Source organism: Prosopis cineraria, unplaced genomic scaffold (assembly GCF_029017545.1).
Source record: "Prosopis cineraria cultivar Desert tree isolate PC_DT_omini unplaced genomic scaffold, ASM2901754v1 PC13, whole genome shotgun sequence".
Classification (NCBI taxonomy): Eukaryota; Viridiplantae; Streptophyta; class Magnoliopsida; order Fabales; family Fabaceae; genus Prosopis; species Prosopis cineraria.
In genome coordinates, this window is record NW_026555344.1 from 10,045,466 (window position 1) to 10,115,176 (window position 69,711).

The 69,711-nt window shown below is 31.0% G+C and overlaps 3 protein-coding genes across 12 annotated transcripts; all 3 read left to right on the top strand.

Annotated features, from left to right (window-relative positions):
• Positions 1 to 3,263: 3,263 nt before the first annotated feature.
• On the top strand, positions 3,264 to 11,976 carry LOC129291495 (cell division control protein 2 homolog C). Of its 7 annotated transcripts, XM_054928876.1 has the most exons (7): positions 3,265 to 3,417; positions 5,546 to 5,623; positions 7,231 to 7,331; positions 9,508 to 10,172; positions 10,293 to 10,362; positions 10,604 to 10,742; positions 11,581 to 11,976. In XM_054928876.1, exons 4-7 carry the CDS (start codon positions 9,530 to 9,532, stop codon positions 11,671 to 11,673), a joined length of 945 nt encoding a protein of 314 aa, XP_054784851.1. In that variant the 5' UTR covers positions 3,265 to 3,417; positions 5,546 to 5,623; positions 7,231 to 7,331; positions 9,508 to 9,529; the 3' UTR covers positions 11,674 to 11,976. The 7 variants fall into 7 exon arrangements, with proteins under 7 accessions (XP_054784849.1, XP_054784851.1, XP_054784848.1 ...); XM_054928873.1 differs by lacking the exon at positions 7,231 to 7,331; XM_054928874.1 differs by lacking the exons at positions 5,546 to 5,623; positions 7,231 to 7,331 and having other exon boundaries at positions 3,264 to 3,417.
• A 6,359-nt stretch (positions 11,977 to 18,335) lies between these two features.
• LOC129290379 (serine/threonine-protein kinase BLUS1-like) lies at positions 18,336 to 27,852 on the top strand. 2 transcript variants are annotated; one of them, XM_054927133.1, is made up of 22 exons: positions 18,336 to 18,554; positions 18,662 to 18,975; positions 20,070 to 20,324; positions 20,771 to 20,895; positions 21,168 to 21,212; positions 21,311 to 21,392; positions 21,471 to 21,539; positions 21,658 to 21,828; positions 21,908 to 21,973; positions 22,046 to 22,114; positions 22,199 to 22,321; positions 22,460 to 22,530; positions 23,496 to 23,726; positions 24,871 to 24,941; positions 25,145 to 25,242; positions 25,314 to 25,355; positions 26,070 to 26,210; positions 26,298 to 26,346; positions 26,440 to 26,489; positions 27,158 to 27,219; positions 27,429 to 27,480; positions 27,576 to 27,852. In XM_054927133.1, exons 2-22 carry the CDS (start codon positions 18,808 to 18,810, stop codon positions 27,579 to 27,581), a joined length of 2,046 nt encoding a protein of 681 aa, XP_054783108.1. In that variant the 5' UTR covers positions 18,336 to 18,554; positions 18,662 to 18,807; the 3' UTR covers positions 27,582 to 27,852. The 2 variants fall into 2 exon arrangements, with proteins under 2 accessions (XP_054783108.1, XP_054783110.1); XM_054927135.1 differs by having other exon boundaries at positions 25,148 to 25,242.
• Positions 27,853 to 35,625: 7,773 nt separating this feature from the next.
• LOC129290542 (putative glucose-6-phosphate 1-epimerase) lies at positions 35,626 to 41,414 on the top strand. Of its 3 annotated transcripts, none has more exons than XM_054927334.1 (9): positions 35,626 to 35,811; positions 36,887 to 36,961; positions 37,418 to 37,474; positions 37,552 to 37,712; positions 38,007 to 38,147; positions 38,515 to 38,617; positions 38,724 to 38,823; positions 39,066 to 39,318; positions 40,914 to 41,414. In XM_054927334.1, exons 1-8 carry the CDS (start codon positions 35,692 to 35,694, stop codon positions 39,290 to 39,292), a joined length of 984 nt encoding a protein of 327 aa, XP_054783309.1. In that variant the 5' UTR covers positions 35,626 to 35,691; the 3' UTR covers positions 39,293 to 39,318; positions 40,914 to 41,414. The 3 variants fall into 3 exon arrangements, with proteins under 3 accessions (XP_054783309.1, XP_054783311.1, XP_054783310.1); XM_054927336.1 differs by having other exon boundaries at positions 35,654 to 35,811; positions 37,593 to 37,712; XM_054927335.1 differs by having other exon boundaries at positions 35,654 to 35,811; positions 37,418 to 37,451.
• The last annotated feature ends 28,297 nt before the right edge of the window (positions 41,415 to 69,711 follow it).

The window sequence follows — 69,711 nt, forward strand, 5'->3', positions numbered from 1 at the left end:
GAAAATCGACCTGGTGTATCCCTACTCCGGCTACTCTCTGTGTCTCGACCTCGACGAGCGACAATCCTCAGACGATTACACATCTCATCATATGTCGCCTCGCCTAACAAAGATAGCTGCTGGCGGTATTTGGCCTCATCTTTTCTAATAACCTCTTTGCTTTCCACTTGCTATCATTAGAAGCCTTCAGATATGTTGAGAACTTAGACAGCTGATTGAATTTTCTCATAAAAGTCTCCTCGTCTAAGTCCCCCTGCTGAAATGCATGAAACTCTGCCTCTTTCTCATCTCTGAAAGCTGGCGGAAAGTGAAAATCATAAAATCTTTCTTTAAATTCATCCCAAGACATAGATCTTCCATCTGTGGGCTTAACAGAATCCTACCAATGCTTGGCTTCACCAACAAGCTGCATCGTAGCCAAGATAACTCTTTGCTCAGATGTACACCTCACAACAGTAAATAACTGCTCCATCCGATCCAACCACTCCTCAGCTTTCCCATCAAGCATACTACCATCATATGTGGTCGGATTAGAGCGAGAGAATTCCTTCCAAGGTTCGGATATGTCATCCTCTCGATTATTAACAACTGGTGCATGAGCTCCCATAGTACTAGAAGATTCCTGCCCAGCACTTAGGTCAACATGCTTATCTGGAACAGTATGACTTCTAAGATTTGCTGTATATCCACCATAACTTCAAGTAGCCTAGCCATGACTGCATCTGTCCCCTGTGGTGGTGGTGGAGGTGGAGGTGGAGGTGGAGGTGGAGGCGGAGGAGGTAAAGGTGGTGGTCGTTCCTCATTCCTCGATCTACCCCTTCCCCTTCGAGCCATATTAGAACTGAAAGGTGTACGGCCACAAGCGTACGGACCTTTCTCCCCTCCTAAAGGAACAAACCAGAGAAAGAAAAACAATATTAGTCCAGGTTAGTGGTAGAAGGGAAAGAGCAAAAAAGTAATGTATTTAAGGTGCCAAGTAGGAAAAAGGAATCATAAACCTAAAACTGATACCAAATCATAGTCAAGTTGACTCAATGGTACCAGGTTCAGCCTCAACTTTGCTATGTAGGAGAGGTTGGAGGATCGAACCTGGGAAGGCTCCCTTAGCGCAGTAGGTGCGGGGAATAACTCCTAAACTACCAGGAGGAAAGCCGGCTTGGTTGCCGTGAGGTGGCACGGCCTAGTCCACCACTTACAGCAGTGGGCTCGGGGGGGTGTGACTGTTACAGTGCTTTTCCCCGAATCTGATTCGATGAGCTAGGTCCTAAAATATTGAGAATTAAGAGATGAGTATAACCACTTAATAATCAAGTTTTATCTAATCTATACAGTTGTATATTAATTGTAAATAGATGCAAACAGGCAAGCACACAAATAACACATATAAGGAACTTAATCATGGTTCACAAAACTAATAATCATGTGACTGAACCTAAAAACACATATATTCATTTTTAAATCACAATGCACAATATAGGGTCGCAATACTACCAACCATGTGCCCCTAACACATGCCAACTACAATACAAACAACTATGTGGTTGGATTTATATGTATGATTAAATGATAACCTTATACCCTCCTGTTACCTCTGACATGAAACTGGGGGCTATCACGTGGCTACATCCGTCACAGACTAACTCAGCCTTCTACTTGTGAGAAGCTATCAGACTAAAGTTAACTTACTCACTTATATAATTTAGTTTCCCCTAATACTAACAATCATAAGTTGTCGTACTCATAATCTAGCCTCCTCATGAACTGATGAAGACTAGTTAGGTTTGAGTCTCTTGTAGAACAAGTAGGACAGTCTTGAATCAACCATAGGATAAGGGCTATCTCTTGATTTTAACCATTGGTGCCAAGGTAAGTTTCCAATTCTAACAGTTACTGCTAATACCATGTAGATTTAAATCAATCTACTCCTTTCCCTAGGCGAATTCCCGCCAATAATCATACTATACACATTTCTCAAATAATATGCATTTCGAATAATCAATTCATGACACATAAACTCACACACTCAAATATTCCACATACTTAACACATTACACATCATAATTCTTAGTGATAATTAGGGTCCACTTTAATGATTTTCCATAAAAGTATCCTAATTTTGTTTCAGTGATAGTTACCCTTGATTTTTTAGGGTGGGAAATTTATAGGAGTATTTATTATTTTAAAGAGAACTTGTTATAGTTATTTTTGTATGATAGTGACTATTTAGAATTTCAACTAACATATATAGCTTATATATCTGACTTGAGAGGACTTAAAGGAGTTGATAATGAGAAGTTTTGAATTATAGGCTTTCTATATTCTCTTTTGTCCTATAAAAATAGGACCAAGATCTCGCTGAACCTAGTTGAATGTCTTATCCAATGTGCATGGACGATGCCATTGTGTCCATGACCTAGCTTCTTTTCTACTTTCTATTAGGTCATTGATCTGAACATGAGGTTCATTGTTGAAAACTTTGTTTGAGCTTGGTTGTTGTGACTAGTGTAGATTGTTAAATATTAATAGGGAGTATTGATTGTTTAGGATAGGGAAGATGGTCGATGCATTAAATCTGTGAAAAAAGAACTTTCTTAAAAAAGATGAAGATAAATATAAAAAAAATGAGGTAGAAACACAAAATAAATTTTGAACTGAAGGCTTGGGAAGAGTTGCTGGAAGCTAAAAAAGGCCAAATATGTTGAGAAGGTGAGGGAATAAAAAGCGGATAGAAATGTTGAAAAAAATAAATATAAAGTTTTTTTTCACACGAGATGCTTGTGAGGCAATTAATAGAACTTGTAGAGTTTGTGAAAATTAATGAGAACTTAAGAATGAGGGTAGAAAACATAAGGTTTGAAATGTTGTTTGATATCTGATGGAAAGCAGTCCCTCAAAACCTCTATTTTCAATTAACGTCTTTATATGATTCATCTATCCATCAATTTCACATTAATTTCAGATTAAAAATTCAGGATGTTACATTTTTTAAATTTTAATATAGTTAAAAAATAAATAAATTTATTTTTCAGTTAAAATTTAAAACACAGTTTTAAATTTATCATAATGAAATTATAAAATTAAAAATTAAATTTATAAATTTTTTGAATTTCACACTTAAAATTTAAGTTGAATTTAAATACCTAAGTAAGCCCTGAGCCTTGACTGCCATTTCCTAGTCCCTCGTTGAGCTGTCCCTTGTATGAGCAGAGCGGGAGACACGCTCGTACGCGTGAGTGTGACGTGGAAAATTTGAAATCCCTGGGCGCGTCCATGGCCCGTTGAAACTTGAATTTTTATAGGCTTTCACCATTTCTCTCTTCTTCCTCACTGGTAAATCCTCCACTGCACATTCAGAGGCTCTCTCCTATCGGATTTATTACCCGGCGTTCTATTCTTCATTCCTTCCTGTTTCCACCGGTGAGCAACATCGACTATTTCTTATTTTAATTTTGTTCATTTATTGCTTGCTCGTCGTTTTTTCAGTACATCGGTGTTTCTCCTGACTTCGCCTGGTACGTCTCCTTCGATTAGTGTACTTAATACTTGATTTTAATTATTACTGAGAAACAGAATTACTGCGAATAAAAAGAGGGCATAATCTTTGCTAAATGGAATGGGTGAACAAGGGAACCGCCCTGTGATCCCTGGGGCACGAATTTTCGAACGATTGAACCAAAACCAAAACGAGATTCTAACAGCAATGGTGAATCCAATTTTTCAGTGAGCCTTTATCTAAAATGCAGTCATATAGTTTGATGTTGCACATAGATTTGCTCCGGCAAATCCTTCTATTATCATGCCTGTTGATTAAGGTAATTTTTCCGCGTTAAAATCTACAGCTTAAGAATGCCCTATTGTTATTCCCCAAGGATCTGGGCTTTGCTGATATTGGTATGTTAGCCTACTTCAAGAGACAAAAGCCCCTAGCATATATGCACATTTTCTTTACTAATTTAACCTTTATCTTGGATGGTTGAAAAGATGGATAACTTACTTGTGTTGTCATGATATGAATGTATATATACGCTGCATAATTCAGGTTGCTTTTGGTTTTAGGTCAGGTTTTCATATTCAAGCTCAACTGTGGGGATTCAAAAGTGACTTTTGTGTTTCTTTCTTTATTTTCAATAATATTTTTGGGCGTGGTTATTGATTATCATTGTCCTTTGAACCAAATTGTGCATTTAAACTGTGCTTTAACAAGAAGAATAGTTTTATGCTAACAGACTCACAGACATTTGAGATAGAATCAAGGATATGAACCTGTGAATAAACCAAAAACAATTGAAAAATAAACCCAAAAAAAAAAAAAGAATATGAACCTGTGGATTATCTCAATTGCTTCTTTTGGAGTTTAGACTTAAACGAGGCGGATGGAAGAATTGACTGTGATAGAGTGGGAATGAAGTCCAATCCCTCATTGGACGAGGCAGAAGAGAGGAGATAATACCATAGAAGAGTTTCTGAATTCTGAGGAAGTGAGGAGGGCTTACACAAAAAGAGATGAGAAAACATTAAGGATCGCATGCTCAAATAAAAATTAGGCATACATTTATTTCCTCAATTAATGCTTCCACATCCATTTGCGTTTCAATTGCCAAATTCACTTTTCATTGTTTTTCAATGTACTTTTAAAAAGTCAAATTGATATATTTATAAAATATTCAAACAATATTTAACATTTGAAAAGTAAAAAAACACTTTCCAAATGCTAAAATGCTAAATCCAAATGGCCTATTTTAGTATTTGGAAAGTGCTTTCCCTTGTCTTTTCTCGAGAATTCGAAAAGCACCAAATCTAAGAGGCTCGTTTGGATTTGGCACTTTTAGCAAAATGTGAGATTTTGTTTGGATACTTTGAAAATATGCAAGTTGATTTTTTAAAAGTATATTGAAAAAATAATGGGAAATGGATTTAGGCAACAAGCTTGAGGGGTACTTTTTGAGATGTAAATGAAATGTTCGAACATCTATCAAGAGAATAAATATATATTTAATTTTTATTTGACCATGCTACTCTCATTTCTCTCATCTCTCTTTGTGCAAATCCCCTCTTCACTTCTTCATAAATTCTCTACGGTGTCTCGTCTCGTGTCTCCCTCTCTTCTTTCTTGTCGGGTGACATATCGGATTTCATTCCTACTCCATCACAATTAGTTTTTCCATTTGCCTCTTCTTGAAGGTCTTTGTCTATTTTCTTTTTCAACTTCATAATTTTATCTCCCACCACTTTTTAGTCATATTCAAAAAAGTTGTCTCAACAATAAAACAGTCTTGCCAAATGACTGATGCTTATTTATTATTTTATTCACATGTCTTAAACCTTTTTTTTTTTTAAATTTTGTTTGAGAAGGTTCCCTACACAATAGTGGTAATTCCTATGTCAATTGATGTCTCGATATTTTAATTGAAAGATAAACATTTTTGTAATGAAGTTTTGTAAGATTTTGCACAAGTTCATTAGTGGTGAAATGTTAAAACCACTGCAACTATATAAATGAGAACTTACGTTTCAGAAATACTGACAATACTTTCTATCCCTTTAGGTCTTTCCACGTGCTGCTGTCGATGAGCAACTTGTTAACTAATTTAATAATTTAGCAAGACCATATTTTGAGGATCATGTAAGTACTCATTTCACCGATCATTAAATTGACATAATTATGTCATTGTGAGTAATGTGCATCTGAAAGAGCTGTAGAAGCGCCACACCTGAGTCCTGAATGCTAATGCTTTTACCAATGTTCTCACAAACACGCACTTGTTAGATTACTCAAGCCTGATTTGTTACATTATTCAAGCTTCCGATGTCTATATTTAGAAACTCATCTCAGTGAACAACACGGGGGGAAAAAGGCGAACTCTTGAATTGAAGTTGCATAAGCTTTCGTAAAAGTCGACATACTTGATTGGTTTATCAAGTATAAGTTATAATTATATTTACATTTAAGTATTGTAAGATTTTAATTTGTGAGGGGAGCCGCTAGGGGAAAAATTATATGTAAATTTTACAACTTTACATTCTTTACTTTTGATATTTTACATTTCTAGGATTGGATAAAAGTATTTAAACTTAAAAGCTTATTAAATATGTAATATTTTAATGATTGAGATAATATATAAAAAATATGTTTACATAAAAAGCCATATCAACTATTTAATATAATTTTCTAAAAAAAATAATGATCATTCAATTTATGTTAAAGTATATTTTTAATCTTTTAATTTTACATGATGTTTCATTTTAATTCTTTAATTTTATAAAGTGTTTATTAGTCCTTTAATGCTAATGTAGTTAGTTTTATAAAAAAAATTTACATTAAAATTTTAAATATTGATAAAGTATCCTTATAATTTTTTTTAAAAATAACCATTATTGAGAAAAATAATCATTTAAAACTAATGTTATTAGGATTAGAGGATTCAAAATATATTTTATAAAATTAAGTGATTAAATTAAAATTTTATATAAAATTTAAAAAATTAAAAATATAATTTAGCCTTTTATTTATGTTATTATGATTTTAATCTTACTGATAGAATTATTATTTTTAATTATTAAATTATTATTTTTTAAAAAATTATTTTTTATATTTAATTATTATATAATTGATTTTACTTAGTTAGATAATAGTCCAATTTTTAAAAGATTAAATTAATTCGTCGACAAAATTTTTTAATAAATAAGTTAAAAATATTGATTAAAAATTATTATAAATCTAATACTTTTAATTATAAATAAATATTTAAGTATTAAATATAAATTTTAATTATAATATAAATTTTTATTTATAATTATTTAAATTAATATTTATAATTTATTTTATAAAATTTTTTATCAGTAACCAAACTATCATTAATTTATTTATTTGGAACCACACTGTTATTCTTCCTTATTCATGGTCTGACGTGTCTAAGAAAGCTCTTTTTTTTTTTTTTTTCCCTTCGTTTTAAATAATGTGTGCGGGCTGTAAGCAGCGTAATTGCCACTTGTTATATAATATAAAAAAATATTCAAAAAATTTGAAATCACTGAAGGCGCGGCAAAACGGACCTAAATCAACCTTTTCCCGTTGGCTAACAACTTTTCTCTCTCCATTTTTTGTTGCCCTTTATTTTGTCCTAATCTCTCAGATCGATGTCATTTTTCTGATCAATCAAAAGCAAAACGAAATCGCATCCCAATTTACTTACCATTCTTCCATCTCGGGTGACTTGCATTCTCTTCTAGAACCTGTATCACTTCTTTCTTCGTTCTTCCTTCTCATTGCCGGTGTTTGAGTACGCGCGGGTGACCTTTCCTCCGTCGTTGCTGCTGATCGTCTGGGGCTCGTGAGTTCTTCTTCTTCTTCTTCTTCTTCTTCTTCTTCTTCCTGTTCTGCAGTCGCTGCTGCGTGTGTTGTAGGTACGGTTTCGCTTATTTCTTTTCCTTCTCGTTGCTACTCACCCACTGCTGTTGTAAGAGAGCGGAAACGAACCTTCTCTTCTTCGTTGCTGTGAGAGATTTTTTGGTTCAGTAGCTTGCTATTGTTTCTTCCTCCATGTTAGGTATGCCCAAATTCTTTTCTTTCCCTTGTGGTTGCTGCTGGTTGGGAAAAAAATGAAACGAGCTAGAGTGTGATCTGATGGGAATTATTAGACTGAGAAATTTACTCATACGACAGAGGAGAAGTCAAGGTTCTGTTTTGCTTCTTTTTTTTTTTTTCAAAAAAACCTTGTTAAGAAAATTGAACATGAAAACTTTGAAAAGATTGTTTTGATGCTTGGAAAGATATTTTTGGTAGTTTGTGAATTGAGATGTTCATTTTATGATTCAATTTTTGAATGCATACAAGATGTTTGATGCAATGTGTAAGGAAGAAAATTTATTGAATTGAGCATTCAAGTGTGATTATTGTGCTAATGATTAAAAACGAAGCTAATTAATTGATTTATTTGAAATCTAGGAGACTTGAAGTTGTTTAAAATTGAATATGAAATTATAGGAGGCAAACAGTATAAAGTTTGGAAATGGAATAGGGAGTTATTGGAAAGGCATTTGGTTGTTAATTCAACGACTATATTTGTTTTCATGTTAGCTTTTGAGATGTATCAAGTTTTTGACAAAATGTTTGAGAAAATAAGTTTTTAGAATCAAAATTAGTGGCTAACCAGCATGGTTTCGTTACAACCTTGGTCTTATTTTGCATTGAGTATTATTTAACCTCCGTATTGGTTTATAAGTATTGGATATGTTCCTAAAGTTTCATTAAGGTCTTGGTAAAAGGTTATGTTATTTAGATTATATTGTTAAATATTGGTCATCTTGGTTAGGTATTCGTTCTCTTAAAATTTCCTTGTGAATAGACCTTGTGAATATCAAAAGATGTTTCTAAGTTGTTGATGTTGCTCTTGTGATGGCCATCTCTTGACTGACTCCTGCCATGTCTGAATCTTAATTCATGTTATGGTATTGTGCGAAAATCAAGTCCATCGGGAAATTTGCTGTACAATTATTTTCAAATTGAATGTAGTGCTTCCTTTCACACATTTTGTAATTGTAATGAGTATGTTTTTACTGGTGTTCATGTTTGCCTATCCTTCCTTGAGAGACTGTAATTTTAGGGGCGATAGTGTTTCCTTTCTTATAGGTCTTTATAGTGACGATCGTGATTGGAATAAATTCAACGGTGTGACTATTTGACGTTGCATTTGCATGAGAAAATTGTCTCTGTTTTAAAATATTGGTGCTGATTTATGCCCCTAAAATTGATTATATTTTCATGCTCTTTCATATGAAATTAAAATGCGGCACACTTGTCTTTGGTTTTGAGCATCTTGAGTTGTCATATATCATGGATTTCCATGCCAAAAAACTTGGTTTATCGTGCTGCATGATCTGTATTGGTTTGACCTTGACAAATTGAGTGTTGAGATAGGTTAGTAGAAAATTTATGTATAGAGGAGGATTTGCTTTGATTGAAATATCATTATAGATAGTGTTTAATTTATATCACCGTATTATTACTTGTAAACTAGGTTGATTACTTATTTTTATTTCTAAAACATGAATCTCTGTTGCTTAAAAGCACCTCAGACTAAAAGAAGCTTTAGCAACTATTTGGAAATAGATTTGAAAGTGAGATTTAGCAAATATTTGGCTATATTTGAAATCGAGTTATTTGGTAAGTATTTTAAAACACTGCGCTGGTAACTGTGAGCCAAAAGTCACGCTTGTTTTTGTGGCTTTAAGCCGCGTCAGATTTGTTACATACTCTTGTGGATTATGCATCTATGTTGGTTATTTGTGGCCTACTTGTTGCTGGCACTAACATTGTTTTAGTCTCTTGTTAATTTCGTTGTTTTCTTTTTAATTTGATTTTGGGAATTTGGTGGGATGGTAATGAGATATTGTGCAATGTAGAGCTTGGAATTAGAATCTAGGAGAATTCTTTACATCAGAAGGGGTTGGATTTCTTGTCAAAGATTTGATTCAATGAATCTTGATTGATGTTTTGTTGGTAAATAGTAGGAGAAGCTGATTTCTTTCAATGGAGAAATACGAGAAGTTGGAGAAGGTCGGGGAAGGGACATATGGGAAGGTTTACAAGGCAAAGGAGAAGGCCAGCGGGCAGCTGGTGGCTCTGAAGAAGACGCGGCTGGAAATGGACGAGGAGGGAATTCCTCCTACTGCTCTTCGAGAAATCTCCCTCCTTCAGATGCTCTCACAGTCCCTCTACATTGTCCGCCTGCTCTGTGTCGAGCATGTTGACAAGGCCTCGAAGACTGTGGCTGCTGGTTGCCAGCCTAGTACCAAGCCCCTCCTCTACTTGGTCTTCGAGTACCTGGACACTGACCTAAAGAAATACATAGATTCTCACCGCAAGGGCCCGAACCCCAGGCCTCTTGCTCCTTCCCTTATTCAGAGCTTCCTTTTCCAGCTGTGCAAGGGTGTTGCTCACTGCCATAGCCACGGGGTCCTCCACCGTGACCTCAAACCCCAGAATCTTCTTCTCGACCAGCAGAAGGGGATCCTCAAGATTGCTGACCTTGGTCTTGGACGAGCCTTCACTGTTCCTCTTAAGAGCTACACGCATGAGATTGTCACCCTTTGGTATAGAGCACCTGAGGTTCTGCTGGGATCCACTCACTACTCCACTGGGGTTGACATGTGGTCCGTTGGATGCATTTTTGGTGCGTGCATTGCATACACATCTCCTTTTACTTGATCTCCTCCAACAAATGTTTATGTTGCCAATTATCGTCAATTTGTTACTTTATATAGCTTTCACCTAACTGAATTTGGTTTTGTAGCTGAAATGGTGAGAAGGCAAGCCTTGTTTCCCGGGGATTCTGAGTTCCAACAACTCCTTAATATATTCAGGTTGAATATCACTCGATATACTGACGCTGTAATTTTCAGACCAAGACCACGTGGCATGCTTATTTTTCAAGCAAAAATTTTGACTTAGTTTTTACTTTTAACAATTCTTCTCTTATAGCCAGTATTACTTATTGCAATCTATCACACGTGACTCTTATTGTCATTGCAATATTAAGGTTGGTTCCTGCTTTCTAAAATCTAACTTTAACATTGACTTCATTTTTATTTTTGGTCCCTGAAGGTTGTTGGGTACGCCAACTGAGGAACAGTGGCCAGGGGTTACTTCTTTGAGGGACTGGCATGTCTACCCGCGGTGGGAACCACAGAACTTGGCACGAGCTGTTCCATCTTTGGGACCTGAAGGAGTAGATCTTCTCTCGGTTAGTATCTTGTTGTCAACTCCATATTTTTGAGTATTATATTTTAAGCTTTTAAGGAGCAAATTATTATCAGGAAAACAATTTCTATTAATAAAAAAGAAACTTGCAGTCTTAATTACTTTGTTTTGGATCAGGACAAATATCTGGAGCCAACATGTATGGAAAAACTATTCTATAGTCAAGCATTAGACATCTTGAATTCAAGCATGCCATTCTATTTTGATACATATTATGTGACCGTTCTGCAAGATAAAGTTATATGAGAAGCAGTACAAAAACACACTCAACTAATATTGATTAAGCTAAATACTTATTTGTTACGCCTAGATTTTCGAATACTCTATGGACTTTAATGGAAAAATCTTTTAGTCATATGTTTGAATGAAGATCTCATTTCTTCCTATTGGCTTCTTTTTCTCTTTCATATTTGAATATGCGTATAGGAGAACCAACGAAAATAGGTAAATTAAAAAAATTGTCACCTTCGGAAAACAAGATCCCAAAATGGAAAAGATTTTAGATGTTTTATTTCTTTTCTCATCGTGATATTTTTTTTGGGTTCAATCATAAGCAGGGCAATAATCACTGTGATGTATTTTTATTTTTGGTATAGAATCATAGTAGCATTAAGGGGTGATATGAAATTATATGCTCTGAATTATTCTATCAAGTCCTTTAACATGACATCTTGACTCTCCAAACTACATATCAGGTTCATTGTAACTTGAATTTTTTTTTTTAACATTCATTTTAAGTCATTTCACTCCACATTTTTTTAAATATATATTTCTGAAAAAACTTAGCGGGGCTAATTGCATCTGATATTGGGGTCCTGCAGAAAATGCTCCAGTATAACCCTGCTGAGAGAATCTCTGCAAAGGCAGCACTTGATCATCCCTACTTTGATAGCCTGGACAAGTCTCAATTTTAATCACATGCTTGCCCACTTGTCACAAATTTGTCTGCAGATGTCTGTGTTTGATGATCTATGTAGTCTAAGGATCTATTAAATCGATTGGGTAAACTGTAAAATCGTTTGTCATCATCTTGGTGATCTGGCTGTACAATTCAATGTAAGTTTCCTTGGAATCCTCCCTTTCATGGAGTTGCGAGTGGTATCGCCTTTTGGGCCTCTTCATGTCTTCATGCATGAACAATCACTCTGGAATCTTGTTCACCATGAAATTTTATTATTTGCTTAAGCTATAGTTTTATATAACCCCACTATTAACCATGTGAATGCTTTGTTATTCGCTAAACACAATGCTTGCATTTTAAGGAGAGCTTCCTATTATCACTAAACACAATGTCCCAGTCACTAGACCTGATATTAGAGATTTATCAACACTATATGTGAGGATAAGATACAGTGATATTTCACTTTGAATTACTTCTCCATAATTGGGCCTCTTCATGTCTTCATGCATGAACAATCACTCTGGAATCTTGTTCACCATGAAATTTTATTATTTGCTTAAGCTATAGTTTTATATAACCCCACTATTAACCATGTGAATGCTTTGTTATTCGCTAAACACAATGCTTGCATTTTAAGGAGAGCTTCCTATTGTACTAAACACAATGTTCCAGTCACTAGACCTGATATTAGAGATCTTATCAACACTATATGTGAGGATAAGATACAGTGATATTTCACTTTGAATTACTTCTCCATAAAAACTAATGCAATGTTCTGTAGGTAAAAAGGTATTTTTCAGAAAGGAAACTGTTTAATGCATCTACTATTGTGTGTACCAAACAAGTACTAATGGGTGTTTGATTAATGGAGATTTGAATTTGGGTCAAATTTTTTATTTGGATACATAATTTATGAAATTTTAAGAATAAAGGTAAACATATCATTTTAATTTTTTTTTGTTTTGAATATCAATTTATCTTTTTGAGAAAATTAATTTTTTAGTTCTCAATTTTTAATTCACTTGTAACTCAATCCCTCAATTATAACTCAATCCTTTAATTATGACTTGCTGTAATTCAGTCTTTTAACTTTTGTCTCACTTATAACTTGGTCCTTATTTTTTAATTTTTTTTTAAATTTTTTTATTAAATAAAAGGAATAAAAGAAATGTTCATATTTTGTTTTAAAATACCCTCTTTTTGTTCTTTGATGTGGGATCTAAATTAACATAAAAAAAATAGAGCTTACAAAGGTAGAGGGATTAGATTAAAAGTGAGTTAAAAGTTGAGTAATTGAGTCATAAGCAAGTTATAATTGAGAAATTGAATTATAGTGAGTTATAATTAAATGATTGAATTACAAATAAGTTAAAAGTTGAAAGATTAAAAGATTAATTTTTCCTATCTTTTTTCTTTATGTAAAATGTTTTAAATTATTTGAACATAAGATTTTAAATATATGAACTTTAAATGTGAGATTTAAAATAGTAGATTATAAATATAAAATCCAAATCAAAATTTGCCAATTCAAACATTACTTAAGAGTTTTATTGGTTGGACAGCTTGAAAGATTTCACTAGTGACACTAATTTTATGATCATTGGTTGATAATCCTCATGAACACTTCTGCTCATTGATGTGTAATGGGAGCCAATTTCCAATTAGTCCCAAAAAAAAAAAAAAATCCAATCCAATCACATCTATGCTAAGCGAAGCAATTCCCTCAAAACACATTTTCTTCTTTATAAGCAGTAAGATTAAAATGAGGCATTTAGTTTTTCTCCAATACAAAACCCTCCTTTATGCCTCCAATGCGACCAAAACGGAGTCCTTTAAATAATGAGATTTCAGTTTACGGTATGGAAATTTGCTGCATTCTTTTGTGGGAATAAACATGGATATATTGCTAATTAACAAAAACATAGTTAGCCTTTCAGAATAAACATGGAATTTGCTTCATTATAAATAACAAAAAAACAGAACAGAATTACAAACAAGTCCCTTTGGTCACCAATTCATTCACTACCTTACAATAAGAAGGGGTGGATGATCAAAAACTCAGACTGGGTAGTCCAAATCATGAGACAGTCTCATTAAAATATTAGCACATTCACATACTTTTCAAGACATAAAATAGAAAATAAAAGACCATTTTCTTTGGATTAATCTACTAACATTTAAAGCCATCAATATGGGCTCGGCCCTTTTAAGCCCCAATAAATAAGAGTCGGGTCACTATTTTAATTTTTAAAAAGGTAAATCAGGCTTAAAAAGGGCTAGCCCTGAAGCCCTAATATATTTTTTTTTGAAAAAAAACAACATAAAAAATAAAAAAAAGACACCACATCATTCAAGCTTAGCACTCACTCTCTAATCCAGACAATAGATGCACACATTATTATTTGCTTACTTGAAATATTTTTACATTTTTAAATACCTTAAAATTATGATTTTGGTTTATTGTTTATTACAAATAATGAGGATGAAAAGGAAGATATGAAAAGCTTAACATATTTGCCATTGATGAGGATTCACAAGGAGAAGGATCAAATTATATTGATGTTGATAATGATGAAAATCATCAAAATTTAATTGATGATGCTACCAATGTGTAATTGATGTTGGAGTTAATTTTAGAATTTTTTTTATCAGACTTAAAATTTTTGTTGTGTGAATTAATTTTTTTATTTTCTTAAACTTAATGTGATGATAATAATTTTGTTAAGATTTTAAATATTTTTTTAATTTTAACATGAAAATTTTAAAAAATAATTAGGGCTGAGACTCTGAAGACTAAGATCATGCTGCTAAAAATAAAGCCTTAGATTATAATTAAGTTTTTAAAAAAATCAACCCGTTTAAATTTTAATTCTTAAAGGACTGGCATTAATTGATATCTCTACTGGCATCCATGATAACATGCTGTCTCAAAGGGTTAGGTTCCGTGCTTCAACGCAGTCACTGTTCACTTTGACTTTCCCGTGCCATGGGCTTCCGCATTAATGGCAGTGAGACATGATTTCAATTGACGGCAAAGGCCCAACAAATTTGCTGCATTTCAGGTATGACAAGTAAGGCTCCTCCAATCAAACCCTTGTTAATTCTAATTCACCATGAACAAAATTGGTCATTGAATTAGAGTACCAAAACTAAAACACAGATGGTGTGTAGTATAAATTATGAAAAAAAATATATATTTTAAGTTTTTAATATGCAAATGATAATAAATTAACAAAATAGGTCAAGTTGTCATTTTAATTATACTCATTAAAATCTCACATCTCCTCCATTTCTCTCTAATCAAATTGAGATCTTGAAGAATCTAGTTGACTTGATTGCATGAATCAACCAAATTTTTTAGCTATTTATTATGAAACTTTTCAATTGAATTTGGTTGAGTTAGATTCAATCAAATTTTGTCCAATTTCAAAACTAACTATTTAATGATTTTTTTTTTGCCGACAACTATTAATGATTAAAACTTTAAATGAATTCACCAATAAATCATACAAAAAAAAAATATAAGATTAAGACTTGGGGTTTTCCTTCTGAAAGAAATTAAAATTTATTACCTTCATAAGAAATTCACCAATAATTTATATTAGGAAACAAGATACTTAACCTAACATATTTAATATATTTTTATTTAATTAAATTATAGTTTTAAAATACTAATGACTTTAATAATAAGAATTTTTTTATAGAATAAATAATTTATAAAAAAATTTTACATGTTTAATTTGATTTAAAACTAGCATCTTAATATGAGTTTTCTCCTTTATTATATATTAAAAAAAAGGCTAAATAAGAACTTGGCCACTTGGACTTTATCTAAGAAATATAGTAAATATTTGGGATATGAAAAGAAGATATTAGAATGGCTTGATATAATACAAGTTGAATTCAATTAAAAGTTGGTTCAAGCTAGTAATCTCGTATCTTCTCATGTCTCTCAATCTTTTGAAATTGTTATCCGAGGTTTACTTAGTTCTATAGTGACTGGCAATAAATAAAATGGGTTGTAACTTGTAGAAGAATTGTGTGGGCTGAAATGGAAAGATATCTTGGATGGTCCACATTCCTCCCTCCAACCCTTTTTATTAATTAATTAATTTTATTAAATTTGTCCGCCATTAATTTTAAATTATTTTTTAAATTTATTAAATATTATGTTTATCAAAATAAAAATATACCAAAATTATTAAAAAAATTAAATAATAAATATAAATTATTTTTTATGCTTAGTAGAGGATGAATATCATGATACTCATCATCTTTAATGAGATTTGGATAATTCGATTTAAGCTTTTAATTTTTATTTTATATTTATTAAAAAAAATAAATCTATTTATTGCTAATTCCTGAATAACCTAATTTAATATTAATTTTTTAATAATTTTCATAATTAATTATTTAGATATACTTTAAAGAGTATATAAATAAGCTATAAAATCTAATTTAATATAATTTTTATAAATTAATCATCTAGATATATCTAGGTAGTTTAAGTTTAATATTAAAATTTTAAAATTTTTATATATTTTTATTTTGATAATATTATATTTAAAAAAAATTAAAACGAAGGCAGAGATCATTTGAGGTGAACTGAACGGCCAGGATCACTATATGGGGTGATAAGCACCTAATGTATTTGATTTGGCGTGAATTTTTTTCTGGTCAAAAGATATTTAATTAACATTCATGAGAAATGTTTACAAACGAAGTATCTGGCGTGAATATATGATGTCTAGTGTGTGAGACCTATAGTAAAAAAATAAATAATGAATAAGAGAGTTGCAATAAAAAGAGAGCGCCTGAACCTACAATAAAATTACAATTTTTAATTTACATAAATAAGAAATTGTTTAATTTTTAATATATATGGGTATCCACATATCTCAAATAATTTATGTAAGAGCAAAATAAATCGTTATTGATATTCATAATAGAATTAAGGTATATTTTAAAAACAAAGTTGTTCTAAAAATATGTTTTATTATGTGTTTGGGTCAAGGCAAATGGAAAGAAGGTAATTAAGACTTAAATGGGTTGATTGAAAATAAAATCGAGAATTAAGTTGAAATTTTAATTGCTTTTTCTTATTCTTCCTATTTCTATTAGTTTATGAATTTACTTGTTAATTTTAATTTTTTAATTGAACTAATTTAAATCTCACATCATCTTTATTCTCTTTGATTTCTCTAAATAGATGATGGATTAACATTCCCATGAGCATCAAAATAGTTATAAAATCTAGTTGATTTTGATATCATGAAATCAAAAAAATTTTTCAGTCAGTTGTTAAGAATCTTTTCAATTGAATTTGGTACTCAATCAGTTTTGTTCAATACCAAAACTAAATCATAATAAACATTTAACAATAACAGAAATCATGCAAAAAAGTTAGGAGCAATTCATATACATAGAGAGAGATACAATATATACATATATATATATATAAACACATATATTTAGGCAAGTATCTTTTAATTTTTAAACTACGTAGAAAGAACATTATTCTTGGAATAAAATAAAAAATATATTCCTTCCAGAATTTAATTTTGAAAATTTTTTTGATTCTTAATAAAATAAATTAAAATAATTATTTTTTATATTTTATATTTTATTTATTTATTATATTTTAATTTTTAGAAAATAATTTATTATTATACATTATAAATAATGATAAATTTGAAATAATGGAGTACTCTTCTTTAACCATTTTAAGAATATAATTCATATTTCTTAAGAAAAAAGATAGTTAGGTTTTAGAACAGTGAATTAATGAAAGTTACATTATTAACAAAATTTTTATAAAATAAATTATAAATATCAATTTAAATAATTATAAATAAAATTTTTATTTTAATATAAAAATTATATTTAATACTTAAATATTTAGTTATAATCAAGACTCTAGAATTTATAATCATTTGGATCAATATTTTTAATTAATTTTTCAAAAAAAAATTAAAAGCTTAACTGTCTTTAATTCAAAGTTTTAAGATCATTTTCTCTATTTATTATATTCAATCTGTTTGGACCGACAATATAATTGATTTTTGGAGCCAAATAATCAAGTTTTGAAAAATTACCCAAACAATATAAAAGTATAATAATTAATTATTAAACCAGAATCACGTTTTAAAATAAATTTGAGAAATTTTTTATTAATTTAATTTTACTATCAAATAATATATTTTACTTCTTAAATAAAATTTAAAAAATTTAATAATATTAAATACAACTTTATCAATAATTTAATTTTAAAAACAATATTTTTATGATAATTTATATAATTAAAATTAATTTTAGTATTTAAATAAATTGTACGATAAATATAATCAATTATAATTAAAATTAATTATATTAATTATATATAATTATAATTAATATCTAACTAAAATTCAAACCAGCTCATTAATTTTGTTTTCAACGTAATTCATTCTCTTATTATAAAAGTGAGAAAAGAAGTAGTAGTAAACTTGAAGAAATGGTATGACACGTGGAAGTGAGCGGGTAGTTCGTTGAGGCAAAAGAAGTGGCGGGACTTCGCTTCCCGAAAACTAACGCACTTCTCTCTGCTTCTGCGGCATTCCTATGAGCCCGCAAATCACATCTCTCTCTCTTTCTCTCTGCGCATTAATTTCTGGAAATATGGAAATATTATTCTGCGCAGAAAATCAAAATCAGAAAGATTTTATTTTGTTTTCTTTTCATGATTCTTCATGTGAAAACCCAAATTCCTTGGATCGTCACGAGAAAGCTGGAACCACCAACCGCTACTGAATCCTCCTCATGTCACTCATCAATGCCTTCCCTTTCCTCTCACTTGTGAATTGCTGATTAATACTTTCCTTCAATCTATGGATTCCTCTTCCTTCATCCTTCTCTGTAATTAAGCTTTCTCTTTTACTTTTCGATTCTCTCTTATTTTCGTCTTCTTGGATTTCGCTTCCTTGTATTGTTGTCGATTTGTAATTCTGGATTTCTTGTTGCAGACATTTTCAGTGGAGTTTCGATTTTGGGGTAGCTGTTTTGCCTGGATTCGAAAGCTGAAGTGTTTTAACTTTCGTTCTCGTTTCTTCCTCTCTTATCCTCTTCTCTTCTTTTCGATTTTTCGCCCTTGAATCTCTTTATCTGAGAGATGAAGGACGCGGAGAAAAAGAAGTACCCCATTGGCCCTGAGCATTATGAACTGCTCGAGGAGATTGGCCAGGGGGTAAGTGCTCATGTGCACCGTGCTCGTTGCATTCCTTTTAATGAGATCATTGCCATAAAAATCCTAGATTTTGAGCGAGAAAACTGCGATCTGGTAATTCTCTTTCACCCCTGTCTTGGCTCTTCTTTATCCATTCAATGCGCTGAAATGCCATTAGTAATTATGGTTGTCATGATGTGTGCCTCAATTATTCATTTACTTTCTTTTGTTATATGTTTCTGGCATTGGTGTGACGGATCCTTTTTTCAACGAATACATAGATATCTATGAAGGGTTGGATAGTGATTCCGGAGACACCGATACTGCATTTTTTTTTTTTGGTGCGCAAAATTTACATGTTGAGATTGCTATCTCTCGTTTAGGTGGTTTTTACTTTATGGCCTTCCGGTGCAACTTGCTAGTAAGGTAAAATGGATTGGTGAGAGTATCTCGTGGTTCTTGATCACAATTCACCAATAAAACTTTTGATCCCGAGCGAGTCAGTGCTTGGACCAACTTGCATGCATACCTTATTATCCAACCTGTTCAACTTTTTGAATTACATAGAAGTATGCACGATATCAAAATAGGATCATGGGCATTCAACTTTCGCTTAGACTATTTCTCTCTTGTTTGGTTTGCCATGGGCCCAAGGCTAGGCCAATGACCTTTATTTATTTATTTATTTTTTGGGCCAACCATTAGCATAGTACGGGGAGGGCCTTCACTTTTTTGACCTGGATACAAAGAAAGTTGATTTTTAATTGATGGAGTCACAGAATTTTTCTTTTCTTTTTTCTTTTTTTTTGGGGGGGGGGGGAGGGGGAGGATAAAATGCACCAAGGTGAATCTCGAAAAGCTTATCATTACTGCTATATAATACAGTGCAATGTATATTATACACTATTTAGTTACAAGATGACATGTGCATAATGGAATAAGCAGTACATAGGTATGACCATTATATGACAAAACAGCAGAATACATGTACAAGGAATTGATCCTCTACACAACATTTAAGATGATACTACCTCAACAGAATCAATCTGAACCTTTATATAGTCTCAACTGTTGGTAGAGTGGAGTTGCATTTGATTTATTTGATGCATGTACAATTTATTTCATAAATCTGTTGTCTATCCTCCTTATTAACTTTTAAACTGTCTTTGAAATGATACGTTCTCTCCTATGTTATGTGCCTTCTGCAGAATAATGTTTTTCGTGAAGCACAGACCATGACCTTGGTTGACCACCCTAACGTCCTAAAATCACACTGCTCCTTTGTTAGTGATCATAATCTGTGGGTTATCATGCCATATATGGCTGGTGGTTCATGTCTTCACATATTGAAAGCTGCCTACCCAGATGGTTTTGAGGAGGTTGTAATAGCTACAATATTGCGAGAGGTATTGAAGGGTTTAGAGTACCTTCATCATCATGGCCATATACATAGAGATGTTAAAGTGAGTATTAAAGTTGCAGTTTCATACCTTGTTTCAATTTATACCTTATAACATAGGCCAAAATGCACATGTTTTTTTCTTTTAGACCTTGAAATTAACCCCTCAAACTAGAGACTAAGCATAAATAACTTCCTGGCTTCAATGAATTCATTATTTTAATAATAAAAGTGTGACACATTGGAGGTTTATTTGTACAAAAAATAGAGTTTGTGGGTTTATTTAATTTGACATGTCACCCATCCGATAATAAATTAATTGATTCATTGATAGCAGGGGTTTTATAACATTGAAATTGAGCTTGGGGTCCATTTTAAAGCTTTGAAGGTCAAAAGAATTATATGCGTTCAACTAAAGTTCAGAAGCTATATATTATTCATGTGCTTTGTGGCCAATATTATATTTGTTTTAGGTTCATGCCTTTGACCAACTTGTATCTACTTCTATAGGCTGGGAACATTCTAATTGATGCCCGTGGTGCAATCAAGCTGGGAGATTTTGGTGTATCTGCTTGTCTTTTTGATTCAGGTGACAGGCAACGTACGAGGAATACATTTGTGGGGACACCTTGCTGGTATGATCAGAGTTTTTTGGGTTTTTATTTAGTAACGTTTCTGTTCTTTGATCTGTTGGTATCCAAAATGATTCTGTCGAACTGCTGGAACTTGATGCACTCTCAGATTATATCCATGGGTTTGCCAAATTTTTATGTAGTCAATATGTATATATGTGTGTGCGCGCGCGCACATAGAATCTCTTTTGTTATTTCCTCTTTTTCCATCTTATATAATGGCTTATCCGTGATCAAGAGTGTTGGAAATGAAGAGTATAATATTGTCGTTACAGGATGGCACCTGAGGTCATGGAGCAACTGCATGGTTATGATTTCAAGTCTGTGATTTTGATATGATTATATTTTCTACCTTTCTTGTCAGACGTCTTTTGATGGTAACATTCAATTGAAAATGGTGTTCTTCTTGTAATTGCAGAGCAGATATCTGGTCTTTTGGTATAACAGCATTGGAGCTTGCCCATGGTCACGCTCCTTTCTCAAAGTATCCTCCCATGAAGGTGTGGTTACTAAGACAGAAAATTGTCTCATTGAACCCTGAATGATGTTTTTAGGAATTTAACCTTCTACATGGTCAGGTACTTCTTATGACATTGCAAAATGCACCACCTGGCCTTGATTATGAACGTGATAAGAAGTTCTCTAAGGTCAGCTCACTTTGAATATATGCTAAAACTACTTCCTATGTTGATATTTTCAATAAAAGCTTGATCCTTGAACTCCTTTTTCTTCTTCTATCCTGAAATCTTTCTTCGTTGTTTCCAGTCATTTAAGCATATGATTGCGAGCTGCTTGGTAAAAGATCCTTCAAAACGACCCACTGCAAGCAAGTTGCTAAAGAATTCCTTTTTTAAGCAAGCTCGCTCAAATGATTACATTTTGCGAAGGATTTTGGAAGGGCTGCCTAATTTAGGTGATCGCATCCAGGCCCTAAAGGTTGCATATTGTTGAAAAATATTTTTTTCCTTCTTCCGATGATGTGTAATATATTTATAGGGCTATCATTCTATTGCAGAGGAAAGACGAAGATATGCTTGCAAAGGAACAAATGCCTGATGGGCAGAAGGAGGAAATATCACAGGTAGTGTCTGTGTTTGTGGGCTTGTATTATCATCAAGCATTCAAGCATATAACAAATTTCTTTTTTGTGTAGAACGAATACAAGCGAGGAATTAGTAGCTGGAACTTCAATCTTGATGATATGAAAGCTCAGGCTTCATTGGTACCCAAGCTGCCCTATCTTTTCTTTCACAATGAAGTTGTGGTACCTGAAGTTATATTAAATGTTATTTTTTATGTCTTTTAGATACAGGATTATGATGATGCAATATCTGAAATCAATCCGGGAGGGAGTTCGAGTTCTTTTTGTACAGTTGATGTACAAGAGAAGCAATCACCACGTGCAAACCATTCTCAAATTGCTGATATGGTATTCATAACTTCTTTTTCTATGCTGATGGAAAATGTTTATAGTATGCGATATTCATTTTTTCCCTTTCTTTCTTGTTATTCTCTTTTACCTTGTCAGGAGAATAATATTTTATTTCTAATTGGAAATGCTTCACAGGAAGATAACGAAGAGATGCGAAATCAGTCAGCTTCTGTACCTGCAGTGGATTTCACAACAACCAGTGCCAAGTATGATAATACATCCAATAAATTGTTTTTACGGAACTCATGTTGCAAGAACTTTTAAGAATATTGTGTTGAATCTATTAGCGGAAAAGACTCAAAAGGCTTGAAATTGAAAAGAGGCACTTGAATGAAGGACAAAATTTTATTGCACACTCAAATTGTAAGGGATAAATTAGCCCACTGATGCAAAAAAAAAAAAAAAAAATCTTGCACTTAGAAAATATGAACCAAATTTTTAAAAATTTGAGGATGTAGCCTGTTCATATTGATATTCAAGAGATTTATCATTAATATACAATATGTTTATTATTAAAAATTTAAAAATTTACAAAAAAATTTATCATTGACATATAACGGTATATCATTGACAAATATAATAAATTGATTATAATACAAAATATAATAAATGTTTGGTTGTTTATTTGGTTTGATCATATAACATGGGTTATATTTGCAAAAAACCCCATTATAAGATAGTCTAACTTACCAGCTTTTTCACACTTTTTCCTTTTTCACGCCACTCTTCTTTTTCTTCCTTCTCTTTCCTCTCTTCTGCCGCTCCTCTCTTCACCACCCCTCTCCGTTTTCTTTTCTTTTCTTTTTTGCCCCACACGTGGCTTTCTTGCCTCTTCATTGCACTAAATGCTTTATCTAGCATCTATTTATACCAGTTGAAGAAGTTGTCCAAAATGCTCCCCCTTGCCCAAGCTACATGCCCATTTCTTGGAGAGGAGGAAATAGAATGTATTTTCTCTCCAAATTGTTGTTGTTGTTGTTGTTGTTATATTTATTTTCTTTTTCTTTTCTTTTCTATCTTTTTTTAACTCAAAGTAATAATTAATTTTTTACATGGACATAGGCTGGAAATTTTGTGATGACTTTTAACATATTGTAGGCTTTTGTTTGTGCCTAAGTGTTTTTAATCAGCAAAGGGGCAAAGAACTTAATCATTTTGTTTTTCAATCCAGGGTTAGAAGTGAAAAATCTGATGACGACTCTATCACCAGTTCAAGCCATGAACACCACTTATCACGGAGTGCTTCACCGTGTCTAGAAGATCATGTGGTGGACCATAATTTGAGTGAAAAATGTGATATTGAGAATGGTGGAAGACAGGTGGAGCCTACTCATTCTTATCACAGAAGATGCTCATCAAGCATCTTACCTGAAGTTACTCACACGCCTACTCGTGGAGAAATGTAAATATTTCAACTAAATCTTTTCATTTTGTAAAATTGCATTAGATTGTTGCAATAATCATTGGCGTCATGGCTGAGCTGGACATTTCAGTGTTGATGTGTCAATCTCGCTCTACCTTGGCTTCATTTGCTCCTTATTCTGACTTGGCTGAACTGGATATCAGTGCAATACACCAGCTTAATGTTGTATAGAAAAAGTAGGGAAGAGGGAGACAGAAGGGGAAACAAGGGAGATAAAGAAAGAAGATAGAGATAGACGGGAGAGAGGGAGAGAGAAACAGAGAGTAAAGGAATTTGTACTCTACTCGTAAGGCTAATTACAACTTACCCCCAAATCCAATCCCCTCTATTTATAGCCTAATACCCCAAATCCCTAATTAACTAATCTTAGCCACCGGATGCCTCTGAACTAACCATTTCATTTATTACATAACACTTAAGTTAAAGAGTCTGGGCCGGTTTATCTTTCTTCTTTTCATTGGATGTGTCAGTACCTAAGAAAGATATAGTCAATTCATTCGTACTTCAAAACCTTACACTAATTCAGTACTGCAAACATGGCTATATTTTATGCTGCTCAATTTGGTGTTTATTGCCACTTCATGTTTTCAGCTCATTGCTATATTTTCAGAATACAATCAGGGAAAGGAGTATGTATCTTAGATTTCCGAATTAATAAATAAGATTACCATGTCCAATTATGATTAGTTATTACTTCATTTTGGCTTCTTAAATTTACAAATAGCTTGCAAAAAATAAAGAGTCAAATCTTCATCGTGATTGGTTTTGTGCATCATCGGTAGCATACTTCTGTGTTTTAGGTGTCAGGTAGTTATTATATATTACTGATGTTGAGAAGGAAATTTGATGCAATTCAATGTAATTGAGTTTGAAAGAAAAAGAACTTTTTCATAAATATATAGTCATTTTTTCTTATATGTAATTTCATCTGTAGAATTCCATATAAATGTAGAACATATTTTACCTACTTCAAAAATTTGGGAAACGGTTCCTTATGCAGTATGTTAGTGGCATTTGACCGTCGTATGTTGAATAAGTGGTGTTTCCATTGATTTTACAGGTGAGAATTGACTATAATCATTTATATTATGTTATTCATGCTTATTTACTGGATAAATGACAGAGAGAAGATGCCACATCTGTCCCATAGCGTTTCAAATTGCAATGCAACAACAGTACCACTGTCAGGAGAAGGTACATGATCATATTACTCCAGTAGTTACGTCTTGATTGTCAAGCTCAAGGGAGTTTCAAACCATTTTCCCTTTCTTATTGTCTATAACTGGCTCAGCTCATGTGTGTATGACTCCTGTGTCTTCTTAATGATTGACCTGTCCATGCAGTAGCATAACTAAATCTTTTTATATATATATTTTTTATTTTTTGGTAATATTTAGCAGCTAATTTGGATGACACTGATGAGAAAGTAAAGGTACCAGTGGTACAGCAGAGAGGACGTTTTAAGGTTACATCTGAGAATGTTGAGTTAGAAAAGGTGAATATTAACTCTGATGTAGAAAACGCGACTTTCCTTAAGACAGAATAATAAGTGAAGTTTTCTTTCAGGTGGGCCCAACTCCTATTCTGCAAAAGAGTCAAAGCATGCAGGTTAGTTTTTTGAGTAATCAAAACAGGCCGTTTTGATACCTCAATTGCCATGTCCTCTTGGTCAAGCTTGTCCGAAAGTTGTGCTAAATGTATATAAACATATTATTGGATCCTCATCAACATCTAATTCACTAACCTCCTACAGCTTTATAGGAAAAACGCATACTCTCCCACTAGGATAAAATTGGGAGAATGATAAAGAGGTCTTAAAAGGATCATTTAATTTAAGTTAGATCTTAAGTGCTAAACTCTAGAAATTTACAACTCAATCTCTCAATTTTGCAACTGTGTTGTGATGAATTTGTAACTTTTTTTTTCAAATTTTAACATGGTTAAAGAATAAAAAAAATTATTTTTTCTGTTAAAATTTGGAATATAAGTTGCAAATTTATCACAACGCAATTGTAAAATTGAGAGATTAAGTTGCAAATTCTTGAAATTTGGCATTTGAGACCTAATTTAAATTAATTGATCCTTTTGGGACCTTTCTATCATTCTCTCGGATAAAATTACTAAAGGAGTAAATCTTTTCAATTTACATTTTGCTTAGGCAATGATGGAGTCTGATTTGCAACTTATGTTTCTACCAACATGAGTAAAACCTCCTTTTTAATTACTATGAAATTGAATTAACATCATATACCAATATTAATAAGTAGTATGGCTTCTAATTTACCGAACATCTTAGTTCTTTTGGTAACCTGGTTCCTGTAGGTTATTAGCTCTCACAATGTAACTCCTCTACCTTCAATTTTACCACTGCCACCGACATCTGAGGCTGCCTCATCAAATCCTTCTGGTTCTTCGCTTTACCAGTTATTGCATTGTGCGTTGCAAGCAAATATTGAACAAAGGGTATGCTCAATCAAATTCATATGGTCATCATGACTCCTTCGGCTAGTATCCATAAATAACTGTCTTTGTAAATTTGTCAAATAACAGGACACCATCTTACTTTTAATGAAACATGTAGTTGCTGGTGATCCTACAGGTTCCTTCTATTTGAATTTTGTTCGACTTTTCCCTTTGTAAAGTTTCCATTTATGTACATACTTTTAGATTATCATATCTATCAATCGTGCAGTTGATGGGGCATCTAACCAAGCACTGCCTTCGGCTATGGAGAAATCTTTGGTATGAATTTTAGTGGCAAATATCATTTGAATTTTGAACTCTTCTCACTCAATGTGAGGATGTATCTGTCTGAGAACTATCAGCACTTGGCTTCTGTATAATAACGAAGTTTGGACTCACAGTCGATAGTGATACTAACTGATTTTAGGTTTGAAATTGAAGAATTTCAACAAGAAAACAATGTTGAAAACGAGTTAGGTTGTTGATTACACTTGTAACAGAATAACAGATTCCAGGGTTCAGGTTCCCTACATTGTAACAGGGAAAAATTCTAATTCAAACCTTGAGTTGGCTAACAATTACAGGCAGTCAAATTGCTCAACTTTCTGCTGGTCTTTCTGGTATGCTAGATCAATTAACTGTGACATAAAGAGAAGCTACCTCTTGTCCCTACCTAATTACTCTTTTCAGTGATTGCAAATATTGACAGCGTAGTACTATCCATCATGAATATTCTTGCGGCTGTGAATTAGCGTGAATGTCTTTTGGATATATATGCTCTATGTCTTTACCTTCCAAGTTCCAAAGATAATTTTCCCTTTACTTCTTGGGTACTATGTCTTTTGAGATATATATATATATATATATATTTGAGTTTCATAAATGACTTGATATTCACTTTTCCATATATTACTCAATGAGAGATATTGGTTTGTGTGCTTCTGCAGCTTGAAGCATCTCATGAGAAAGAGAAAGAGCTACTTCATGAAATAACGGAGCTGCACAAGAGGTATTGTATTTTTTTTTTTATCTAATCTTTCCCTAGAGGGAAGAGGGTCCCACACATGCAAAACTCACCCACACAACTCATAGTGCATAAAAAGGTTCATGTCACTAAACTAAATGGTTCTTGGCAGAGGTATTGTATTGGAAGTTAAGATACGCAATTATTTGATACTAATGTCAAGCAGGTCTTAATCCTTGATTTGTGACATGCAGGCTCCAAAGTGCCCAGGATGAGATTAAGAAGTTGAAATCAGAAAACGGCCAGGTTTGTATCAATTTGTATGCGTGTCTGTAGTCCACTTTTCAGAATCATACATACTTTGGGGTAATGAATGTGACATTTTAACTTGTAAATTTTAGGTGTGATACTACTGCACTATCCGAACGGATATTTGGAATAGGATCTTGGAGGTGTTGTCGTTGTTCATCAAGTGCAGGCCTAGGAGTACTCAAATATAAGTACTTCAGGGACACTTACAATAAAAAAAAGTAGAGGAAGAAAGTAGAATGGAGATGACTGCAAAATCTTTTTAACTATCAAGAGGTTTTTTACCGAATATTTTGTTTTCAATTACGCCATAGGTGATATGAATTTTATCCTAGTCTATATTAATATGCAGATTCAATGTTGATAATACTCCACGTAGATATTTTTAGTGTTTTTTTTTTTTTTTGAGTGTGCTTGAAGAAGGATGTGGTAATTAGATGATTGTCTCCAAGTTAAGGACCATACAAGAAGGAAGAAAAAGAGAGAGGGGAGGACAATGGACCCCATTTGATATGTGGAACCCACCATACCCTTTGTCTTTTAATCTTCACCTGTACTTCAAGTCCAAATTTGCTTGAAGAGAAATTGAGTCAACCATAGTGTGATATAATTTTATTCTGTAGTTCATGCTTGATTGCAATAAAAGGTAAAGAGGTAAATGAAAAACCAACGGAAGGAGGCAATTTTTTTCTGAGTGAGTAATTCCCTGCTTGGCAAAATTTTCATTCCTAGCCATTAAAACTAAAGGGTCTACAAAAAATGTTACAAATATCTTTAAATTTAATTATGGATTAATTTTATTCTTCAACTTTAAAGATTTTCTTCCTCATCAAGTTGCCATTTTCTCACCATTAGTGGGTCCTATATTATATTTTTAAATATTATTATAAAATATTTGAATTGATGGGTAAAAATGACCTTTTGAATAGAAGTTAAGAGACAAAAATAACCCTAAACTTAATAAAAAATATTAAAAAATAGTGAGATCCACTGATAATTAACGGGCATTAAGTATTTTTAATGTTAGGGTGATGGCGGAGATAATCTTTAAAGTGGAAGAATATAATTAACTTATAGTTAAGTTTAGGAGCACTTGTAATATTTATATACAGTTCAGGAATAAAAATAATTCTTAACCCTTAAGACTAAATGACTTTTTTTTTTTTACCAGTTAAAAACTAAATGACTCAATCATTCCTTTTGCCTATCTCAACATTTTCGCCACTAGAATATTCTTGTTTTGTTCGCCATGCATTAGTTTTGCTGATGGAAGATTCATCTGGTTGGCAAAATTTTCATGACTAATTCTTCATGTGACTGGAAAAATTTATCCGAACTAGGTCTCCTATATGAATTCGCTTGAAAATTACAGTGACAGGCATCTTGTCTCTTTTAGGACACATTCAAGTAAGAGAAAAGCATGATATACCCAACGGACTTGTATTGACTCTTGAGTTTCTTTTCTGGCATCCTAAAACTTGTTTAGGTCCAGTTTAGTTGCTAAAAAAGGAAGAAATGTATTGAATTAAAAAAACAAAGATAAAAATAAGAGGATCAAAATGTAATGAAGGATAAATAAACAATATCCATAAAAGAGAAGAATAATTTAATTCATGACACTGTGAGTCATAATTTATGAAACTTTTAGAGGGTGTAATATTTTTCACATTTATAGTATATGATATTAAGTTTAATATACTTACCGTAAGAGAAAAATGTGATTTAATTTATTTTTATTTTAATTTTTTCAATCCATCCTATTCTTGTCCTTTTTAGCAACCAAATGAAACCTTAGGCCCTGTTTGGTATTAAGTATTGAATTTTGTGGTATTGGGAATGGGAATGGAAATGAGATTGGGATTGGGATTGATAGTAGGAATAAATTTTAAAATCATGTTTGGTATGTCATGGGATTAAAAAAAATAAGACTGGGATTAAAAAAAACTAGTAAAAAGACTCAAATACCCACTTGCCATTTCACCCTCTCAATTGATCATCTGAACTCATTGCCTCTATCTCACCCTCCCAGTCAGTGTCGCAACTTCTCACAAAAGAAGATTCATCGCACAAATTTGAGAAGCGAGGACGACGCTGGGAGAATGGCGTTGACGAAGGTTGTCGATGGAGGAGAAGGAAGGTAGAGGCTGGAGATTGTCGAAGAAGGAGAAGGAAGATGGAGGGTGGGAGTCGTGACGGAGGAGAAGGAAGATGGAGGGTCGGAGTCACAATGGAGGAGAAGGAAGATGGAGGGCCAGAGTCGTCGATGGAGGTCGAGGGTTGAAGCAAGAAAAGGAAGAGATCATCGAAGCAAGAGAAGGAGGAGATCATCGAAGCAAGAGAAGGAAGATGGAGGGTTGGAGTTGTCGACGGAGGAGATCATCGAAGCAAGAGAAGGAAGATGGAGGGTTGGAGTTGTCGACGGAGGAGAAGTCTGGCAGCCATCGACGGAAGAGAAGGAAGGTGGAGGTTGAGATTCGTGGACTGAGGAGAAAATCTGCGTGTTTTCACAAGGGCATTTCAGTCAAAAAAATTTCAATCTCAGGTTAGATTTTCCGGTACTAGGGGGTGGTGGGTTTGAGTATTCCCACCTAAGTGGTACTAAGCAGTCCCAAGGATTGTGGAATGCTTCATACCAAACATGTTAAGAGTGGTATTACCCAAACCCAATCTCAATTCATGCCCTCTGATGCCACATACCAAATAGAGCCTTAGAGTGTTGAGCTAGAATGAATTGATTCCTCTTTTTTTTTTTTTATGGTGATTGTATTTATTTTGTAATATTTAAATTCTGTTGAAATGGTGAGAAAACTATTGAAATAATAAAAATTATAAAACCCCAATAAAATATGTGGAGATAAAAAGAATAACAAATTGCACGGAAATTGTAAAGAGCTATATTATTCCTTATGAATAATGTTAATATTGGCGTTCTTTTTATTTTGGGAGAATGACATTCAAGATTCTGAGAATTTATATGTTAAGAGTTAATTAGTTTTATATTAGATATTGTCTTGTAAAAATATGAATATGTTGTTATTAAAATCTTAATCTTAACTTGTAAACTTTTTAAGGAAATTTTAACAAAAAATGCAAGTTAAGATTTAACTTTTAACAATCATATATACATATTTTTACAATATAATACCCAATATAAAATTAATGAGCTTTTGTTGCGATGAATTGTCCAAAAAGCCTTAAATGTCATTCTCCTTTCTGTTTTTCATTTGAAACAAGGTTAGCAAGGTCAATAAAAAACAGAGTTTGAGTTCTAAAACTTGACGAGCCAGGCCGTTCTTGCAGAAAACAATTGGATATCAATAATTCAAATAAAAATGGAAAACAATTATTTTACTTAAAAAATATGGTAAATAATATTTATCATATTCTTAACACAATAATTTACTTAATATTACTGAAATTATTTATAATAACAATAATAATATATAAATAATATTTTCAAATAAAAAATTATTATTCCTATTTCATTTTAAGGTTGAATGGTAAATTTGTCATGGAACTTTTTCTTCAAGGGTGCCTAGCATCTTAAATTTTTTTTGGAGTACTTTTGCTTCGAACTTTTCAAAAAGAGAGCATTTTTTTTCTTACAGTTAAATATAAAAAATATTGACCGTTAAACTAAAGTTTGACCAAGCATTAAATGACATATTTGTCTAGAACTTTTTTCTCCAATAACGCTGGGTATCCTAAACTTTTATTTCAAGCTTATTTGCCTTAGAAGTTTCAAAAGCAAAGCAATTTTGTCTTGTCGTCAGTATTGACTGTTATTTTGACTATGATTGCCACTTTGTAGCCACGTGGCATAAAAAAAAATTAAAAAAATCTATCTAGATAACAAGAACAGCTCCATTAATATCAATAACAATAGTAAGAACAACTCTATGAATAGAAAGCAAGAACACCAAATAGTAAGTAGTTCTAAATCATCCAAACCTATACCTATACCCAAAAACAATCAACTATGCCTAGACTCCAACCTTGACTTAGATGCTTCTGAGAGTTTCACAACATCAAACTTGACTATGGTGATGGTGGCGAAAAGCAATGGTTTGGATGTTATACGAGGAGCATATGGCAAGTTGGGGGAGGATGACGGCAATCTAGGGAAAGTTAAGAATGACAAATTTGTCTTTGATGGACAAAGCAGCAATGTTGTAGGCTTGAGCAGTCATTTATGGGGGGTGAAAGTGCCTAGCCAGATACAAGAGTTCTTGCAAGGCTCACGAATCTTGGCAACCATTTTTCCTAACTTCACACTTGAACTTCAATTCATGATAATGTGGGAGCTTGCTAGTAGAAAAAGAGGAGAAAGAAGAAGAAAAGGACGATGAAGAAGGGAGGGCGAAATTGCTTCATTTTTAAAACTTTCAAGGTAAATAAGTTCCAAACAAATGGTCAGGATACCTAATGCTCCTAGAGAAAAAATTTCACAGCAAATATGTCATTTAATTATGGGTCAAATTTCAATTTAACGGTCAATATTATTTATATTTAATGGTGGAGCAAAAATATTTTTTTTAAGTTTAGGGCAAAAATACTTCAAAAAAAAGTTTAGAATGCAAGCGTCATTGGAGAAAAATTTTAAGACAAATTTTCTATTTAACCCTTCATTTTATCTGATAAATGAAAAAGAGAAGTAAATCAAATTCTATACAAGATCTAGATTCTCCTATAGGCTATAGCTCTACCTTGCATCACAAACGATTTGTGCTTATAATTTAATTTAAATTGAAGTCTTACGTAAAAAAATTAATTATTAAAAAGTCTATTGACAATTGACTAAACTATATTGACAACATAATTAGTTGTTAATGTAGTTTAATTCAATTATTAATGAACCTTGTAGTAATTAATTGTTTTATGTGAGATTTGATTGTAATTCTTTCTTTAATTTATCATGCATCATAACACTACAATATATTATGGACGTAGATATAATCAAGTTCACATAGCCAAAAATTAGGGCCATTAAACCAAAAAAAAAAAAAAGATATGATTTAGAATGGTGTGAGATAAACCTAAAAGTGGAACTCGTAATCAAGCAATAGAACGCAAAAAGAATTATTCATTAAAATAAAAATAGTAATGTGTTTTGGATATTTGAACCAAATCATGATCATTAAGAATGCATACAAGTAATATTAACGTTGACATGATCCTACTCATAACAGACTATTATTTTTCGTCTTTTTTTTTAATAATGTCTTTTTGAGATTATAATTGCGCATGAGGACGTGTTTGAGAATTAAATAAACTTATCACTATGCAAATTGGGGACACATATAAAAATAGTGGACGTTTATGTATTTTTTGTTTTCTAATGACTTGAATTTTATACGTTTGGCTGAAAATTTTCGGTTGTATTTTTGTTTATTTTAGACAAAAAAATTGTCTTTTTTTTTTCCTTAAGCATAATTTTATGTCATTTAACCCCACAGGTCCAAGTTCAATTAATCAATGTTAGGCATTAATAAGTGTTCATGAACCGAAATGGGCTAGCTCCGAAATTAAAAAAAAATGTAATTACATCTATGCAAAATATATTGCTTTAAAAAATAATTTTATGATAAAAATAACATTGTTTAAAAATCATGAATACTTAATAATTATACATGATTTTTAAATAATATTAAGTTAATTAAGATATCAATTTAGATGTCGGGACAAAATTAAAAAACAAAATATTAAAAAGTATCGATGATATTCATATAATTTATTAATTTTTTCAATGAAAAATGGGGCAGAGACCGGAACAATATTTAACAAGAAATTAAACATGAGATATTAATGCCCACTTTATTTCGATACAATCAGGTTATAAGTTCTTTAGGATTACATTATATGCTCAGCCAGCCAATTTGAGCACGTTTCCTCTAAGATTATGCTTAACTTGAATTTGCCACTCATTTGATAAGAATCTAAAAAAAATCTCAACCTGATAAAAATAAGAATTAAGGATCATGTTTATCCTTAAACTTTATTTGAAAGGTCACTTGGGATCCTAAATTTAATTATGGGCAATTTGTCCTTTAACATTGAAGATTCCTTCCTTCATCATCCCTAATATTAAAAACATTTAATGTTTGTTAGTTATTACTGAGTTTTATTATTTTTTTAATATTTTTATTAGGTTAAAGATCATTTTTGTCTCTCAATTTTTATTCAAAAGATCAATAGGCGCCCTCAACTCATATATTTTATATAAAAAAAAATTAAAACATGTAATGTGGAGCCCACTAAAGATGATAAAATGGTAGGGTGATGAGGGGAAAATATTTAAAGATGAGGGATTAAATGTGTATGTAGTTTTCAATTTACATTTAGCAAAAGTACATTTGGGGATCAATTATTTGTTGGATTAAAGTATATCTAGATATAGTTTGAATGTGCTTTTAGTAGTTAGCCAAACGGGCTTTAAATTGATCTATAGTTGAGTTTATGATTTCCAATGACCTTTCAGGTAAAGTTGAGAGGCAAAAATGATCATTAATTTCAAAAACAACCTCATCTAATCAATTAACATTAACACATTAATAGAAGCAAATTTTGTTTAAAAACACTAATAAACAGTTTTTTTTGAGAACCAAATAAAATCATTCAGTTAACTAGTTAAATTGAGAATTCAATCACATTAAGAAATCGGTAAACTTAAGAATCGGTTTAAATACAATCAAACTAGCATCAAATAAGTTGAATTGGTCGTATTACTTTTCAGTTTATAAAATTTTAATTCATATTTGTAAGTTACAATAGTACAATTAATGTATATATTTTTATATCTAATAAGTAATATAGTGAGAGATGAACTTGGCTAGTGGAAGCATAAATCATATTAAATGTAAAAATAATAAAAGATGCTTCAATATATATTTCATATATATATTTTTTAATTCAAATATGTTTCAATTGGGTCTGTTGGTTCAAAATTACTGTGACAATGGATAAAGAAAAATTATATTACCCACTTCAAATTTCCATCTACATGTGCATCCGCTATTGTTATTTGTTAAGCATTGGGATTTGGGAAATGAAAAGAAAATGAATAAATATGCAATATATATACATACACATTTTAAAGTTATAAATTATAAAATAAGTATATATATTTTAGATAAAATCCACATAATATTGGTGGATATTATTATAGATAGATATTATATTTTTATTATATATTATTTCATTTTAAAATTTTAAAATTCATTTTATTACTAAATATAATTATTTCTTTTTTACTTTTTTTTGGGCCAATTTCTTTTTTACTTTAAACATATGATATTTAAATTATATTAATTTATTCATGATTGGTTATATGCATTTCAAACTGCAACCCAATCATTAAATTATCAGTGTTTTTACTGGTTCAATAGTCAATTTAGTTTTCTTAATATTGTTGATATAATGTGTGTGTGGGGCTAAGCCACGCAAAAAACATATTTGGATTTAATAAATGACATAAGTATACTCACTCAATAAATATTTTAATTACAATAATTAAATTCATCAATATTTAAAAATTATTAAAATAATAAATCTCATCATCAAAACGCTATTAACATATGCTCCCCTTCAAAACTTTAAGATGGAGACCAAACTTTTTGGGCTAAGAGAATAAACTCTCATAATTGAATTTAATTAACGACAATTATCTTAGCAAATCACTTCAATTCAGCTCAACAATTCATCGATCAAGTAACGTTAACAGGAAAGGTTGAGGATGGTTTGGTAATTTCCTCTCATACAGAGTAACAGTCATTAATAAAAGTTACGTGGTTTCCAAGTTATCGAAACATGATCAAGTTGAAGGAATGAAGGATGAAGAGTATATCATAAAATCATAAGGTCGACAAAATAATAACAACAACAACAATATTTCATCGGAAAATAAAATAATAATAGGAAGTAAAATAAAGAACAAAGAATCAGCAATGGAGCGCGGGGAACGTGACGTGAAGTTCGTCGTTTAGTCGAAAAAGGACAATTACGTACATCAGATAATCATGGGAAATGCACCGAGCCAAATCATCGATAATCAGAATCAACGTGTTATTTATTACATGCTAATTTTCATCACTAACATCCCCGTTTGAATAGATCATCTATTCTCCTTCTCATGAGCTATATATATATATATATATATATGGGCGCTCTGAGAAATTCGGAGTTTCGGACGGTGAAGGAAGGGCGAGAGAGATGTCGTCGAGCGATAAGTCGCAGGCGAAGTCGAAGGAAACGGTGTTCGTGGAGCACCGAATGGGAGCAAATGGCCTCGAGAAGGTCATTCTCAGAGAACTTCGAGGCTTTTCTGCGGAGGTATCATTAATCCATTAACTCTGTAATTACATTTCTGCATTTTGTTGCTCGTATTCGAGAATTTCCATTTTATTTTCGCTTTTCATCCATTTCCACTTGTGGGTCCCTCGGTGAGCTTTTTCTTGTTTTCAATATGATTACGCTTATTGAATTGTTGTGTCCTTGTCTGGGTATTTTCTTTTTGGTTTTATTCTATTCGCTGGATGAATTTCCGGCATTTGTGATCAGCGGTTGAGCAAACTGAGTTCTGGAATCTATGTATTCATGATTTGTTAAAGCATTCTCTGAATCTATCAATTTGCATTATTTCTGGATTGCCACATGTTTCATCTACTTGACAAATAACGGTGCTGGTGCGAAAATATCTCATGGGGATCGGTTCCTAGTATGCTATCTATGATCCAATATATCATTCCTTAGTAGATTTGAGATGTGACTTTAGGATTTCCATTTACAAGAATTTTGGTGATTGGTTTGGTGGCCCAAGGATGGCCTTGTTGAGGCAAACGAAATCATATTCGTTTAACTTTTGCTGCTCCTGGCATGATTTCATTGGTTCCGACAAAGCTGATCTGGATCAAATTTTGAAGTGGAATAAGAATCGTGCCAGAACTGAACATGTGACGCAATTTTGATAGCTGATCCTAACCTTCCCCATGACAGACGGGAAAATAGAATAAAAATTTCCATGCTTGATCTTTCTTCTTGGGAATAAAGATTCCATGGATAATCATGTTATCATGTAACGTTTGGTCATTTTATGTAGTTTTTTTTTCCCATTTGAAACTATATCCTGGTTCTGTCACTATAACTTGGCATGCCTGCCGAGCATGAAGAAACCGTCATCCTAACGGCTTGCTTTCTGCGACGGTATCAGGATGAGTTCTGTTTAATCTTATAGTTCCTAAAATTTCACTTCCCGCATGCTAAGGAAGACTAAGTTTTGAATAGTTTACCCTCATTTTGGACTTTTTTTCTTGCTATTCTATACGATTTAGAATTCATAATTAACATTGTATTTATTCGTCTTAAAAAGTTGAAGTCCATATGATTATATTCCTTTTATTTAACACAGGTGTATCTATATGGAGGTCAAGTTACATCCTGGAAGAATGAACTTGGGGAAGAGTTGCTCTTTGTTAGTAGTAAGGCATGCCATTTCATCTTTGTGTAGCTCTTTTGTAATTGAAGCTTTGCTTGCTTAAAGTAATGTGCCGATGATGCTATATATTCCCTTCACATTTTCAGTAATGCTGACAGGTATAAAAATGTGTGTGTGTGTGTGTGTGTGTTTGTATGTACATAATAAATTTATAGAAAACTGCATTGTTTACAAGTCATAAAGATTACAACATGCTAGATAGGATTCTTTGCAATGCATGGGTCCCATGGTCTAAGTTGAGCATATAGTTGTACATTCTACATTATCTTAAACTAAGTGAGTCTCATGCACAAATTTCGAGATGAGTTGTACTGTTCATGACTTATAAATAAGGTGGTTTCTTACAATGTTTTTTGTTATATTCTAATTATTAATAAGTTCGATTTCCCAAAATTTTCATTTATATTCCGCCTCTTTGAACTTCACCCCTTCGAATCATTGCAGGCAATTTTTAAGCCCCCAAAAGCTATACGTGGAGGTATTCCAGTTTGTTTCCCTCAAGTATGAATGTCTTCTTTAGCTTCCATACTTTCATATTCTTTTATTTTGTTTCTTAAAGTGCCCTGCTTCATATGTAGTTTTCAAATAATGGGTCTCTTGAACAACATGGATTTGCAAGGAAAAGGCTATGGACCGTAGATCCTGATCCTCCACCATTGTCAACGGCTAACACAAGCAGGGCTTTCATTGATTTGATTCTTAAGAACTCTGAAGAAGATGCAAAGATTTGGCCTCACAGGTATAAGATGTATATTAACATTAATGTGAATGTCAATACTAGGCTTCTTGAGCAAATAAACCCTGCAGCTGTTTTCTTTCTCATTTTTGGTCCCACCACCAAACGAGTATGGAGTTTTTATCAAGAAATTCAGCCAACTACATATAAGCTGTAACAAGATGAAACCTGATATTGTTCTATGAGAAGTCTTCAGTTTTAACTTGCATATTCTCACAATTTCTGTTTCTTTGCACTTTCTTAGTTTTTTATTCAATAACTTGGATTAAGGGAATATCACATTTTCGCTGTTTGCAGATATGAGTTTCGTCTGAGGATATCTTTGGGACCTCAAGGAGATTTGATGTTGACATCCCGCATTCGAAATACAAATACAGATGGAAAACCATTTTCCTTCACATTTGCCTATCTTACACATTTACAAGTTACTGACATCAGGTTTTATCTTAGCCCTGGATTTTTTGTTTATTGTTTAATCCTTAATAATTTCCCCTTCAGCATATGCCATATACATTTCCCCCTCTCTATTAGTAGCTGGGAACTTTGGATCATAACTTATGCCCAAGATTCTCAAGCAGTTTGAAAAACCACAGATTATCACTTATTCAATTTTTAAATTTTTTTTTTTAATTTTCTGATAAACTACTTACTGTTCCTTCCAGAAGTTATTTGGCTCTGCTTTTCTAAACATTAATTTTTCCAATTTGGGCTTCATTTTCAGAGCCTAATTGGCTTTGTTCTGACATTTGTGATTGTGACTTCTACAATTTGGTAACAAGCTAACTGTCACGTTGCTAATGTATAGTGAAGTGAGGGTAGAAGGACTTGAGACAATAGATTATCTGGATAACTTGCAAAATAGACAACGGTTTACTGAACAAGGGGACGCACTAACATTTGAGTCCGAGGTTTGGATTTTATGTGCATTATTGGAGTAATTTCTTGAATTGTTTTATACTGTTTAGGTTCAACTATTTGACTCTTTCTTTCCTATGTGTTCATTTGATCGCAAAGGTGGACAGAGTATATTTACGGACACCTACAAAAATTGCTGTCATTGACCATGAAAGGAAGAGAACTTATGTAGTAAAGAAAGATGGACTTCCAGATGCTGGTGGGTTTAATAGTATATGTTTCCTTATGTGCAGGCAGAAAGAATTGGATCACTGATTCATCATGAAATTTGAGAGTTGATGTTACAACCTTTTCATTAGTTATTTGTGTAGATTAAAGTGTGTATTCTTCTCTAAAATGAACAAACTGGCTTTGTCTGGAGGAAGGATGAAATGATCATACATATGGTCTTTAATTTTTCTTTTTGGGGGTAAAGGTATTACTGTGTTTTTTCCTTTGCAGTGGTTTGGAACCCTTGGGACAAGAAATCTAAAGCCATGCCCGATCTCGGGGACAAGGACTACCTGCGCATGATATGTGTTCAGGCTGCATGTGTAGAAAAGCCAATTACCCTAAAACCTGGTGAAGAATGGAAAGGGAGACAACAAATAACTGCAGTTCGTTCCAGTTATTGCAGTGGTCAACTTGACCCACAGAGGTACTTCTCTATGGCTATTAGAACAGAATGAGGCCTGATGCTTCTCCCTCTGTACAGGTAAATCACACAACTTTTATGACAGTACTGTTTCAGTGGATGGTGTTTGATGCGCGGGCGCGGGCGCGCGCGTGTGCATGTTTTTTTGGTCGGAAAGTATTGAATTTGGTCTTGGTTGGAAGGAGGATTCATTATTAGTATATATTTTGCTGTTAGGCTTGTTAAGTATTTTCAGCATGGGTCACGATTGAAGCGGGCCGAAGAAATAGATCTAGGTGTTTGCAAATTTATACAATCTTTTTTAATGAAGATGAGAATAAAGGGCGTATAGACGACTTCGAATTTTTTTGGTCAATAGACGGCTCTATTAGTCGTATTCTTGTTAACTCAGTAAGAGACATCGTTTCTTGCTTTGCTTGTGCATCTTCCTGGAACAGCAGTATCATAATTGCAATTCTATTCCAAGTTTTCAAAGCTCTAAACATCCGGTTTTGTTATCTGCTCATTAGTATCCGTTGTTACAACTAGGTTGACATTTATGTTTCAAGTTTCAATCATGGGTTGGTCCAAAAAATGAATTCATTCATTGGTTTTGATAAATTAAGCTTCAGCCATTGGATGACTTCCAGAACCGCCCACGTAATACTGAAAAAGAGGTTAAATATATATACATATATGAGAGAGAGAGAGAGAGAGCAACACACAGGAGACTATGATGGGGCAGGGTAGTAAGAGAGTGAAGCCTAATATAAATTCTTAGATACCATACTAAATACAACTTGGCGTTTAATGCCTCAGCAATGGTGGCCATATTCCATTAGATGAGAACAAAGGGTTGCCGCTTGCTAAGGCATCAAACTTGAGTGTGATTAGTAGATTCTGATGATTCTTGAGTATGGTCAGACCATACAAGAACGCTCCAGGATGGGTTTTGCTTAGGCTTATCATGTTTGTGTATTAGATCAGTTTCTGATCTGTGCAGCATTTCCCACATCACTTGCACATCTTGATACCCACAAGTTTGTACTTCATCCTGAAGCTTCAGCAGCCCTCTACCTGCATCAAACAAAACCATCACCACCACCACCATATAAGATAAATTCATAATTAGAAGAGTCGTCCTTGACACCAAACTTAGGTTATGGCACAAATGGACTCTTTTTAGGCCAGAGAGAGTAATCAAAAGGTGTTTTGCGACAGAGAAACTCTGATGCTCTATGCAGGCCATTCCTAAAATAAGGAGGGTATAAAGTGGCACTCAAAAAGATGTGGAACCTATGTTTAGGTTGGTTGGCACTTGTATGTGAAAACAAGTAATTCATAACAGTGGCGTAATGGCTGAAAATTTGTTCATGAATCTGTGTGTAGATATGTAGATATTTGTGCATCCATATATTTACAATTTATGAACTTCCTTTCGTCTCTAAATGCTCTGCTTTGTGGATATAAAGCTTGACGAGCATAAAGCAAATATATAAACACACATCTATTATTCCATATCTGTTCTATCCACTATGCCTTTTCTGTGTCATTACTCATAAACCATCGCATACGAAAAGCGGATCTAAAGAAAAGAAGGAAACCTCTTTCTTCTGTTCTTTATCTTGTTTTTTCAGATTCTTTTGTACCCATAGTTCTTTTTTCTTTTCTTTCAGATCAAAAGTACAAATTTCAGTGCATACATTGAATGCAGAAAAGGCAGTGGCCTCCACAGTAGAATTGGAAAGAAGAAGAAAACAAACGAGAACCAGAAACAGGGTATTCAGTATGATACACCGGTTTCTGGCCCTGTTAAGTCTTTCCGATTCAATTTGTCCAAAAAAAAAAAAGAGGAGGAGGAGGAAGATAATTCAACTACGAAAGAGAGAGATGCTGATTTTTTTTCCCCCTTTGCCGTTGTTGTTGCCGATATGATATATTGATATCTCCATGGAAGATTTCTATCCTATATATGTCATTCATATCTATGAATAAACCACGATCAAGATAATAATGATAATAATGAGTTAACAAAGAACCATTTCTTCCCTTGCACATATAGATTTGAAAGTAAGTTTGTCACACTATATTAGAAACAGAGGTCAAGAACAGAGACAAACGAAGAAGAAGAAGAAGAAGAAGAAACAAAAAGCAAAATCGAAGCAATCAATACCGTTTTTGCGAGCTCTAAGACGAGAATAGAGAGCAAGCCAAACACGCCTCACGCCAAACGCCATCTTGTTCCAAATATCCATACACTATTATTATTCGTCGTCTTCTTCCGTAGCCAAAGCTTGCAGCAGCAGCAAACTTCTGATCATCAATCTCTCTCAGTGCGAATCAAAATCACAGTTCACTTCATTTCAACCTTTCCGACGGAGAAATCGTGAGTGAGTCTGAGTTTGATTTGATGATTAGCTTGGAAGCCAAAGTTGGGTCGCTATAGTGCTTTCTGATTTGTGCATTATAAATAAGAAGCTCCGAGTCAGACCACCGACACGTGATCTTATTTTTTTTAAAATTTGTTTTAAAATATAAAATTATTAACCTTTATCGGCGTCGCCTCCTCCATTAATTCCACTAGCGTCGTGTGTTGGTGACTTTTCTTGTTGTGGCTCTGCTTCATCATTCACTATTTACATCTTATGGATTCAGATTCTTTCTTAAAATTTTATTTTTTAAAAGAAAAATATAAGCTTACAAAAATGCCATTCATTTAATAAACGAGGGAGGGAAAGAAAGATATTTAACGAGTGAAATATAAGAAGTAATTTTGGAATAAGTTTGATTAATGAATCATCATTTTTCTCAAGCTATTTTATATTATGAAATATTAAATCACTAAAAAATATCTTATCAAATGAGGCAGATGGAGAATATTTTCTCCATTCAGTATTATAAAATATTTTTAATTAAATTACATTTTCAAAAAATTAGTTAATTATTTTTAAAATTACACACTTTTTTATTTTAATTTTATTTAAAAGCATGTCTCAATTAAAAAATCTATTAAATATACTTTCTAATTAAGAATATATTTTTTAAAAAAATCCTATTACTTGCATCTTAAAAGACTCAAAATGATTTATATTTTTCAATATGATATTTTGAAAAAAAATGTCCTTATAATATTGAAGGAAGGAGTATTCATTATTTTTGGGTTAAATTTAAATATTATCAAATATAATTAAGTAATTAATAATCACTCACGTTCAACATGAATTCATTTCATCTATAAGGTAGGAATCAATGATCTTATATTAAAAAAAAATTGAGTTTTTTTTTCCCAGTCTCAACCACCGATGTGTGGAATAACTTTTGAATAAAATTAAACAATGGTTAATTATTCTTCCTTTACTCTACTCTTTGAAATTTCTATAACTAAACTAAAGAAAGCAAATTTCAATTTCTTTTTCATTTGGCTCCTTTCTTCCAATTCTAACATGCATCTAGAATTGATCTTTCTTCTTACACTATAATGATTTTGTTTATGGAAAGAATCAAGAGAATATATTTTAACTTTTAAAATTGATAATTTATATGTTTCTAAGGAGGAGAAAAAAAAAAAAAAGGAATCAAATCAAAGACATGAGCCACCAAATGGCAATAATTTTTGTCGATGTATTATTGGACATGTATTATATAATATGGGAGGGTATATGAGAAAGCAGAAAGACACACGTGGTGGAGAGCATGTGGTATTATTTTGAGATACTTGGATTCAAAATGCGGTTTTTAACACGTGTCTCATTTCTTGTGATCCATTACACATCCATATCAAGTTTTTGGAAATTGTGGAAAAATAATTTTGCTTGAAAACAAAATGTGAACCAAACTTCAAAATTATTCGTTACCACTGTTTACGTGCGCATGGGCGGTTTGACTGTCCCCCGTTTTGCGTCTAACTTCCATTATTATTATTATTATTATTATTATTATTATTATTATTATTATTATTATTATTATTTTCTCTATAGATACTTCTTTAATCATGTCTATTAATCGCTCCCAACGTATTTTTCTGAAATTTAAAAAAATAAAACTTATTAATTTTATTTAAAAATTATTTTTATTTAAAAATTTAATAAGTTTTTAACTTCATCATTATTAAATATGTATACTTTAGCAACACATTTTTTTCCTCTAACATTTAATGAAGGATAAAAAGAAAAATTTATAATAAAAATTTATTGATGTGATTTATAAATAAGATAAAAAAATTTTTCTATTTGCTTTATAAATTGGAACAAAAAATATTCTCTTTTTACTCTATAAATAAGATTAGAAATAGTAATTAATTATTTTGTATCCAATATCATTAAATTAAATTTAAGCATTCTCATATGTAATTGAAAGCAGTTTAAAACTCAAAAGTTCTTCATACCCCAATTACTAAAACCAACATATATTAAGTATAGATCCATTCATTTTATGGTGGTGGCAATTACCCCCACAAACTTTTTAAATTTTATTAATGTAAGCGTATAATATGTGTAAATTGCCCCTATTTTATATACATGTCATATTCTTTCGATCATATTTATAAGGTAAAAAAAAAGGCATTTTTAATTATATTTATAAGTTATATTATTAATTTTTCAATACAAATTTCTTTTGTTATCCTTAGAAGAATTATGTTCTTAAAACATATATATTTAATAGAAATAAATCCAAAAACTTATTGAATTTTTTTAAAAAAAATTAAAGTTAATGAGTTTTAATTCAAGGTTTTTCAGTAAAGAAATTTTTTTTTGTCAAACCGGTAAAATATGTAATAAGTAATTTATAAGTAAAATCAAAATATCAAGAATTTGATGATATTATATAAATGTGAGCCTATTATAACAGAATTCACAAAGTTAAGATATATTATAAAATAAGAAGTTTCTACACCCTTTTTATACAAACAGATATTGACCAAAGAAATTTTGACATAAATTGCATTATTTATAGCTTCTAAATACATTACTTTCACTTCCAATGAATTTGAGCTCTAGTGAAGTTGAGGGCTCATATCTTTTTTTTTTTAATTTATTTCATGAGGGCTCATATCTTATGAATGAAAAAATTACTTCTAAGTAAATTCAGTAATGCTTAAATTCAATAAGAAATTATGACTGCTTAATTATAAGATTTTATATTGGAGTTTGTATGAATATAAAAAACATCTTTTGAGAAAGTTAAAGACTTGTTGATTCTGTTTTCTATTTTTATGTTATCAAAACAATTTTCTAGAATAGTTTTCTAGAACAAGTTTTGGAAGAAAAAAAAATCTATTCATTCATTATTTTAAAAAACATATCTAAATTGGTGGAATAAAAAGTCAAAAAATAATTTATTTTATTAAAATTATTGTCATTAATGAAAGCATAGTATTTTTTTTTAGTTTTTCAGAATACAAAATAACAAAACATTTAAAAGATATTATATTTTTTTAGTTATATAGGATAACTTTTAACTTTTTTATTTTTTAACAGATAATAGAAAACACATTTTTTTAATTTTTCTAATTTTTTGTTTTTTAGAACATAAACGGTTGTTAAAAAAGATTTCCAAACAAATTCTTATTTTTTATTGAATCTAACAATACCTGAATATGATCCACTCAAATAGTTATATAAAAAATAATACTTAAATTTAACATAGTAGTATCATGTAATTATATTTTATGTATTGATGTCCTGACAGAACTGCTAGATCTAGAATTAGGATGAGTCCTATGCTTTAGCACAAAATCTAAAATAAATCAAATTGTTGATCACTCGCAAATAGTATAATTTAATGTAATTTATAATATTTTTATATTAATAACAAGTTATTGATGATTGGTAATGCAGAATACGAGGAAGAGGAGCAACGTCGGTGACGTGGTCAATTAGGGATCAAATGTCAACATTGGTTGCTCCTCTGACTCTGTCAATCATAGACTCACCATTTCTTTTCAATTTCAAAATTCATTCTTTCTTAATGAATAAACAAATAAATTATCAGTGTTGGGATTTAGGTTCTCCCTCTCATCATACTTTTTATGATTTTTTTAATAATTCATGATGAGTTATGTTTTGTAATTATTAAATGATTTTTTATTATCATTTTATTCTTTTATGTTAATTTAATGACATTTTATATAAAATTAATTTTAAATTCTAATTGAGCTTTGGTTGAGGTCTCCATCATGCATTCAATTTCACTTTAACCCCTGTTTGGTTATAACAGTTAGGAAGGGAGTTTCTAATAACTTCGATTTGAAAAAAAAAATAAATGGGATTATAAAATTTTACCAAGGAAAATATATAAATTAAAAGTAAAAAAATTAATTAAAATATTCTGATCCCAGCAATCTATTTTTTTTTAAAAAAAATGAAATCATTAGAACTTTTCCACCCCTCCTTGTTCTCTATTCCACTCCAACCAAATAGATCTTAAGTTTCAAGTAATTTATCAATCCCATATTATTTTTTAAAAAAAATGTTAATCATAATTAGAAGCATGCAATTCTTGCATTTCTTTATATACTTCTCCCATCTCAAATTATAAAATATTTTTTAATAAAATCTTACAAACATATTGTAAAACATATTTAACAATATTATTTTTTTAATATAGATAGAGAGACAGAAATTAAATAGAGAGATAAAGTATAATATTGAAATAAGCATATCTAACAAAATATTAATCTTTTCAAAATATTTTATATTTTAATACATCAAATCTCTCACAAAAATATCTTATAATTTAAAAGAAACAAAAGTATAACTAATCAATATTTACATGACATCACGAATATTGAAAATGGCCTCATAAATTGAAATTTAGTTGTGTGGTGGGTCAAGGTTAGGCATTAATTAAATTAAATGCTACATGCCATATTCTTGAAAGCAATTGAGGGAGAAAATTAGGGGACTTTTGGGTCATGCATGACGAACACAAAGTCTTCAATTAATTGATAGAAGATATGACAATCTAGATTTTTGCTTCAAATGGGAATGAACTTTGAAATTGAATGGTTTCACTTCTCGTGGTTAGAATTCTTTTCTTTTATTTGTTTTATTTGTCAATTTCAACTAATTAATTAATCAAGAGGAAAGAAATGGCAGAAACGGTGTGTGACTCACTTTTTCATCTCTTCACATCTAATTGTCAATGTCTATGTGCACCTAATAATTCCTGACAATTCCTTGGTTTTACCTGCCAATAATAATTAATTATTCATGATTATCACAAATAAATAGGAGCGCACACACACAATACTCCCTCCAATCCAAAATATAACCATTTTCTCTCAATTAATCTTGATTCAAAATATAAACAACATATAAAATGTAAAATATTTTTTTCTATTTTACTTCTCAATTTATTAATTTAATATTTGTAAAAATTTATCTCTCACTCATCATAAAATATATTGAAAATTAAAATTAAAAATTGAAAACATTATATATTTTGCCGGGAATAGAGATTTTATTAATACGTGAATTTTTTTAAAAAAACGGAGTATTATAACATAACGCGTGGGACAGGAAATATCTAATCCAATGACCAATGTAAATAGTTCATCCCACTTGGACTTATTATGAACCAAAATCTAAGCAATAATTAATAACGTAGAAGGCAATGAATGAGAGACTGGTAAAGTTACAGAGAAGCTTTATTCAATCAATCAAATGCTTCTCTGTAACACATCAATGCTAATAACAAAAAGGGAATAATGGATTGATTATGAAAAGCAGAGGAGGATTACAAACACACATATTTCTCTAGGAAGTTTCACGTTGATTAAAGCACTGGTGGGTCAAATTTGGAGACAGTGGGGTAATCTTTGTTTTGGGTTTTTTTTTTTGGCTTTTTTTTTGCCATTAAAGCACGTGGGGTTAATAGGTAGTAGGTGCTATTATTTATTTAACCTTTAAACTTTTGTCATTTTTTATTTAAAAAAGGTTAATCAAAGTTTAAGTAAGTTTTATCTTAGAAACTTTCTAACCCACGTTTTGATGCAACAAACAGAGAAATAACACAGACGCCTAATAAGTTTAGAAGTAAAACAAAGATTAAAGGTTATTTTTAACTCTAAATCGTATGTGAAAGTACACAAATAAATTTAAATTTAAATTTAAATCAGTTTTAGCTTTTAACTTATAAATTCGTTGCCTACCCCAATGTAAACTTCCCCAATTCTACCATTTTGTGGGTTCCGCATTTTAAAATTTTAAATATTTTTTAGTGAGTCCTACTATTTTTAAATATTTTTTATAATATAAAAAAAACCCTCTCTCTCTCTCCTCTCCCTATCCATCTCATTCTCTCCCCCATCTCTCTCTCTCTCTCTCTCACAACCATAGATTCTTTAAGTTGTCTTACCACACCTCTGCCTCCAGCTTTCATTAACCCAATCCGATCCAATGACACATTATCAGCATCTCAACATCTTCCCCTTAAACCCTAAAAACTTGATCCATGACAAAGATGTCATGCATGATGACACCAACATCATCGCTTTCTTCCCACGGCCCTGCCACCCACAATGGCCTTCTCAAACAAGACTTTACTATCAACACCACCAATACTTGAAGTTCACTATGCTCATGCTAGAGAGCCTAATGACCTTATTGAAAATGACATGCAAGGCCTTGTCCTTCTCTACCTCCACATACTACTAGAAAGATAAAAATTAGTGACGGATCCCAATCCATCACTAATGACAGGCATTTTGATTAAATATTATAAATTTAGTAATTGATTTAAATTTTTCACTAATTTTTGTCATTAAGTCTTTATATTAATAAAAGATTAGTGACATATGTTTTTAATTAAAAATTAATAAAATGTGCTTAGATATTATAAAAAATAAAAAATTTATAATATACAAAGAGAGAATCACGTAAAATATTAATAATTACTAAATTAAATAATTATATGAATAATTTTTCTCTCATTATAAATAAAATATATAATATAAAATGATATGAAAAATAACAAACAATTTTTCTTTTATTATGCAAATTTAAATATAAATATAAATTTTTTATCATATGAAAATATTTAAATTATAACATAGATAATATAAAATGATATACACAAATATTTATTTTCATAAAATATATTAAATGATATTAAATAATATGTTTATTCAATAATAATATACATAGGTTTATATATTTATATGTATTAATGTTTGTGTGTGTGTGTGTGTCTATATGATAATATATATTATCAACATATTTAAATAATAATAATAAAAAATATATTAAGTTAAATATATGTGTTCAATTAAGTAATATTTATTAAATTTTGCTCATTAAGATTGAAAAGTCGTTACAATTTAATTGGCAAAAGGTGTCTATGAAAGGAGGGAGGTCTTGGGTTTGAGATGAAGCAATATCTCAAGCAAAGAGAATTAACATACATTGCTGATATGGTGGTAACATGGCATGGAGTTCTAAGTGGTGATGATATGGTAGGTGGTGAGGGTGATGTGTAACATCACAAAAATTCAAACCTTGATTAAGCAAGTTAAATAAGGATAATTAGTAAATTAATGTGGTAATTGGCGTATCGATAACTAGAGAGCATTAACAGGACTTTTGGGTTGTGTTTACAGCCTTTGGATTGGGTTCAAAATAGAATCAGGTCACCTGAACCTTAAAAAGAGAGGAAAACAAAGAAATGTGGCTTAATGTCACAAGTCGCAACATAGGCATCGTGTACCACTGCATAAGGGTCACAATTATGAAGGAATTACTTTATGTACCACATGCCACTACACGTGATATGTGTGCTACAGTGCATGAACCAATTACTCGAAGAAGGAAGCCCTTTATACCACATATTTCAGTGCATGTTGCCTGAGCCGCAGTGCGTGGCCAAAAAAGTTCATCAAACGTGAGTCTGATGCAGAGAAAGAAAGAAAATAAAGAGAGTTTAGCAAGAAGAATAAAGGGCTTGGGGTTTGCTCTATTAGGGATTCTTACCTTAGAAGATTGGAGATATTTTAAAGCTTGTAAAAATCAAAGGTAAGTTTCCTAAGCCCTAACCATTTTCCTCTTCCATTTTTTATGAATTTGAAGTTAGGGTTTGGTTAAGGAAGTGATTTTCATATCCATAGGACTATGGGTCTGAACCTATTAATTTAAATAGAGTTATGTGGGAGTTGTTTGAATGATTTAAACCATGTTTTGAGCAATCAATGTATTTTACTACTTGTTAAAGGTCATGAATAGCTAAAAATTACCATAAATAAGGTTAGTAAGAGGGTTTGGATGCCATTAATGGTGATTTGAGAGTTTAATAAAGCTAATAAGAGTCAATGGGAGTTAACAAAACCCAATGGGTATGTCTAAAAGTAAGAAATTATGATTTTGGGAGTTTAAAATGTTGAGTTGAGGAGTATAAAATTTTGCAATCATGAAATTGATGCTTATTGCTATGACTAATTATAGAGTAATTATATACCGGCACCATTCAAAATTTGTGAAGCTCTGGAAGTCTATTATTGATGGTTAAATCTTTGACCTCTCAAAAGTTTGAGGTAATCGAAAAACTTACCTGTACTTTTGTGTGTTAATTAGTTATGTTATTTCATAAATCACTCTTGAGATATGTGATATTGGTTTTTGCAAGTGTGGCATGATATACTTGAAATTTTATAAGTTGAGCATGACTTGTAGTAGGAGTGTTCAACCTTATGCCTATCTTAATTGGCCTGGTTCCATTGTGGTTATATCGTGATGGGTCTTTTTTGGCCAAAAAAAAATAAAGACAAGACTTTATAGGACTAGACGGGAAAGAAGTTCAAGACAGGATGGGACACCAGTTTCCCTTAGAATGTTCCGTCCCATCCTAAATATTATATATATGTATATGTTTTTATTTTAAAAATATATATTAATTAATTTATACTTACATTAATTATAATTTCAAGCAATTCCTATTTAAAACTAAAATGTTTTTTATGTTGACAATTTTACTGACACAGAGTAAGTAGTACAAGGTAATCTCTTTCTTTACAATATATTAATTATATTAATACAATTTATTTTTAGATCTATCTATTTAATACTTTTTGTTTATATCATTTTTCTTGCTTTATTTTTGAAAGAATTACTAGCTTAACGTATCTCAACTAAATGAAAAGGACAATTACTTGATATTGTGCCTGGTTTGTCTGTTGTTATTGCTTTTATGGCCTAGAGATCACCTATAATTGCTATTATAATATATTATGCCTCATGTATATTTGACTTTAAGTCATACACTTGTAGTGATAATTGATGTAATTCAATAATTAATTTTAAATTATTGTGATTTATGTACTCGTATTGTTTTAATTTTAAACTTAATAAGTTATGTGATTTAAAATTTTAATGAATATTGTTATCTAGGTATTTCTCCTATATTGTTCATCTTATTGGGATGGTGGGATATCCCAATCTCATTCTAATTCCTAATTAGACGGAATGACTTTTTGGATAGGATGAGACATGAGATACATGTGTCCCATCCTGTGAACATGTCTAACTTGTGGTATATTAAAAAGCTATAAATGTGTGTGAACATGCTCAATGGAGTGATTGATGTGATATAAGGTGATATAACAAACCTTATGCTTTTCCTCATATCATTAATGAATAATGTGAAACAAATGTAAATTTGTGAGTTATGTAGAGAAAATTGTACGTGATGGTGAAGTTACATGCTAAGTTGTGATGTGAGAAACACATGATAAAGATGATGATAAGTGAGTACATAATGATGATGTAAGAAATTTTAATGCTAATTATGATGATTTATATGCATGTTATGAGTTGCACACTTATACATGGCATGGAGAATCTAAACCCACATGGTGTGGCCGTCATTCAAAGCTTAATAGCTTTCCTTGATTGTATTCATATTGTCCTACTTGTTCAACTAAAGACTATCCCATGGTTTATTAAGGAACTCAAACCTAACCTAATTTCCACTTGTTTGATAAGGAGGCTAGTTTAAGGGAATAATACTCCATATTATGAGATTTAGGGGAAATCATAAATCACAAGTGAGTTCAGTAACCTTGATTGTGTAACTTCTCACACATGTAAGGTTGAGGTAGTCTCATCACATGGATGGGCCTATTGTGTAATAGCTCATGATTTTATATCAAAGACATAAGAAAATTATAAGGGAGGTGTGATCATACATATGTCATTAATGGCATATAGTTGTTGATATTGTGACCCTAGTGAATCGATGTGAAATCATGTGATCAATGATGTAATTGTGTATTCATCCCTAAATTGAATGCACATGTGAAAGCTATGTATGCCACTTGCATTTTAATTAATTGACATATATTAGTATTGATGTACCTTGGTTATTGACTGGTTACACTCACCCCTCTCTCTTCAATATTACAAGTACTAACTTGTAAAGGGTGTCCTAAATTAGGATTTTGATCATCACACTAACTATGGTTAATCAAGGACTAACCTAAGAGGATTATCCTATAGAGATTAACTTAAACAAGTTGTTAACATGTATTTTCACAAACTATATAAAACTAAGGGATCCTGAGTCTTTAAACACATTTCAAGAACTCATATCATTTAATTAAACATATGCAGAAGTATGATAAAGAAAACACATCTCAATATGAGAGAAAAAACTTCCCCCTTTATTTTTCTCTCTATGCCTTACTCCACAAAATAGATATATTTACAATATAATATTTGGCCACTCAAATCCTTCCATAATTGACAGCAGGAGGCCAAGGTTTCAATCACATTTATCACAATGACTATTACCTAGTCATTATACTCTATATATCATCTATTCATCAATAGCCCATCATATGTATGAATTTTCCTTTTCATTCACATATAATTAAGATCAACTACTCACCCTTGGACATCAAAAACACAAGGGGAGACCATAATAACATTCAAGTTTTCAAATTAAGCAGATAATAACTATTTTCACTTGCACAAATATTTTGGCCCATTAATATAAACACAAGCATCAAACCATATTCCTAAGGCCCAAAATACATTTCACCCAACACAAAATTTATAATGCAAGTGGATCAAGAATATATTATACTAGTTGGCAATATCAAAACTAAATACACATATCAAAATAAAAATAAAAAGGCCTATAAAAGTAATTATTATCATTTGGCCTAATCCTTCTTTCCTCTATTTTTCTCAGATGAGCTAGCTCTTATAATATGTTAAATGAGAGGGGTGAATACAATCACTCAGTAATCAAGGTACATCTAAGTTATATAAATGTATGATAATTAATCATGAATGCAAGTGGCTAATAAATTTATCAAGGTGAACATGTAAACAATCAGATTAATAACATGTTAATCACATTAACATCTAACTCATATAAATAATCTCAAGAATAAAATTAAATATAAAATTTGCATAAATGGCCACATATACATTATTCACATATTTACTACATGTTATCATTTTCACAATATAATCATATTCTCAACATAGCCATCAATCACTCAAATGGCATGATAATAATAATATGCATGATTAATCTCTTCCTTATATCCTTTATTATTTCCTCTGACATGAAATTTGTAGGCCAACAATCAGAAGGGATCGTCTATATGATAAGACTACCCAAGGCCTTAATCATACCATGAGTGGCTACCGAGTCAAGGTTACCTTACTCACTTATGAATATGGTTTCCCCCATATCATACACTATGAGGTGTCATACCCAAAACTAGCTCTACCCAAAACTCTAGATAAGTCAGTAGGGTCAAGTCCCTTAATAGGAACAATGCTATAGTACCGTACAAGATAAGTAGCAGCTATAACCCCTAGGATTATCGGTTAATAGCCAAGTACCATATGGATTTTGCACAACCGCTAACTCTTTCACTAAGGTGAACTCCTGCCATATAATTATGCTCATGAGAAAATGCATTTAAAAAACTCAAATATATAATTTATAATTATCCCACATACTCATCAACTTTCTTTCTTAACAAGTATCAAGAATCATTATTTTTCAATCATGCCTATTGCATTAATTTTTATATTATCACATAAATCACATTAGCATCATATAAAATTCAACATGCTTATATACAATTCATCACTATGCATAATCTATAATTTCTAATCAAGAGTATGCACATCATCATCAACCAGCAATCTCATTACTCACACCAAATCATAATTAACCTGGTCACAATCATAAGGTTTCAATAAAGCCATATATGCATTATAAACAACCATTTTAGAATTTAGAGAGAGAGAGAGATATATATATATATATATATATTTTTTGTTTCACCAACATAAATAATTAATTAACATATAAATGCATAAAATAATTTTTTTTGGTTACCTTAACCTTTAAGAGGTCAAAGGTTACCCCTCAAGTTACAACACTTTCAAATCTTTTCAAGCTTGAATGATGTTAAAATAAAATTAATTTATAATTAATCATATCCTAATGTATCAATAATATTATTTACACAATTTTCACTTATATTCCAACACCTAAGTATTTATTTTATTTTGTTAAGACCTTAGTTTTAGCCTCTTGAGTTCTAAAATTTAATTTCATATTTAAACCTATCTACTTGGTTCAATAGCTTCCTTCATAATAATTTTATTGAAGTTTGACTAAAAATATCATTCAAATAATTTTCTAATATCAAAATCTCTCTTTTTATTCCAAAAATTCGCACCTAAAAAACACCCAAAAATTACAAACTTGATCTCAAGCCTAGAATCATTATTCTATAGCCATAATAATTTATTTCTCATCCCAAATAATAAGCTAAATATCAACAAATCAATTTATATTTTAGATTTAACTAAAAATCTACCTATAGAGATCTAGGGATAAGTTCAAAGGCCTTAAATTCCAATTCTATCAACAAAATAAAAATCTAAAATATTTATTACACTATCAACAACCTCAATAACTAGATTTACTCATCAAAAATTTATCCCTCTTTCAAACCTTAAGTTTTTAAAATCTCAAAATCTGCAACTCAAGGCAAAAAAACAAATGATTAGGAAAATATTTAGAACACTTAACTAGTCTTAAAATACCTAAAATCTTATCTGAAGTATCCTATTATAAAGGTTCACTTTCTAAATCAGCTCTCATTGGCAACGCGCACCCGCTCTATATCTATTTTCTCTGTCGCGCACGAAGAGAAATGAGGAAAGGGAAGAGAAAATGAAATCAGAAGGGTGGGTGTGTCGTTTTGAAAAAAAAAAGGTGTAGGTCCTATGTATTTTTATTTTCTTCCTACTCTTTGAATCAAAATGCGCACACACAAATTTAGGCATTTAGCAAATCCGTTCTCTCTCTGTTTCTCTCTTTTTTTTATTTTATATATGTATACACACACACTGAACACATACACCAATATCTTTCCCATCTATTTCTCTTCTTTTTTTTTTCTTTATTTCATATCCCTTTCTCTTTTCATAATAATAATAATAATAATAATAATTCTATTTTCTAAAAAAATCATAAGTTAGGATTTGGATTTATGCTAAATTAAATCCAACAATAATCTCCTAACAAAAATTATTTATCTCTAAAAAATTTTTCAAATTACTCACTTGCTCTCAATTAACTTAATTAATCTTGGGTTAAATTTTTTGGATGTTACATAACTCATCAGGTCATGTAACATCCTGAAAATCTCAACCTCAATTAATTAAGGTAAATGAGATTAAATTAGTAATTGAGGATAATTGAGTAAACAAGTATGGTGTGTAGTTTAAGAGGTCTAGTGGACTTATTGGCTTGTGATTATGGCCTTAAGATTGGGTTGGAAATGATAATAGGTTGTTTAGGCCCTAAAAAAGAAGAAAATGTGTACAGGAGTTCTCTATGCCATGCATCGTGAAATGTGTATCATGTGCCATGGCACGAAGGCCAAAATTAGAGAAGACAAGCCTCTATGCCATATGTCACAATGCAGGGAGTGTGCATTGCGGCGTATGGCTCAATATACACGAGGCAATACTCGCTGTACCATTCACTACAACACTACATGTGGTTAAAACTTTTTGTGAACACTGTATTTTTATCCAAACATTTATTAAATTTAATAAAAATAATAATGAATTCAACCAAAAAAATACAAACAATACAAAAATAAAATTTAATCCTTTTTAGGATTATATTTTCAAAAAAAAATAATCTAACATAAAAAAAGGTATTCTTGCTTAATTCAAAATCAAATTTTTTTCTCTTAATCTTATTTCCAAAATTATGATTAACATAATATGAAAAAATAAAAAAAAGAAGAAAGCATTAAAAAAAAGAGAGAGAGGCATTAAACATTAACAAAGAAGAAGAAGAAGAAGAAGGAAAAAGCATTAATATATATATATATATATATATATATAATTAGGCAGATGAAACGCTAAAAAGATCAGCAATTTCACCTAGCCCTTAAGTTGCTTTTTGGCAGACACAGGGCAGACATCACACAACAGAAGAAGAGCAGACATGATGGCAGAGCGCATACACGCGCGAAGCAGAAGCAAAGCAGACAAACGATAGCAGAAACAGAGAACGCATGCACGCAAAGAAAAGGAGTTAGAGATGCATGTAGAAGAGGGGTGGAGAGAGACGTGGGAGAAAAAGGAAAAACAGAGCATAAAAACATAGCACAGATGATAGACGAGAGGGAGGAGGAGGAAGAAAAGAGCAAGAGAAGCCTAGACAAAGATGAAAAACACGAGAAGCAGAGATGGAGAAGGATTAGAGATGAAGAGAAGAAGAAGACCAAGTGAGAGATGCACGAGCACAGAGACGGAGAGACCAAAAGAAGAAATAGAGCACAAAGAAAAAGTTTGAGAGAGAGTAAGGGATGAGAAGGAGACTGAGAGTGAGAGAGCATGAATAAAAAAGGAAAAATAAAGCATGAAAAGAAAAAAAAGAGAGAGCACAAAGAGAGACTAAAAAAAAGAGCCAGGGATGAAGAGAAGAGAGAGACCGAGAGGGAGAAACAGGGACAAGAAAATGGAGCAAAAAGCAGAGCACAGAGGGACTAATCCAAAACTGAGAAAAAATGAAAAGCAGAGATGGAGAAGGTAGGAGGAAGGAAAGAACACGAGAAGCAAAGACAGAGAAAGTAAGGGGAAGGAAAGAGCACAAGAAGCTTGGACAAGGATGAAAGAATGAGAATGAAACGCAAAGGAGAGAGAAGAAGAAGAAGAGACCGAGATTGTGGGAGAGTTTTGAATCCAGATATTGTGGCATCCTATGACTACGTATTTGCATAGGATGAAGACTTGGGACTTTAGCATTTCAATGCAGAGAAGCACTTAAACCCGATGAGAAAAAAAAGGAGAGGTGATCGTGAAGTTCACAGAGTAACAGAGGAGGAACCAGGATGGTGCACAAACCCTCATCTGCCTACTTGTGCAGCTTTTATTGAGATTATGGCTCCTATGTTTTCACGAGATGCATAGCATTATGTGTGGCATATGATTCAAAATGACCTAGTCCACGGGTAGGGTCTTGACTTCACTCTCAAAAAATATATTGAACCTGCATTAACACAGGTTTGGATAAAATATTTTTCTTAAAGATTTGCTAATATAATTATGGCTGTGACAAATTTTATGTGCATATATGTTGTAGAAGGGATAAGTGAAATTTGCTTTAATTTTATATGGGCACGTATTGAATGAATGTTTGTTCTGACATGGTGATTAATGTATGTTTAAATTCATTTAAATGCTTAAAAATGGATTAGCAATCTAGTTCTTCAAAATTCTGATTTCATGATCTTATTGCTTGCATTATGAGAGCTATCCAAATTTAAGTATTTGATGATATATTAGTAAATATAAGAGTATGCTCTCAAGTTCTAAAGCATTAGTTAAAAGTTATGGGTTAGAATCACATTTTTTATTTCAAGTTTTCATGGGTCACTGTCCAACTGAAATGATTCTATATCGTGAGGATTAATAAGATTTTGCAAGTATGAGAATCATTTTGTATATAATAATATGAGTTCTAAAAAATCATCAACAACAACAACAACAAGCCTTTATCCCACTAGGTGGGGTCGGCTACATGGATTGCAAGACGCCATTGTGCTCTATCATTTATCAAGCTTTTAGGAATATTATTAATTAAGAGATCGCGTTCAACAACTTTCAAGAGTGTTCTCTTAGGCCTTCCTTTACCTCTCTTAATCGGACTTAAAGTTATATGTTCCACTCTTCTCACTGGTGCCTCCTTGGTCTTCTTTGTACATGTCCAAACCATCTCAACTGATTTTCTACCATTTTTTCCTCAATAGGTGCCACCCTCACTTTTTCGCGTATGTGCTCATTTCGAATTTTATCTTTACGTGTATGTCCACACATCCATCGTAACATTCTCATCTCTGCTACTCCAACTTTATGCTCTTGCTGTCCCGTTAGAGCCCAGCATTCATTCACTACTATATAACATTGCTGGTCTGATAGCAGTACGATAAAACTTTCTTTAAGTTTATTTAGTCTAAATAATTCTAAAAAATAAATTCTCTTTAAAATCATCATTAAAATTAATTCTCTTTTTATAATTAATAAAATATTTAAGTCTCATGAGAGATTTCAAGAATTTTCATAGAGAATTAAATTAAGTACATTATCGTGTGGGATAATAAATTCTTATAGAATTTCATAATTATTAATTTATATAGTAAATAAATAATTTTTTGTAAATAAAATTATAAATTATTTTAATAAAATTAATTAATTAATTAAATTAATGTATTAAATCTTTTGGTCATATGAGATTTTGAATATCTATAGACCTTTAGAATAATCATCTTACCGTAAAAGTCAATAACTTTATAGGTATAGCGATTAAGATTTCTATATTTAAAAATACAAATTGTATAATTATGCATTTAAAATATATTTAAAAATATATTATTTAATCCTTTATTGTGTGAGGATTTCCAATCTTTACAGATATTTTGGATAATCGTATTACTATAAAAGTCAATGAGGCTTTACAAGTATAATGATTAAAAGTATTTTCAAAAAAAATATATATGATAAACGTACTAAGAAAATAATAATATTATTAATATTTAAAAATTTAAGTAAATAAACTAAGTTGTTAAACTCTTTCATCGTGTGAGAGTTTGAAACTCTATAAATATTAGAATAATTATATTATCGTATGAGCCAATAAGGCTCTGCAGGTATAGCAATTAAATTTTCAATCATAGAATTAAAAAAATTAAACACTTTACCTTTTTCTTATTCCAAAAATTTAAAAATAGAGAAAATAATTAAAATCAAATCACTTTTTGTAATTTAAAATACACATATTAAAATTTTAAAAAATTATTTTATTTGCAAATGGTGAATTATATTTGATTAATTTCTCTTTAAAAGTATTTTTACCAACAAACTTATAATCCCGAACTATGTAGACTTTGATTCTCATCACAAGGTACGTAGGCCTTAGAGTTGAATTCTAAGTCAAGTTCTTCCTCATAAATAAATAAATATTTCTTACTTAATTCTTTTCATTTTTATATAAAACACTTAAATATAAAAGGGATAATTAAATAATTTCAAAACCATATTAATATAACACAACAAACTTTAAGTAATCATTCTCACGAACGGGTATTATGGGGTTCTAACACTTTTCCCACACTCAACCGACTCCTGAACCTATTCTTTGATTTTGCAAACTGTAACAGTACGGAGCCACCCTTGGGCCTCGACTCGGTACTGGACTCTAGCCCATCACTGGACCAAAGCCGACTTTCTCACAGGTGGTACTGTGGTATTCCTCCCACTGCCTCTCCAGGGTCTTTTGGAACCTCCCCAGACTCGAACCTCCAACCTCTACCACCTTAATGAAGTTGAGGCGAAGTCTGGTACCATTGAGTCACTTCCCTGGAGAGGCAGTGGTGAGGAATAACCACAGTACCACCTGTGGGAAAGTCGGCTTTGGTCCAGTGATGGGCCAGAGTCCAGTACCGAGTCGAGGCCCAAGGGGTGACTCCGTACTGTTACACAAACCATTCTTATCCTCCTTCAAAACAGCTTCCCACAATTTCTCTTAAAATCTTAATGGCGACTCCTTGTTCAGCTGATTCCTGCCGCAAAGGCCAGAACCTTCGCTCACGCACCTTTCGCATTGCATTTTTTAGGTGCAACACTCTTGATTATCAAGCACGAGTTAGGTTGAAAAACCAAGGAAATAGAGAGAGTCTATAGAGAGGGACGAAAAGCTTGAGGTTTTCTCTATTAAAGCTTGGAGTTTTGAGACATTTAAAGTATTTAAAGCTTATAAACACTAGATGTAAGTTTTCTAAGCTTTAATCTTCTTTCCTCTTTCTCTTTTAAGACTTCTCAGTTTAGGTTTAAAGAAGAGAGTTGATTTTTGAACTTTAAAGGCTATGGGTCCAAACCAATTAATTTAAATAAAATTAATAGGAGATGTTTAAGTGATTTAAACATTAGAATGAGCAATGAATACGTTTTTGATAGTTGAGGGTCAATAATGGCCAAAAATCCATAATAAATGTGGTGGTTGGAAGTTATTAATGTCATTAATGGTTGTTTGAGAATTCAAAAAAAATTAATGTGAGCTAACGAGAGTTAATGAACTCAATGAGTATATTTAAAAGTAAAGAGGTTGTGATTTTGGGAGTTTTTAAGTGTTGAGTTGAGAAGTAAGAGTTGTTAAATCATGATATTGATGGTCATGGTATGATTTGTAGATTAAATTACATATTGGCACCATTCAAGCTTTGTGAAGCTTTATATGTGATTTGTTTTGACAGGTAAACCTTTGATCTCTTAAAAGTTTGAGGTAATTGGAAAAATCTTGCTTGTACTTTATATGTTGATTTATTATATGGTTTTAATTATTATTGAAATGTGCAAGTATGGCGTGTGATATGGAGTTAGTTAATATGACATAATAGATAATTGTTGCTATGACAAATTTGCAAATTGTGAAATGACATGTATAAAGATATGTGTACGAATAAGGAGATAAATATTTAATAGAGGAGTTCCATGATGACATGATAATGTGTGAGCATATGACAATATGGAGTCCTATGATAATTTGTGATATGGAGTTCAATGATTTTTTGTGATGTGAAAATGTGATGATTGTAAAATGAAAGGAGTATGACAATGTTGTTATATATGCCTATATTATGAATACTTATGCATAATATGAAACATTGCATGATCATATGAGACAAGAGTTTTCTTAGAAAGAGAAGTAATGAGTTAAAATTCATGTGGTATGGTAGCCATTCAGAGCTCAATATCTTGCCTAGATATATTTGTATTTAATATCATACTCGTTCAATGAGATACTATTCCATGATTTATTGAGAGACTAAAAGCTAGCTTAAGGAGAATTACACTCCATATTATGAGATTTAGGGAAAATTGTGACCCATAAATAAGTTAAGTAACCTTAGCTAGATAGCTTCTCACATATGAAAAGTTAGAGTAGTCTCATCACATGAATGAGCCCATTGTGTAATAACTCACAGTTTCATGTCAGAGGCATAAAGAAGGTATAAGGGAGGTGTGATCATGCATGTTGCTATTAAAGACACACGGTTGTTTGTATTGTGACCCTTGTTAATGAATTTTATGTGAATTATGTGACTATCAATAAAAAATGCTAAATTAAGCTTCATGAATGATAAGTTGACATGTGTATGAAATGGGATACTACTTGCATTTTATTTGATTGACATACTTTAGTATAGATTAAATGTACCTTGATTTCTAAATGGTTATACTCACCCCTCTCTCTTCAATATTATAGGTGCTAGCTCATCTAGATAAGAACGAGGTAAATAATCTGAGGTTTATAATATCTATCCTAACTTTGTAAGCCTCATTTATTTTAAGAATTATGTGTATACTTTTTTGTGATATTGTTAATTAGGAGATTACATGTTTTTGCTTACCTGCACTATATAATTATTGTATTAAATTACGTATTTTGGGTGCTAAATTGTATGTGTGTTAAATGTGATATCGAGAAGGGCTAAAAATATTAGTGCAAATAAGGAATGAGCAAATTTGTGATTAATAATGACTTATATGATGCCTAATGCAATTAAGGCTCCCCCTTCTATTTTTGTTATTAAGGAGTTGAGCATTAAAAATGTTGTAAATGTGCTATGTATATGTGGTTGTTTGTTGCACAAGTGTCCTGTGGTTCATTGAGTATGGTTTAGGACTAAAGTTAGGCTTTTGGCATTTGGATTGTTAATTGGGCACCTAAATTGTGTTGTGATTGTGAAAGGAGTGAGTTTAGAAATGAGTATTCAACTTTTGATTGAGAAATAATTTGAATGTGAAATTTATGCTGTTAGTTAGAACTCGAAGAAAGCTTTTTATAAATACTTAGATACCCTCAATTGAATGTCGGACAGAGGAATGTGAGGCATTGGAAGTTCACACGGATGCTATCATTTCATTGCTATCATGACATACAATGCATCACAACGCATGGCATAACAACGGATGTGCCGTAGCATGTGTCTAACATGTCATCGTGTACCATTGTTTTCTTGTACTAGAATGTTATTTTTCAACTCAATCGCAAATGCTTTGATATAATTTGATATTCCATGCTTTCGTATACTTATTTTACTCTAATTTTTGGTTGGGAAAGTATATTTAAGTATTTTTAAAGTTTGAAAAGAAATTATTTGGGATCTCATTTATGTGATTTTACAAACTTAGTAATTTCTTAATTTAATTCCATAATTAACCTTAGTTTTAGAGTTAAGTGTAGATTAGTAAGGGTACCCATACAAATCAAGATAGAGGAAACTGCCTAAGGCATAGGATTTCACATCTTAATCTTTAGGCCTTCTTTATCTTGTATATTCATGTGTATAATTTTATCATATTGCCAACTAGAAGTCAAATGTTTTCATTTACCTACATTATTGAATGCTTGAGTTAATTGTTTGTATTTGAGCCCTAGATTGTATGAGAATTAAATGTGAAATCCATATAAGGCTAAATATTAGTACAAGTAAGGAGTAAGTATATTTGTTAATGATAATAAATTAGATGAGGAATTACATGATTGAAACTCCCCCTTCTATTTTTGAGATTAAAGGATTGAGGAATAGAAATGTGATATTTGTTATTGGAGTATTGTGTTGTATTGCATAGGTCAATTTAGGTCTAATGAGTGTGGTCTAGAGGTGGTTGTGAACTTATAACACTTAGTTATAAATGCAAAAAGGATTGAGTTGACGTTGAGGTGTTTAATTTTTAATTGAAAAATGATATGTGAGTAAAACTAGTGTCATTAATTAGAATTTAAAAAGATCTTTTTGTAAACACCTAAATCACCTCAATCGAACATTGAAAAGAAATTTGAAGCGAGCCAAAAATTTGCCTTTATTGCTATTAAATGATAGCAACAAGTTTATCAATTTTGTACAATGGGCCAAAATGCATGGCAATTGCGCCACGTCACATGACATAGAGAAGATCTTGTCGTAGTGCATTAGTTAAAATTAGATTGAATTAGATTTTCATGTGAAGGTCATTTCCATCAAACTTTATGAAATTAGGTTTCACAGGGGAGAGCAAATGCATTTTAGTATTTTAGTATACATATTAATTAATTGGTTCCACATTTAAATTGGGTTCCATCAAAATCCTTGGAGGGTATTTTTGTATTTTTTACATTTAAAAAATTCATATTAATTAAAATTAAATTAGACTTTTACAAACATACCATTTCCATATTCATATTATAAATTTCCATTTCCTCTAAAATCCATACCCATTTTTAAAATGGGCCATCCAAATCAATTCCTAATGCAACCAGTTTTAAAATTTTTTTTCTAAAATGACTACCGAAGGTCCAGAAGATGTGTTCCAAAAGAAATTTAATTTTTTTACATTCTAAACCCAGTTACTTTACAACCAGTTAGGGAATTTTTTTAAAAAATATTTTTTCCTTTGCTTTTTAAACCAGCTGTTCTTATAACCGATTTAAAAGGGCTTTTATTTTTTTAAAATAAAATTGCAAATAACTTTTTAGACCGGTTATTGCTATAACCAATCTCCCCTTTGAAAATCAAAAAACCGTTTTCACAATTGTAGTTTCTCAGATTTCACCATCTCCCTCATTCGAATTCTCTATTCCATCACCTAACAACTATTACACCTCTAATACCTATGATACATACCATCGTCGTGTTCCAGAGCTTCAATCTTGTTCTGGGTTCTTGTTCTATGGGTTCTTTGTCTTCTTTTGGATTTGTGCTCTTTGTGCTCGTCTTCTCCGAGCTCGTGTTCATGCTCTTTCTTGGTTTTACCTCTTCCCTGAGTTCATGCTCCTCTATCTCTTGAAATTTCTTCTACTTCTCATAAGTCTCATTATCACGTAGCATTTCATATTCTAGTTTTCATTTGTATTTAATCCATTCTTTTCACATAAATTTATCAATCTCAATTTTAAAAGATTTGAATACAAAAAATGTAGAGGAAAAAAGAGGAGGTTAAAATTTTAATTAATTAATTCTTTTTAATAAAAGACAAGGAAAAATAACTAGATACTTTAATTTTTTTTAGTGATTCCAATTAATTTTTTTGCATGATATAGAAAGTTTTTAAGTTTTTTTAAAATATAAAAATAAACAAAAACGTGTTTAGAGAAATATAAACAATTTTTTTTTATTTTAGAATCAGTTATCTGGTACACTAAAATATGCACGATAATTTATTTTAGTCTATATATTAACCCTATGCAAATTAAAATTTTAAGACCTGTTTTGTTTTAGAGTTTCTTTCTTTGACACTATATAAGCAATTTGCTTTACTTTAAAATTTGTTATCCATTATCTTTACATATTGAAAATATAAATAATAATTTGTTTTATTTTCACACAAGTTATTTTAAAATATTATACTAAAAATATGACAAACAATTATTTTATATCTAAATTATTTTAAAATTAATTAAAGTTGATGTGAGTAGTAGGAACTCCTATCATTTAAGGAAGTGGTTAACCATTCTTGACTCTCAATACTGCAAGGAAGATAATCTTTGTCCTTAAATTGTAGGCAAGAACATGCAAAAAAACAAAAAATATATTTGATAATTTGTTACCTATGCATATAAAAACTCAAACAACGTATTTTAATTCACAATTTATTATTTTCCCTCTGTGTTTATAAATCATTTAAAAACTTGAAAGTCATATTGATATTGATGTTTGTTAAATGTATTATAGTTTAGAGAAATCTCTTGGTTTTGATTTCATTTGTAACCTCAAATCATTAATACTTATCTCCCAGATCAAGATAAAAATTGATAGCTAATTTTATAATATGATAGATAAAAAAATGTTTACATAATATCATAAAATTTGAAAATAAAAATATAAATTTTAAAAAAGTTAAATTAAAAATAATAATAAAATAATAATTTCCATCCCGACGCAAATTACAAATGGACACAGAAGGAACAAGAGATAGATTGTTGAAGACACTGTTGCCAAACAGTAAGTATAGACTTGTTTAAAATTGCTCTTGTTTATCGCTTTCAGAATTGATCTTTTATATTTTATCAAAAAAAAAAGAATTTATAAAACATGTTTAAAAATAAAAAAAATATTTTATATGTTCTCTTATTTTTCAGAATAGCAATTCCAAAATACTATTCTTCAAATAATTTTTAATTTTTTATTCTTCAAAATACTTTTTCAAAATACATTATCAGACAATTTTTTTTGTTTGTTTTTACAGAACAAAATTTGTTTTCAAGATAAATTGCCAAACCAAGCAAGCCTAAAGCATTTATCATTTACAATAAGATGCTGCTTGTCATACAATCTAGTTCGTACTCTCTATTTTTTAAATTATAAAATATTTTCAGGTAAGTTTTATATATTAATAAATCTTATTAAATATAAAAATATAAACTTTCAAAAACACCATTCATTTAATAACATTAAATTTACACTAATTAATATTAAATAGAAAAGAAAATATTATTAAAATAAGCTTATTTAATAAACTTTAATATTTTCAAAGCATATTATATTTTGAGACGCTGAATCTTTTTTAAAAATATCTTATAATTTGAGACAAAAGTAATATTTTATATTTTTGTAACATATTTAGAGCCACAAGCCAAAACCATCATGCAAACGACTTGTTATTTAGAAATGGTAATTATAACTCTGTAAATTAAAGGAGTTGATAATTCAAAAAGATAATCTTAAATATTTGCAAATGATTAAGTTTCTAGTTGTATATTCCCTTCTACTTTTAATATAAGATGGATTTTGATTAAAAAAAAACATAACTTTATATCTTTGTACTTTTATTGGTTCTTATATTTTTTTTCGATGTTTTTGATCTTTGTACCTTTATTTTTCATTGTCTTAAGTTTCTCTATAAATAAAGTATAGGGACCTTAGAGGGATCTAAGACAATGAAAAATAAAAGTATAAAACTAAAAATATATAAAAAAGTATATGAATTAATAGCAAAACACGTGCAAAATACAGGGACATAAAGTTATGTTTTTTTAAAAAAATTGATTCTTAATATAAGACAAAGTTAAAGTATTAATTTTTTCTATTTTTATTCCTTGTTTATTTATTGTCATTTGAATTCCTAAATAATAATTAAATAAATTATTAATTATTAAAAAAGATAAAATTAAAAAGTTACATAGGGTTATATTAAACATAGAAGAAATACACACTTATTCAGTTTTAAAAACTAGACAGAATAAGCTTTTGATCTGATTTAATTGACCCCCCAAAACCGACCACAAGAGAACCAGTAAAAAAAAAAAATTGGTTGAAAACCAAACCAATTCCCTTAAAAACTAGTTTGAATTAATTAAAATTTAAAAAAATAATTAAAACAAAGAACAGCTAAGAATAACTAATATTAATCATATATTCGTCAACATATATCATTTTACCAAGTATTTATTAATATTTTTTAAAAAATATAAATATTTACATATATTTCTTATTTAATTATGATATATAAATTAAAATATATTAATTTAATATCAATTGGTTCAATAATGATCTAACCATAGTTGAGTCAATAAACTATAAATTAATAGTTAATCCAATTTAATAATCAATTTAATTTTTAAACTTTGCACTTATTCAACACAAAATGTAAATGTCAAATCTAGGATACACAAGTCAAAAACGCACCTAATTTTGCCAAACTAGAACATATCAAAAATTATAATTACATAAATAGATAAAAAAAAGGAAAAAAAAAAAACACCAAAGGACAAAGCCTGCAATTATTGCTTTCTGAAATCAATCCCAGGACACAAAATTTAACACCAGACTCTTTGCTTGCTTCTGTCAGTCTCTGTACAAGCCAACTTGGGATTTTTGGCTCTCTAGCTACTTCTTTTGTGAAAATCGTACATCAATTTGTTAGTACATCACTCAATATCCTAAAAAACTTGAGATACTATTATTTTCAACCTAAATTATTGTACTTCCTCTTACATTGGATCTTTAGTACTAATAATGGCCTTACAAGACATGTACCTTGAAAATGTTTTTAATTTTTTTAATTCAATGTGTTGCATATTATAAAATTAAACTTAAAATCTCATAATAAATTGATTAAACTTTCTTGACTAGTTAGACCAAACGCTCCTCAATGAAATCCATTCGTTATACGTTACCAGTAAAACAATTCATACTGAACCAAAAAATTTAGCAATCCATCTAATCATCTTTTTTTTTGGAATAATGATAAAGAAAACATATACCTAGCACAATGTCAATAACCATTGAAGTAAAGTAATTGAATACACTATCAAGGTCATCTTTTGCCAATTTAATTAGAAAAGTTCTTGTTCAATTCCATAATCAATTAGAAAATTTCTTTTCAGAGTTAATAAAAAAAAATTTTGGTCTTTGAACTTTTTTAATTATCGATTCAGTTCTTAAATTTTAATTAAGAATAACTTAATCTTTGAAGTCTCTTAACTCAAAATAATTCAATCATTAGTTTCTTAATTTGATCCAACAATTAATCCAGATTTCTTAACTCAATAGACCATAAGAACTAAGTTGTACTATTGAGTTAAAATTTGAAAACTAAATTGATAATTAAATGGAAATTTAGGGATGAAATTAAATTATCTCTAACAAACATACTATATATCAATCTTTTAAACAACAAACTTGTCTCATTTTGCATTTTAATCCCTTCCATTCTTTCAATTCGCTTCATCTGGTATATCTCATCTAAAAAAAAAAAAAAAACCCTCTGCACATGTATTCAACTTTTATGCTGTTCCTTTCTCAGGCTTCAAGAATTAATGTTTTAGGGTGACTTTTATAAACATGTTGAAAGACCTTATCAATTAATCAACAAGTATAATCAACCAGTAAAAAGACTAGGAATTTACCTTCAAGGCCAAATTTCAGTTTTTCCCTTTATAGTCAAACATTGTCTTCACAGCATTTAACAAATTGTTGTCGTCCCCATTTGGTGGCATATTTAGCCTCTTATATCTTGCTTTTTTAACCTTCTTCTCGAGCTTCAAACAAGAAATAATCAAGTCATGAAAGAAAAAATTTAATCACAGTTAAGTTCTTGATAAAAATTTTAATAAATAATTTACAAATATCAATTTAAATAATTGTAAGTTCAAGATTTCTAATTGCAAATAAAACCATTAACTTCTAAGTGTAATCCTTAATTCATATTTGAGATTACTGTTAACAACCATTTGAATCAATTATTGTAACTCAACTTTCAGAAAATGTTGTCCAAGACCCAATTATCTTTAATTTAATCTTTTGAGACTTTACTATCATTCTTTTAAAAAATAATGAAAGAAGAGGTGTGGCTTGCAGATTTGACTAAGGAATCAAAAGTGTGATCATAACATCACTAGTACACTTAATCTCATCAGAACTCCACAATTAAACCTACTTGTGCAACAGTAGTACTAAGATTGATGGCATCTTGGGAATTCCTCACAAATCTTTTAAACACCACCCTTTGCTATTGTTCAAGGTGGAAAAAGATGAAGGATTCTTTTGTATGTTAGGTCTTGTAACATTTGATTTTAGAATATAGTAGTTGTCATTTTAAACTCAAAAAAAAAAATATATGGGTAATGAAAAGAGTTTTGAGAGACTTGCATTGATGAGTTGGGAACAATGGAAAATGGAGAGTAATATCAAGCACAAACCCAGAGGAGAGAACTTGTGGGAGGAAATCCCCCAAAAAGAGAGAATGATAGGTAAGTTTCAAGTTTTAAAAAATTTACAAAGCTTGTCCCAATTTTAATAGGAAAAGCTTGCAAATTTCTAAAATTTAATATTTAAAATTTAATTTAAATTAATTGATGACCTATCTGTTATTCTCCTATCATGGCAAATGAACTTCATAAGTTAATTTCATTAAGAATCATTAGACCTCAACAAAATTTCAGCGTTCTTCCAAGAGCTGAAGTGTCAAAATGTGTCTTCCAAGGGACTTAAAGTAAAATTCTTCGAACTATATAATTTAGCTTATAGAAAAACTAGTTTATTGGCGTCATTGCACACAAACAAAAAACAAACATTCATTAGAAGAATGATTGTAAACCTCAAAAGATTACATTAATAATTATTTAATTTTTGATATTTTTTTTTTGAAAAATAAATTATAAACATTGATTCAAATAGTTATAAATCATAAATCTTAATTACAAATTAAAAGAATTACAATTTAAATTTAATATCTTATTTATGATTGAAATTTTAAATTTACAACTATTAAATCAATGTGTAATCCAACTTTTAGAAAATTTTATTATAAATCAACTGTGTTATTAATTCTTTTTTTTATACTTAACAATCATTTTGCCCACTTGACTGATTAAAAAAAAAAAAAACTAGCAGAGTCTACCCAAGTATTGAAATGATCAGTGGATGAATGTATATTCAAAATTCAAGCCAGAAGGGTATCAAGTGTTATTTTCGCAGAGTTCAGGGAAAGTGAGGGCAATTTACCCAAAGATTAGCTTTAAGACACAACCATAGAGCCGGGGTTGGGGGAGGAGTGGGGCATTACAGGAAAACAGTAATTGAGGGTAAACAAAATTCAATATTTTATACAAAGAGATGAAATTTTTTCAGCGTAATTAATTCCAATGCTCAGGATCATTGGGGATTTTCCCAAGACATATGCAATGCATGCTTGATACTTCTTTGAAGTACACCTCTAAGCATTCTCCAAACTTTTCAGTACAGATACTGCAAATGCAAGGCAATGTGGATAGCAATCACAGCCTCTCTGTATATTCTTCAATGATTCAGCCTCACCCTGTGGCAGATTCCACAAGCACAATTACTATGAATAATAACAATATATTAAAAGAATCTAAACATCATCACAAGGGTTCCCTCTTCATTTAATAGCATATGGCCTATGGTAAATCTTCAAATCAGATAGAGAA

Excerpts from the sequence above, each read along its gene's own strand:
- LOC129291495 (XM_054928874.1), top strand. The coding sequence starts at position 9,530 with ATGGAGAAATACGAGAAGTTGGAGAAGGTCGGGGAAGGGACATATGGG. Across the intron at positions 10,173-10,292 it reads GTCCGTTGGATGCATTTTTG|CTGAAATGGTGAGAAGGCAA; the intron begins GTGCGTGCATTG and ends TTGGTTTTGTAG. Across the intron at positions 10,743-11,580 it reads AAGGAGTAGATCTTCTCTCG|AAAATGCTCCAGTATAACCC; the intron begins GTTAGTATCTTG and ends GGGGTCCTGCAG.
- LOC129290379 (XM_054927133.1), top strand. The coding sequence starts at position 18,808 with ATGAAGGACGCGGAGAAAAAGAAGTACCCCATTGGCCCTGAGCATTAT. Across the intron at positions 22,115-22,198 it reads TGAAAGCTCAGGCTTCATTG|ATACAGGATTATGATGATGC; the intron begins GTACCCAAGCTG and ends TATGTCTTTTAG. Across the intron at positions 26,490-27,157 it reads CGGCTATGGAGAAATCTTTG|CTTGAAGCATCTCATGAGAA; the intron begins GTATGAATTTTA and ends GTGCTTCTGCAG.
- LOC129290542 (XM_054927334.1), top strand. The coding sequence starts at position 35,692 with ATGTCGTCGAGCGATAAGTCGCAGGCGAAGTCGAAGGAAACGGTGTTC. Across the intron at positions 35,812-36,886 it reads TTCGAGGCTTTTCTGCGGAG|GTGTATCTATATGGAGGTCA; the intron begins GTATCATTAATC and ends TATTTAACACAG. Across the intron at positions 38,148-38,514 it reads TTACAAGTTACTGACATCAG|TGAAGTGAGGGTAGAAGGAC; the intron begins GTTTTATCTTAG and ends GCTAATGTATAG.